Genomic DNA, 71,691 nt, shown 5'->3' with positions numbered 1-71,691 from the left:
GCGGGGAATCAGATATGGGGAATCAGAGGTGTGGAATCAGAGGTTCGGAATCAGAGTCAGGGAATCAGAGGCGGGGAAACAGAGGCGGGGAATCAGATATGGGGAATCAGAGGTGGCGAATCAAAGGCGGTGAAACAGAGATGGGGAATCAGGGCAGGGAATCAGAGGCAGGGAATCAGAGCTGGGGAAACAGAGGCGGGGAATCAGATATGGGGAATCAGAGGTGGGGAATCAGGGGCGGGGAATCAGTGGCAGGGAATCAGAGCTGGGGAATCAGAGGTGGGGAATCAGAGCTGGGGAAACAGAGGCGGGGAATCAGATATGGGGAATCAGAGGTGGGGAATCAGGGGCGGGGAATCAGTGGCAGGGAATCAGAGGCAGGGAATAAAAGGCGGGGAATCAGAGCTGGGGAATCAGAGGCGGGGAATCAGAGTTGGGGAATCAGAGGAGGGGAATCAGATATGGGGAAACAGAGGCCGGCAATCAGAGGCAGGGAAGCAGAGGCGGGGAATCAGATATGGGGAATCAGAGGTGGGTAATTAGAGTTTGCGAATCAGAGGCAGGGAATCAGAGGCTGGGAATCAGAGGCGGGGAATCAGAAGCAGGGAATCGGATGTGCGGAATCAGAGATGGGGAATCAGAGGTGGGGATTCAGAGGTGGTGAATCAGAGAAGGGGAATCAGAGGCGGGGAATCAGAGGCAGGGAATCAGACGCAGGGAATCAGAGGCGGGGAATCATAGCTGGCGAATTAGAGGAGGGGAATGAGAGTTGGGGAATCAGAGGCGGGGAATCAGATATGGGGAAACAGAGGCGGGGAATCAGAGGCGGGGAAACAGAGGCGGGGAATCAGATATGGGGATTCAGAGGTGGGGAATCAGAGGTTGGGAATCAGAGGCAGGGAATCAGAGGCGGGGAATCAGAGGCAGGGAATCAGATGCTGGGAATCAGAGGCGTGGAAACATAGCTGGGGAATCAGAGGCGGGGAATCAGAGTTGGGGAAGCAGAGGCTAGGAATCAGAGGCGGGGAAACAGAGGCAGGGAATCAGATGTGCGGAATCAGAGATGGGGAATCAGAGGCAGCTAATCAGAATCAGAAGCGGAGAATCAGAGGCCGGGAATCAGAGGCCGGGAATCAGATGCTGGGAATAAGAGGCTGGGAATCAGAGGTGGGGAATCAGAGTCCGGGAATCAGAGATGGGGATTCAGAGGCGGGGAATGAGATATGGGGAATCAGAGGCGGGGAATCAGAGGCGGGGAAACAGAGGCGGGGAATCAAATATAGAGAATCAGAGGTGGGGAATCAGAGTCCGGGAATCAGAGGTGGGCAATCAGAGGCGGGGAATCAGATATGGGGAATCAGAGGCGGAGAATCAGAGGCGGGGAAACAGAGGCGGGGAATCAAATATAGGGATTCAGAGGTGGGGAATCAGAGGTTGTGAATCAAAGATGGGGAATCAAGGCGGGGAATCAGAGGCAGGGAATCAGACGCGGGGAATCAGAGGCGGGGATTCAGAGCTGGGGAATCAGAGGCGGGGAATCAGAGTTGGGGAATCAGAGGCACGGAATCAGATATGGGGAATCAGAGGCGGGGAATCAGAGGCGGGGAAACAGAGGTGGGGAATCAGATCTGGGGAATCAGAGGTGGGGAATCAGGGGCAGGGAATCAGTGGCAGGGAATCAGAGGCGGGGAATCAGAGGCGGGGAATCAGAGATGGGGAATCAGAGGCGGGGAATCAGAGGCAGGGAATCGGACGCCGGGAATCAGAGTCGGGGAATCAGAGCTGGGGAATCAGAGGCGGGGAATCAGAGTTGGGGAATCAGAGGCGGGGATTCAGATATGGGGAAATAGAGGCGGGGAATCAGATATGGGGAATCAGAGGTGTGGAATCAGAGTTTGGGAATCAGAGGCAGGGAATCAGAGTCGGGGAAACAGAGGCGGGGAATCAGATATGGGGAATCAGAGGTGGCGAATCAAAGGCGGTGAAACAGAGATGGGGAATCAGGGCAGGGAATCTGAGGCAGGGAATCAAACACGGGGAATCAGAGCTGGGGAATCAGAGGCGGGGAATCAGAGTTGGGAATCAGAGGCGGGGAATCAGACGCGGGGAAACAGAGGCGGGGAATCAGATATGGGGAATCAGAGGTGGGGAATCAGAGGTTGGGAATCAGAGGCAGGGAATCAGAGGCAGGGAATCAGAGGTGGGGAATCAGAGGAAGGGAATCAGATGTGCGGAATCGGAGATGGGGAATCAGAGGCAGGGAATCAGAGGCGGGGAATCAGAGGCGGGGAATCAGAGGCCGGGAATCAGATATTGGGAAACAGAGGCGGGGAATCCGAGGCGGGGAAACAGAGGCGGGGAATCAGATATGGGGAATCAGAGGTGGGGAATCAGAGGTTGGAAATCAGAGTCAGGGAATCAGAGGCTTGGAATCAGATGCAGGGAATTAGATGCGGGGAATCAGAGGCGGGGAATCAGAGCTGGGGAATCAGAGGTGGGGAATCAGATTTGGGGAATCAGAGGCGGGGACTTAGATATTGGGAAACATAGGCGGGGAATCAGAGGCGGGGAAACAGAGGCGGGGAATCAGATATGGGGAATCAGAGGTGGGGAATCAGAGGCAGGGAATCAGATGTGCGGAATCAGAGATGGGGAATCAGAGGCAGGGAATCAGAATCAGAAGCAGGGAATCAGAGGCCGGAATTCAGAGGCCGGAATCAGATGCTAGGAATCAGAGGCCTGGAATCAGAGGCGGGGAATCAGAGGCAGGGAATCAGATGCGGGGAATCAGAGGCGGAGAATCAGAGCTGGGGAATCAGAGGCGGGGTATTAGATTTGGGGAATCAGAGGCGGGGAATCAGATATGGGGAAACAGAGGTGGGGAATCAGAGGCGGGGAAACAGAGGCAGTGAATCAGATATGGGGAATCAGAGGCGGGGAATCAGAGGTGGGGAATCATAGGCAGGGAATAGAATTTTCGGAATCAGTGATGGGGAATCAGAGGCCGGGAATCAGAGGTGGTGAATCAGAGATGGGGAATCAGAGGCGGGGAATCAGAAGCAGGGAATCAGACGCGGGGAATCAGAGGTGGGCAATCAGAGGCGGGGAATCAGATATGGGGAATCAGAGGCGGGGAATCAGAGGCGGGGAAACAGAGGCGGGGAATCAGATATGGGGAATCAGAGGTGGGGCATCAGAGGTTGTGAATCACAGATGGGGAATCAGAGGCGGGGAATCAGAGGCAGGGAATCAGACGCGGGGAATCAGAGGTGGGGATTCAGAGCTGGGGAATCAGAGGCGGGGAATCAGAGTTGGGGAATCAGAGGCGGGGAATCAGATATGGGGAATCAGAGGCAGGAAATCAGAGGCGGGAAAACAGAGGCGGGGAATCAGATATGGGGAATCAGAGGTGGGGAATCAGGGGCAGGGAATCAGTGGCAGGGAATCAGACGCGGGAATCAGAGGCGGGGAATCAGAGGCAGGGAATCAGACACGGGGAATCAGAGGCGGGGTATCAGAGATGGGGAATCAGAGGCGGGGAATCAGAGGCAGGGAATCGGAAGCCGGGAATCAGAGGCGGGAAATCAGAGCTGGGGAATCAGAGGCGGGGAATCAGAGTTGGGGAATCAGAGGCGGGGAAGCAGATATGGGGAAATAGAGGCGGGGAATCAGATATGGGGAATCAGAGGCGGGGAATCAGATATGGGGAATCAGAGGCTGGGAATCAGAGGGGGGGAAACAGAGGCGGGGAATAAGATATGGGGAATCAGAGGTGGGGAAACAGAGGTGGGGAATCAGATATGGGGAATCAGAGGTGGCAAATCAAAGGCGGTGAATCAGAGATGGGGAATCAGAGGCAGGGAATCAGAGGCAGGGAATCAGATGCGGGGAATCAGAGGCGGGGAATCAGAGCTGGTGAATCAGAGGCGGGGAATCAGAGGTGGGCAATCAGAGGCAGGGAATCGGACGCCGGGAATCAGAGGCGGGGAATCAGAGCTGGGGAATCAGAGGCGGGGAATCAGAGTTGGGGAATCAGAGGCGGGGAATCAGATATGGGGAAATAGAGGCGGGGAATCAGATATGGGGAATCAGAGGTGTGGAATCAGAGGTTCGGAATCAGAGTCAGGGAATCAGAGGCGGGGAAACAGAGGCGGGGAATCAGATATGGGGAATCAGAGGTGGCGAATCAAAGGCGGTGAAACAGAGATGGGGAATCAGGGCAGGGAATCAGAGGCAGGGAATCAGAGCTGGGGAAACAGAGGCGGGGAATCAGATATGGGGAATCAGAGGTGGGGAATCAGGGGCGGGGAATCAGTGGCAGGGAATCAGAGCTGGGGAATCAGAGGTGGGGAATCAGAGCTGGGGAAACAGAGGCGGGGAATCAGATATGGGGAATCAGAGGTGGGGAATCAGGGGCGGGGAATCAGTGGCAGGGAATCAGAGGCAGGGAATAAAAGGCGGGGAATCAGAGGCGGGGAATCAGAAGCAGGGAATCAGACGCGGGGAATCAGAGGTGGGCAATCAGAGGCGGGGAATCAGATATGGGGAATCAGAGGCGGGGAATCAGAGGCGGGGAAACAGAGGCGGGGAATCAGATATGGGGAATCAGAGGTGGGGCATCAGAGGTTGTGAATCACAGATGGGGAATCAGAGGCGGGGAATCAGAGGCAGGGAATCAGACGCGGGGAATCAGAGGTGGGGATTCAGAGCTGGGGAATCAGAGGCGGGGAATCAGAGTTGGGGAATCAGAGGCGGGGAATCAGATATGGGGAATCAGAGGCAGGAAATCAGAGGCGGGAAAACAGAGGCGGGGAATCAGATATGGGGAATCAGAGGTGGGGAATCAGGGGCAGGGAATCAGTGGCAGGGAATCAGACGCGGGAATCAGAGGCGGGGAATCAGAGGCAGGGAATCAGACACGGGGAATCAGAGGCGGGGTATCAGAGATGGGGAATCAGAGGCGGGGAATCAGAGGCAGGGAATCGGAAGCCGGGAATCAGAGGCGGGAAATCAGAGCTGGGGAATCAGAGGCGGGGAATCAGAGTTGGGGAATCAGAGGCGGGGAAGCAGATATGGGGAAATAGAGGCGGGGAATCAGATATGGGGAATCAGAGGCGGGGAATCAGATATGGGGAATCAGAGGCTGGGAATCAGAGGGGGGGAAACAGAGGCGGGGAATAAGATATGGGGAATCAGAGGTGGGGAAACAGAGGTGGGGAATCAGATATGGGGAATCAGAGGTGGCAAATCAAAGGCGGTGAATCAGAGATGGGGAATCAGAGGCAGGGAATCAGAGGCAGGGAATCAGATGCGGGGAATCAGAGGCGGGGAATCAGAGCTGGTGAATCAGAGGCGGGGAATCAGAGGTGGGCAATCAGAGGCAGGGAATCGGACGCCGGGAATCAGAGGCGGGGAATCAGAGCTGGGGAATCAGAGGCGGGGAATCAGAGTTGGGGAATCAGAGGCGGGGAATCAGATATGGGGAAATAGAGGCGGGGAATCAGATATGGGGAATCAGAGGTGTGGAATCAGAGGTTCGGAATCAGAGTCAGGGAATCAGAGGCGGGGAAACAGAGGCGGGGAATCAGATATGGGGAATCAGAGGTGGCGAATCAAAGGCGGTGAAACAGAGATGGGGAATCAGGGCAGGGAATCAGAGGCAGGGAATCAGAGCTGGGGAAACAGAGGCGGGGAATCAGATATGGGGAATCAGAGGTGGGGAATCAGGGGCGGGGAATCAGTGGCAGGGAATCAGAGCTGGGGAATCAGAGGTGGGGAATCAGAGCTGGGGAAACAGAGGCGGGGAATCAGATATGGGGAATCAGAGGTGGGGAATCAGGGGCGGGGAATCAGTGGCAGGGAATCAGAGGCAGGGAATAAAAGGCGGGGAATCAGAGCTGGGGAATCAGAGGCGGGGAATCAGAGTTGGGGAATCAGAGGAGGGGAATCAGATATGGGGAAACAGAGGCCGGCAATCAGAGGCAGGGAAGCAGAGGCGGGGAATCAGATATGGGGAATCAGAGGTGGGTAATTAGAGGTTGCGAATCAGAGGCAGGGAATCAGAGGCTGGGAATCAGAGGCAGGGAATCAGAAGCAGGGAATCGGATGTGCGGAATCAGAGATGGGGAATCAGAGGTGGGGATTCAGAGGTGGTGAATCAGAGAAGGGGAATCAGTGGCGGGGAATCAGAGGCAGGGAATCAGACGCAGGGAATCAGAGGCGGGGAATCATAGCTGGCGAATTAGAGGAGGGGAATGAGAGTTGGGGAATCAGAGGCGGGGAATCAGATATGGGGAAACAGAGGCGGGGAATCAGAGGCGGGCAAACAGAGGCGGGGAATCAGATATGGGGATTCAGAGGTGGGGAATCAGAGGTTGGGAATCAGAGGCAGGGAATCAGAGGCGGGGAATCAGAGGCAGGGAATCAGATGCTGGGAATCAGAGGCGTGGAAACATAGCTGGGGAATCAGAGGCGGGGAATCAGAGTTGGGGAAGCAGAGGCTAGGAATCAGAGGCGGGGAAACAGAGGCAGGGAATCAGATGTGCGGAATCAGAGATGGGGAATCAGAGGCAGCTAATCAGAATCAGAAGCGGAGAATCAGAGGCCGGGAATCAGAGGCCGGGAATCAGATGCTGGGAATAAGAGGCTGGGAATCAGAGGTGGGGAATCAGAGTCCGGGAATCAGAGATGGGGATTCAGAGGCGGGGAATGAGATATGGGGAATCAGAGGCGGGGAATCAGAGGCGGGGAAACAGAGGCGGGGAATCAAATATAGGGAATCAGAGGTGGGGAATCAGAGTCCGGGAATCAGAGGTGGGCAATCAGAGGCGGGGAATCAGATATGGGGAATCAGAGGCGGAGAATCAGAGGCGGGGAAACAGAGGCGGGGAATCAAATATAGGGAATCAGAGGTGGGGAATCAGATGTTGTGAATCAAAGATGGGGAATCAAGGCGGGGAATCAGAGGCAGGGAATCAGACGCGGGGAATCAGAGGCGGGGATTCAGAGCTGGGGAATCAGAGGCGGGGAATCAGAGTTGGGGAATCAGAGGCACGGAATCAGATATGGGGAATCAGAGGCGGGGAATCAGAGGCGGGGAAACAGAGGTGGGGAATCAGATATGGGGAATCAGAGGTGGGGAATCAGGGGCAGGGAATCAGTGGCAGGGAATCAGAGGCGGGGAATCAGAGGCGGGGAATCAGAGGCAGGGAATAAGACACGGGGAATCAGAGGCGGGGAATCAGAGATGGGGAATCAGAGGCGGGGAATCAGAGGCAGGGAATCGGACGCCGGGAATCAGAGTCGGGGATTCAGAGCTGGGGAATCAGAGGCGGGGAATCAGAGTTGGGGAATCAGAGGCGGGGATTCAGATATGGGGAAATAGAGGCGGGGAATCAGATATGGGGAATCAGAGGTGTGGAATCAGAGTTTGGGAATCAGAGGCAGGGAATCAGAGTCGGGGAAACAGAGGCGGGGAATCAGATATGGGGAATCAGAGGTGGCGAATCAAAGGCGGTGAAACAGAGATGGGGAATCAGGGCAGGGAATCAGAGGCAGGGAATCAAACACGGGGAATCAGAGCTGGGGAATCAGAGGCGGGGAATCAGATTTGGGAATGAGAGGCGGGGAATCAGACGCGGGGAAACAGAGGCGGGGAATCAGATATGGGGAATCAGAGGTGGGGAATCAGAGGTTGGGAATCAGAGGCAGGGAATCAGAGGCAGGGAATCAGAGGTGGGGAATCAGAGGAAGGGAATCAGATGTGCGGAATCGGAGATGGGGAATCAGAGGCAGGGAATCAGAGGCGGGGAATCAGAGGCGGGGAATCAGAGGCCGGGAATCAGATATTGGGAAACAGAGGCGGGGAATCCGAGGCGGGGAAACAGAGGCGGGGAATCAGATATGGGGAATCAGAGGTGGGGAATCAGAGGTTGGAAATCAGAGTCAGGGAATCAGAGGCTTGGAATCAGATGCAGGGAATTAGATGCGGGGAATCAGAGGCGGGGAATCAGAGCTGGGGAATCAGAGGTGGGGAATCAGATTTGGGGAATCAGAGGCGGGGACTTAGATATTGGGAAACATAGGTGGGGAATCAGAGGCGGGGAAACAGAGGCGGGGAATCAGATATGGGGAATCAGAGGTGGGGAATCAGAGGCAGGGAATCAGATGTGCGGAATCAGAGATGGGGAATCAGAGGCAGGGAATCAGAATCAGAAGCAGGGAATCAGAGGCCGGAAATCAGAGGCCGGAATCAGATGCTAGGAATCAGAGGCCTGGAATCAGAGGCGGGGAATCAGAGGCAGGGAATCAGATGCGGGGAATCAGAGGCGGAGAATCAGAGCTGGGGAATCAGAGGCGGGGTATTAGATTTGGGGAATCAGAGGCGGGGAATCAGATATGGGGAAACAGAGGTGGGGAATCAGAGGCGGGGAAACAGAGGCAGTGAATCAGATATGGGGAATCAGAGGCGGGGAATCAGAGGTGGGGAATCATAGGCAGGGAATAGAATTTTCGGAATCAGAGATGGGGAATCAGAGGCCGGGAATCAGAGGTGGTGAATCAGAGATGGGGAATCACAGGCGGGGAATCAGAAGCAGGGAATCAGACGCGGGGAATCAGAGGTGGGCAATCAGAGGCGGGGAATCAGATATGGGGAATCAGAGGCGGGGAATCAGAGGCGGGGAAACAGAGGCGGGGAATCAGATATGGGGAATCAGAGGTGGGGCATCAGAGGTTGTGAATCACAGATGGGGAATCAGAGGCGGGGAATCAGAGGCAGGGAATCAGACGCGGGGAATCAGAGGTGGGGATTCAGAGCTGGGGAATCAGAGGCGGGGAATCAGAGTTGGGGAATCAGAGGCGGGGAATCAGATATGGGGAATCAGAGGCAGGAAATCAGAGGCGGGAAAACGGAGGCGGGGAATCAGATATGGGGAATCAGAGGTGGGGAATCAGGGGCAGGGAATCAGTGGCAGGGAATCAGACGCGGGAATCAGAGGCGGGGAATCAGAGGCAGGGAATCAGACACGGGGAATCAGAGGCGGGGTATCAGAGATGGGGAATCAGAGGCGGGGAATCAGAGGCAGGGAATCGGAAGCCGGGAATCAGAGGCGGGAAATCAGAGCTGGGGAATCAGAGGCGGGGAATCAGAGTTGGGGAATCAGAGGCGGGGAAGCAGATATGGGGAAATAGAGGCGGGGAATCAGATATGGGGAATCAGAGGCGGGGAATCAGATATGGGGAATCAGAGGCTGGGAATCAGAGGGGGGAAACAGAGGCGGGGAATAAGATATGGGGAATCAGAGGTGGGGAATCAGTGGCGGGGAATCAGTGGCAGGGAATCAGAGGCAGGGAATCAGAGGCGGGGAATCAGAGGCAGGGAATCAGACAAGGGGAATCAGAGGTGGGGAATCAGAGATGGGGAATCAGAGGCGGGGAATCAGAGGCAGGGAATCAGACGCGGGGAATCAGAGGCGGGGAATCAGAGCTGGGGAATCAGAGGTGTGGAATCAGAGTCGGGGAATCAGAGGCAGGGAATCGGATGTGCGGAATCAGAGATGGGGAATCAGAGGTGGGGAATCAGAGGCGGTGAATCAGAGATCGGGAATCAGAGGTGGGGAATCAGGGGCGGGGAATCAGTGGCAGGGAATCATAGGCCGGGAATAAAAGGCGGGGAATCAGAGCTGGAGAATCAGAGGCGGGGAATAAGTGTTGGGGAATCAGAGGAGGGGAATAAGATATGGGGAAACAGAGGCCGGGATACAGAGGCAGGGAAACAGAGGCGGGGAATCAGATATGGGGAATCAGAGGTGGGGAATTAGAGGTTGCGAATCAGAGGCGGGGAATCAGAGGCGGGGAATCAGAGGCAGGGAATCGGATGTGCGGAATCAGAGATGGGGAATCAGAGGTGGGGATTCAGAGGTGGTGAATCAGAGAAGGGGAATCAGAGGATGGGAATCAGAGGCAGGGAATCAGACGCAGGGAATCAGAGGCGGGGAATTTTAGCTGGCGAATTAGAGGAGGGGAATCAGAGTTGGGGAATCGGAGGTGGGGAATCAGATATGGGGAAACAGAGGCGGGGAATCAGAGGCGGGGAAACAGAGGCGGGGAATCAGATATGGGGAATCAGAGGTGGGGAATCAGGGGCAGGGAATCAGTGGCAGGGAATCAGACGCGGGGAATCAGAGGCGGGGAGTCAGAGGCAGGGAATCAGACACGGGGAATCAGAGGCGGGGAATCAGAGGCAGGGAATCGGATGCCGGAAATCAGAGGCGGGAAATCAGAGCTGGGGAATCAGAGGCGGGGAATCAGAGTTGGGGAATCAGAGGCGGCGAAGCAGATATGGGGAAATAGAGGCGGGGAATCAGATATGGGGAATCAGAGGCGGGGAATCAGATATGGGGAATCAGAGGCTGGGAATCAGAGGGGGGAAAAAGAGGCGGGGAATAAGATATGGGGAATCAGAGGTGGGGAATCAGGGGCGGGTAATCAGTGGCAGGGAATCAGAGGCGGGGAATCAGAGGCGGGGATTCAGAGGCAGGGAATCAGACACGGGGAATCAGAGGTGTGGAATCAGAGATGGGGAATCAGAGGCGGGGAGTCAGAGGCAGGGAATCAGACGCGGGGAATCAGAGGCGGGGAATCAGAGCTGGGGAATCAGAGGTGGGGAATCAGAGTCGGGGAATCAGAGGCAGGGAATCGGATGTGCGGAATCAGAGATGGGGAATCAGAGGTGGGGAATCAGAGGCGGTGAATCAGAGATGGGGAATCAGAGGCGGGGAATCAGAGGCAGGAAATCAGACACGGGGATTCAGAGGCTGGGAATCAGACGGGGGGAATCAAAGGCGGGGAATCAGAGCTGGTGAATCAGAGGCAGGGAATCAGAGTTGGGGATTCAGAGGCGGGGAATCAGATATGGGGAAACAGAGGCGGGGAATCAGAGGCGGGCAAAGTGAGGCGGGGAATTAGATATGGGGAATCAGAGGTGGGGAATCAGAGGTGGTGAATCAGAGATGGGGAATCACAGGCGGGGAATCAGAGGCCGGGAATAGAACGCGGGGAATCAGAGGCAGGGAATCAGAGCTAGGGAATCAGAGGCGGGGAATCAGATATGGGGAAACAGAGGCGGGGAATCAGAGGCGGGGAAACAGAGGCGGGGAATCAGACATGGGGAATCAGATGCGGGGAATCAGAGGTGGGGAATCAGAGCTGGGGAATCAGAGGCGGGGAATCAGAGTTGGGGCATCAGAGGTGGGGAATTAGATATGGGGAAACAGAGGCGGGGAATAAGAGGCAGGGAAACAGAGGCGGGGAATCAGATATGGGGAATCAGAGGTGGGGAATCAGAGGCAGGGAATCAGATGTGCGGAATCAGAGATGGGGAATCAGAGGCAGGGAATCAGAATCAGAAGCGGGGAATTAGAGGCCGGGAATCAGAGGCCGGGAATCAGATGCTGGGAATAAGAGGCCGGGAATCAGAGGTGGGGAATCAGAGTCCGGGAATCAGAGATGGGGATTCAGAGGCGGGGAATGAGATATGGAGAATCAGAGGCGGGGAATCAGAGGCGGGGAAACAGAGGTGGGGAATCAGATATGGGGAATCAGAGGTGGCGAATCACAGGCGGTGAATCAGAGATGGGGAAACAGAGTCGGGGAATCAGAGGCGGGGAAACAGAGGTGGGGAATCACATATGGGGAATCAGAGGCGGGGAAACAGAGGCAGGGAATCGGATATGGGGAATCAGAGGCGGGGAATCAGAGGTGGGGAATCATAGGCAGGGAATCGGATGTGCGGAATTAGAGATGGGGAATCAGAGGCCGGGAATCAGAGGTGGTGAATCAGAGATGGGGAATCAGAGGCGGTGAATCAGAGGCAGGGAATCAGACGCGGGGAATCAGAGGTGGGCAATCAGAGGCGGGGAATCAGATATGGGGAATCAGAGGCGGGGAATCAGAGGCGGGGAAACAGAGGCGGGGAATCAGATATGGGGAATCAGAGGTGGGGCATCAGAGGTTGTGAATCACAGATGGGGAATCAGAGGCGGGGAATCAGAGGCAGGGAATCAGACGCGGGGAATCAGAGGCCGGGATTCAGAGCTGGGGAATCAGAGGCGGGGAATCAGAGTTGGGGAATCAGAGGCGGGGAATCAGATATGGGGAATAAGAGGCAGGGAATCAGAGGCGGGAAAACAGAGGCGGGGAATCAGATATGGGGAATCAGAGGTGGGGAATCAGGGGCAGGGAATCAGTGGCAGGGAATCAGATGCGGGGAATCAGAGGCGGGGCATCAGAGGCAGGGAATCAGACACGGGGAATCAGAGGCGGGGAATCAGAGATGGGGAATCAGAGGCGGGGAATCAGAGGCAGGGAATCGGATGCCGGGAATCAGAGGTGGGAAATCAGAGCTGGGGAATCAGAGGCTGGGAATTAGAGTTGGGGAATCAGAGGCGGCGAAGCAGATATGGGGATATAGAGGCGGGGAATCAGATATGGGGAATCAGAGGCAGGGAATCAGATATGGGGAATCAGAGGCTGGGAATCAGGGGCGGGGAATCAGTGGCAGGGAATCAGAGGCGGGGAATCAGAGGCGGGGAATCAGGGGCGGGGAATCAGTGGCAGGGAATCAGAGGCGGGGAATCAGAGGCGGGGAATCAGAGGCAGGGAATCACACACGGGGAATCAGAGGTGGGGAATCAGAGGCAGGGAATCAGACGCGGGGAATCAGAGGCGGGGAATCAGAGCTGGGGAATCAGAGGTGGGGAATCAGAGTCGGGGAATCAGAGGCAGGGAATCGGATGTGCGGAATCAGAAATGGGGAATCAGAGGTGGGGAATCAGAGGCGGTGAATCAGAGATGGGGAATCAGAGGCGGGGAATCAGAGGCAGGAAATCAGACACGGGGATTCAGAGGCTGGGAATCAGACGGGGGGAATCAAAGGCCGGGAATCAGAGCTGGTGAATCAGAGGCAGGGAATCAGAGTTGGGGATTCAGAGGCGGGGAATCAGATATGGGGAAACAGAGGCGGGGAATCAGAGGCGGGCAAACAGAGGCGGGGAATTAGATATGGGGAATCAGAGGTGGGGAATCAGAGGTGGTGAATCAGAGATGGGGAATCACAGGCGGGGAATCAGAGGCAGGGAATAGAACGCGGGGAATCAGAGGCAGGGAATCAGAGCTGGGGAATCAGAGGCGGGGAATCACATATGGGGAAACAGAGGCGGGGAATCAGAGGCGGGGAAACAGAGGCGGGGAATCAGACATGGGGAATCAGATGCGGGGAATCAGAGGTGGGGAATCAGAGCTGGGGAATCAGAGGCGGGGAATCAGAGTTGGGGCATCAGAGGTGGGGAATTAGATATGGGGAAACAGAGGCGGGGAATCAGAGGCGGGGAAACAGAGGCGGGGAATCAGATATAGGGAATCAGAGGTGGGGAATCAGAGGCAGGGAATCAGATGTGCGGAATCAGAGATGGGGAATCAGAGGCAGGAAATCAGAATCAGAAGCGGGGAATCAAAGGCCGGGAATCAGAGGCCGGGAATCAAATGCTGGGAATAAGAGGCCGGGAATCAGAGGTGGGGAATCAGAGTCCGGGAATCAGAGATGGGGATTCAGAGGCGGGGAATGAGATATGGAGAATCAGAGGCGGGGAATCAGAGGCGGGGATTCAGAGCTGGGGAAACAGAGGCGGGGAATCAGAGTTGGGGAATCAGAGGCCGGGAATCAGATATGGGGAATCAGAGGCGGGGAATCAGAGGCGGGGAAACAGAGGCGGGGAATCAGATATGGGGAATCAGAAGTGGGGAATCAGTGGCAGGGATTCAGTGGCAGGGAATCAGAGGCGGGGAAGCAGAGGCGTGGAATCAGAGGCAGGGAATCAGACACGGGGAATCAGAGGCGGGGAATCAGAGATGGGGAATCAGAGGCGGGGAATCAGAGGCAGGGAATCGGACGCCGGGAATCAGAGGCCGGGAATCAGAGCTGGGGAATCAGAGGCGGGGAATCAGATTTGGGGAATCAGAGGCGGGGAATCAGATATGGGGAAATAGAGGCGGGGAATCAGATATGGGGAATCAGAGGTGTGGAATCAGAGGTTGGGAATCAGAGGCAGGGAATCAGAGGTGGGGAAACAGAGGCGGGGAATCAGATATGGGGAATCAGAGGGGGCGAATCAAAGGCGGTGAAACAGAGATGGGGAATCAGGGCAGGGAATCTGAGGCAGGGAATCAGAGCTGGGGAAACAGAGGCGGGGAATCAGATATGGGGAATCAGAGGTGGGGAATCAGGGGCGGGGAATCAGTGGCAGGGAATCAGAGCTGGGGAATCAGAGGTGGGGAATCAGAGCTGGGGAAACAGAGGCGGGGAATCAGTTATGGGGAATCAGAGGTGGGGAATCAGGGGCGGGGAATCAGTGGCAGGGAATCAGAGGCCGGGAATAAAAGGCGGGGAATCAGAGCTGGGGAATCAGAGGCGGGGAATCAGAGTTGGGGAATCAGAGGAGGGGAATCAGATATGGGGAAACAGAGGCCGGGAATCAGAGGCAGGGAAACAGAGGCGGGGAATCAGATATGGGGAATCAGAGGTGGGGAATTAGAGGTTGCGAATCAGAGGCAGGGAATCAGAGGCGGGGAATCAGAGGCGGGGAATCAGAGGCAGGGAATTGGATGTGCGGAATCAGAGATGGGGAATCAGAGGTGGGGATTCAGAGGTGGTGAATCAGAGAAGGGGAATCAGAGGCGGGGAATCAGAGGCAGGGAATCAGACGCAGGGAATCAGAGGCGGGGAATCATAGCTGGCGAATTAGAGGAGGGGAATCAGAATGGGAAATCAGAGGCGGGGAATCAGATATGGGGAAACAGAGGCGGGGAATCAGAGGCGGGGAAACAGAGGCGGGGAATCAGATATGGGGAATCAGAGGTGGGGAATCAGGGGCAGGGAATCAGTGGCAGGGAATCAGACGCGGGGAATCAGAGGCGGGGAATCAGAGGCAGGGAATCAGACACGGGGAATCAGAGGCGGGGAATCAGAGATGGGGAATCAGAGGCGGGGAATCAGAGGCAGGGAATCGGATGCCGGAAATCAGAGGCGGGAAATCAGAGCTGGGGAATCAGAGGCGGGGAATCAGAGTTGGGGAATCAGAGGCGGCGAAGCAGATATGGGGACAATGAGGCGGGGAATCAGATATGGGGAATCAGAGGCGGGGAATCAGATATGGGGAATCAGAGGCTGGGAATCAGAGGGGGGGAAACAGAGGCGGGGAATCAGATATGGGGAAACAGAGGCGGGGAATCAGAGGCGGGGAAACAGAGGCGGGGAATCAGACATGGGGAATCAGATGCGGGGAATCAGAGGCGGGGAATCAGAGCTGGGGAATCAGAGGCGGGGAATCAGAGTTGGGGCATCAGAGGTGGGGAATTAGATATGGGGAAACAGAGGCGCGGAATCAGAGACGGGGAAACAGAGGCGGGGAATCAGATATGGGGAATCAGAGGTGGGGAATCAGAGGCAGGGAATCAGATGTGCGGAATCAGAGATGGGGAATCAGAGGCAGGGAATCAGAATCAGAAGCGGGGAATCAAAGGCCGGGAATCAGAGGCCGGGAATCAAATGCTGGGAATAAGAGGCCGGGAATCAGAGGTGGGGAATCAGAGTCCGGGAATCAGAGATGGGGATTCAGAGGCGGGGAATGAGATATGGAGAATCAGAGGCGGGGAATCAGAGGCGGGGATTCAGAGCTGTGGAATCAGAGGCGGGGAATCAGAGTTGGGGAATCAGAGGCAGGGAATCAGATATGGGGAATCAGAGGCGGGGAATCAGAGGTGGGGAAACAGAGGCGGGGAATCAGATATGGGGAATCAGAAGTGGGGAATCAGGTGCAGGGAATCAGTGGCAGGGAATCAGAGGCGGGGAATCAGAGGCGGGGAATCAGAGGCAGGGAATCAGACACGGGGAATCAGAGGCGGGGAATCAGAGATGGGGAATCAGAGGCGGGGAATCAGAGGCAGGGAATCAGACGCCGGGTATCAGAGGCGGGGAATCAGAGCTGGGGAATCAGAGGTGGGGAATCAGAGTCGGGGAATCAGAGGCAGGGAATCGGATGTGCGGAATCAGAAATGGGGAATCAGAGGTGGGGAATCAGAGGCGGTGAATCAGAGATGGGGAATCAGAGGCGGGGAATCAGAGGCAGGAAATCAGACACGGGGATTCAGAGGCTGGGAATCAGACGGGGGGAATCAAAGGCGGGGAATCAGAGCTGGTGAATCAGAGGCAGGGAATCAGAGTTGGGGATTCAGAGGCGGGGAATCAGATATGGGGAAACAGAGGCGGGGAATCAGAGCCGGGCAAACAGAGGCGGGGAATTAGATATGGGGAATCAGAGGCAGGGAATAGAACGCGGGGAATCAGAGGCAGGGAATCAGAGCTGGGGAATCAGAGGCGGGGAATCACATATGGGGAAACAGAGGCGGGGAATCAGAGGCGGGGATACAGAGGCGGGGAATCAGACATGGGGAATCAGATGCGGGGAATCAGAGGCGGGGAATCAGAGCTGGGGAATCAGAGGCGGGGAATCAGAGTTGGGGCATCAGAGGTGGGGAATTAGATATGGGGAAACAGAGGCGGGGAATCAGAGGCGGGGAAACAGAGGCGGGGAATCAGATATAGGGAATCAGAGGTGGGGAATCAGAGGCAGGGAATCAGATGTGCGGAATCAGAGATGGGGAATCAGAGGCAGGAAATCAGAATCAGAAGCGGGGAATCAAAGGCCGGGAATCAGAGGCCGGGAATCAAATGCTGGGAATAAGAGGCCGGGAATCAGAGGTGGGGAATCAGAGTCCGGGAATCAGAGATGGGGATTCAGAGGCGGGGAATGAGATATGGAGAATCAGAGGCGGGGAATCAGAGGCGGGGATTCAGAGCTGGGGAATCAGAGGCGGGGAATCAGAGTTGGGGAATCAGAGGCCGGGAATCAGATATGGGGAATCAGAGGCGGGGAATCAGAGGCGGGGAAACAGAGGCGGGGAATCAGATATGGGGAATCAGAAGTGGGGAATCAGTGGCAGGGATTCAGTGGCAGGGAATCAGAGGCGGGGAAGCAGAGGCGTGGAATCAGAGGCAGGGAATCAGACACGGGGAATCAGAGGCGGGGAATCAGAGATGGGGAATCAGAGGCGGGGAATCAGAGGCAGGGAATCGGACGCCGGGAATCAGAGGCCGGGGATCAGAGCTGGGGAATCAGAGGCGGGGAATCAGATTTGGGGAATCAGAGGCGGGGAATCAGATATGGGGAAATAGAGGCGGAGAATCAGATATGGGGAATCAGACGTGTGGAATCAGAGGTTGGGAATCAGAGGCAGGGAATCAGAGGCGGGGAAACAGAGGCGGGGAATCAGATATGGGGAATCAGAGGGGGCGAATCAAAGGCGGTGAAACAGAGATGGGGAATCAGGGCAGGGAATCTGAGGCAGGGAATCAGAGCTGGGGAAACAGAGGCGGGGAATCAGATATGGGGAATCAGAGGTGGGGAATCAGGGGCGGGGAATCAGTGGCAGGGAATCAGAGCTGGGGAATCAGAGGTGGGGAATCAGAGCTGGGGAAACAGAGGCGGGGAATCAGTTATGGGGAATCAGAGGTGGGGAATCAGGGGTGGGGAATCAGTGGCAGGGAATCAGAGGCCGGGAATAAAAGGCGGGGAATCAGAGCTGGGGAATCAGAGGCGGGGAATCAGAGTTGGGGAATCAGAGGAGGGGAATCAGATATGGGGAAACAGAGGCCGGGAATCAGAGGCAGGGAAACAGAGGCGGGGAATCAGATATGGGGAATCAGAGGTGGGGAATTAGAGGTTGCGAATCAGAGGCAGGGAATCAGAGGCGGGGAATCAGAGGCGGGGAATCAGAGGCAGGGAATTGGATGTGCGGAATCAGAGATGGGGAATCAGAGGTGGGGATTCAGAGGTGGTGAATCAGAGAAGGGGAATCAGAGGCGGGGAATCAGAGGCAGGGAATCAGATGCAGGGAATCAGAGGCGGGGAATCATAGCTGGCGAATTAGAGGAGGGGAATCAGAGTTGGGGAATCAGAGGCGGGGAATCAGATATGGGGAAACAGAGGCGGGGAATCAGAGGCGGGGAAACAGAGGCGGGGAATCAGATATGGGGAATCAGAGGTGGGGAATCAGGGGCAGGGAATCAGTGGCAGGGAATCAGACGCGGGGAATCAGAGGCGGGGAATCAGAGGCAGGGAATCAGACACGGGGAATCAGAGGCGGGGAATCAGAGATGGGGAATCAGAGGCGGGGAATCAGAGGCAGGGAATCGGATGCCGGAAATCAGAGGCGGGAAATCAGAGCTGGGGAATCAGAGGCGGGGAATCAGAGTTGGGGAATCAGAGGCGGCGAAGCAGATATGGGGAAAATGAGGCGGGGAATCAGATATGGGGAATCAGAGGCGGGGAATCAGATATGGGGAATCAGAGGCTGGGAATCAGAGGGGGGGAAACAGAGGCGGGGAATCAGATATGGGGAAACAGAGGCGGGGAATCAGAGGCGGGGAAACAGAGGCGGGGAATCAGACATGGGGAATCAGATGCGGGGAATCAGAGGCGGGGAATCAGAGCTGGGGAATCAGAGGCGGGGAATCAGAGTTGGGGCATCAGAGGTGGGGAATTAGATATGGGGAAACAGAGGCGCGGAATCAGAGGCGGGGAAACAGAGGCGGGGAATCAGATATGGGGAATCAGAGGTGGGGAATCAGAGGCAGGGAATCAGATGTGCGGAATCAGAGATGGGGAATCAGAGGCAGGGAATCAGAATCAGAAGCGGGGAATCAAAGGCCGGGAATCAGAGGCCGGGAATCAAATGCTGGGAATAAGAGGCCGGGAATCAGAGGTGGGGAATCAGAGTCCGGGAATCAGAGATGGGGATTCAGAGGCGGGGAATGAGATATGGAGAATCAGAGGCGGGGAATCAGAGGCGGGGATTCAGAGCTGTGGAATCAGAGGCGGGGAATCAGAGTTGGGGAATCAGAGGCAGGGAATCAGATATGGGGAATCAGAGGCGGGGAATCAGAGGTGGGGAAACAGGGGCGGGGAATCAGATATGGGGAATCAGAAGTGGGGAATCAGGTGCAGGGAATCAGTGGCAGGGAATCAGAGGCGGGGAATCAGAGGCGGGGAATCAGAGGCAGGGAATCAGGCACGGGGAATCAGAGGCGGGGAATCAGAGATGGGGAATCAGAGGCGGGGAATCAGAGGCAGGGAATCAGACGCCGGGTATCAGAGGCGGGGAATCAGAGCTGGGGAATCAGAGGCGGGGAATCAGAGTTGGGGAATCAGAGGCGGGGAATCAGATATGGGGAAATAGAGGCGGGGAATCAGATATGGGGAATCAGAGGTGTGGAATCAGAGGTTGGGAATCAGAGGCAGGGAATCAGAGGCGGGGAAACAGAGGCGGGGAATCAGATATGGGGAATCAGAGGTGGCGAATCAAAGGCGGTTATACAGAGATGGGGAATCAGGGCAGGGAATCAGAGGCAGGGAATCAGAGCTGGGGAAACAGAGGCGGGGAATCAGATATGGGGAATCAGAGGTGGGGAATCAGGGGCGGGGAATCAGTGGCAGGGAATCAGAGCTGGGGAATCAGAGGTGGGGAATCAGAGCTGGGGAAACAGAGGCGGGGAATCAGATATGGGGAATCAGAGGTGGGGAATCAGGGGCGGGGAATCAGTGGCAGGGAATCAGAGGCCGGGAATAAAAGGCGGGGAATCAGAGCTGGGGACTCAGAGGCGGGGAATCAGAGTTGGGGAATCAGAGGAGGGGAATCAGATATGGGGAAACAGAGGCCGGGAATCAGAGGCAGGGAAACAGAGGCGGGGAATCAGATATGGGGAATCAGAGGTGGGGAATTAGAGGTTGCGAATCAGAGGCAGGGAATCAGAGGCGGGGAATCAGAGGCGGGGAATCAGAGGCAGGGAATCGGATGTGCGGAATCAGAGATGGGGAATCAGAGGTGGGGATTCAGAGGTGGTGAATCAGAGAAGGGGAATCAGAGGCGGGGAATCAGAGGCAGGGAATCAGACGCAGTGAATCAAAGGCGGGGAATCATAGCTGGTGAATTAGAGGAGGGGAATCAGAGTTGGGGAATCAGAGGCGGGGAATCAGATATGGGGAAACAGAGGCGGGGAATCAGAGGCGGGGAAACAGAGGCGGGGAATCAGATATGGGGAATCAGAGGTGGGGAATCATGGGCAGGGAATCAGTGGCAGGGAATCAGACGCAGGGAATCAGAGGCGGGGAATCAGATGCAGGGAATCAGACACGGGGAATCAGAGATGGGGAATCAGAGGCGGGGAATCAGAGGCAGGGAATCGGATGCCGGAAATCAGCGGCGGGAAATCAGAGCTGGGGAATCAGAGGAGGGGAATCAGAGTTGGGGAATCAGAGGCGGCGAAGCAGATATGGGGAAAATGAGGCGGGGAATCAGATATGGGGAATCAGAGGGGGGGAATCAGATATGGGGAATCAGAGGCTGGGAATCAGAGGGGGGGAAACAGAGGCGGGGAATAAGATATGGGGAATCAGAGGCGGGGAATCAGAGTTGGGGAATCAGAGGCAGGGAATCAGATATGGGGAATCAGAGGCGGGAAATCAGATGCGGGGAAACAGGCGGGGAATCAGATATGGGGAATCAGAAGTGGGGAATCAGGGGCAGGGAATCAGTGGCAGGGAATCAGAGGGGGGGAATCAGAGGCGGGGAATCAGAGGCAGGGAATCAGACACGGGGAATCAGAGGCGGGGAATCAGAGATGGGGAATCAGAGGCGGGGAATCAGACGCAGGGAATCGGACGCCGGGAATCAGAGGCGGGGAATCAGAGCTGGGGAATCAGAGGCGGGGAATCAGAGTTGGGGAATCAGAGGCGGGGAATCAGATATGGGGAAATAGAGTCGGGGAATCAGATATGGGGTATCAGAGGTGTGGAATCAGAGGTTGGGAATCAGAGGCAGGGAATCAGAGGCGGGGAAACAGAGGCGGGGAATCAGATATGGGGAATCAGAGGTGGCGAATCAAAGGCGGTGAAACAGAGATGGGGAATCAGGGCAGGGAATCAGAGGCAGGGAATCAGAGCTGGGGAAACAGAGGTGGGGAATCAGATATGGGGAATCAGAGGTGGGGAATCAGGGGCGGGGAATCAGTGGCAGGAAATCAGAGGTGGGGAATCAGAGGTGGGGAATCAGAGCTGGGGAAACAGAGGTGGGGAATCAGATATGGGGAATCAGAGGTGGGGAATCAGGGGCGGGGAATCAGTGGCAGGGAATCAGAGGCCGGGAATAAAAGGCGGGGAATCAGAGCTGGGGAATCAGAGGCGGGGAATCAGAGTTGGGGAAACAGAGGAGGGGAATCAGATATGGGGAAACAGAGGCCGGGAATCAGAGGCAGGGAAACAGAGGCGGGGAATCAGATATGGGGAATCAGAGGTGGGGAATTAGAGGTTGCGAAGCAGAGGCAGGGAATCAGAGGCGGGGAATCAGAGGCGGGGAATCAGAGGCAGGGAATCGGATGTGCGGAATCAGAGATGGGGAATCAGAGGCAGGGAATCAGACACGGGGAATCAGAGGCGGGGAATCAGAGATGGGGAATCAGAGGCGGGGAATCAGAGGCAGGGAATCGGATGCCGGAAATCAGAGGCGGGAAATCAGAGCTGGGGAATCAGAGGCGGGGAATCAGAGTTGGGGAATCAGAGGCGGCGAAGCAGATATGGGGAAAATGAGGCGGGGAATCAGATATGGGGAATCAGAGGCGGGGAATCAGATATGGGGAATCAGAGGCTGGGAATCAGAGGGGGGGAAACAGAGGCGGGGAATCAGATATGGGGAAACAGAGGCGGGGAATCAGAGGCGGGGAAACAGAGGCGGGGAATCAGACATGGGGAATCAGATGCGGGGAATCAGAGGCGGGGAATCAGAGCTGGGGAATCAGAGGCGGGGAATCAGAGTTGGGGCATCAGAGGTGGGGAATTAGATATGGGGAAACAGAGGCGCGGAATCAGAGGCGGGGAAACAGAGGCGGGGAATCAGATATGGGGAATCAGAGGTGGGGAATCAGAGGCAGGGAATCAGATGTGCGGAATCAGAGATGGGGAATCAGAGGCAGGGAATCAGAATCAGAAGCGGGGAATCAAAGGCCGGGAATCAGAGGCCGGGAATCAAATGCTGGGAATAAGAGGCCGGGAATCAGAGGTGGGGAATCAGAGTCCGGGAATCAGAGATGGGGATTCAGAGGCGGGGAATGAGATATGGAGAATCAGAGGCGGGGAATCAGAGGCGGGGATTCAGAGCTGTGGAATCAGAGGCGGGGAATCAGAGTTGGGGAATCAGAGGCAGGGAATCAGATATGGGGAATCAGAGGCGGGGAATCAGAGGTGGGGAAACAGAGGCGGGGAATCAGATATGGGGAATCAGAAGTGGGGAATCAGGTGCAGGGAATCAGTGGCAGGGAATCAGAGGCGGGGAATCAGAGGCGGGGAATCAGAGGCAGGGAATCAGACAAGGGGAATCAGAGGTGGGGAATCAGAGATGGGGAATCAGAGGCGGGGAATCAGAAGCAGGGAATCAGACGCCGGGTATCAGAGGCGGGGAATCAGAGCTGGGGAATCAGAGGCGGGGAATCAGAGTTGGGGAATCAGAGGCGGGGAATCAGATATGGGGAAATAGAGGCGGGGAATCAGATATGGGGAATCAGATGTGTGGAATCAGAGGTTGGGAATCAGAGGCAGGGAATCAGAGGCGGGGAAACAGAGGCGGGGAATCAGATATGGGGAATCAGAGGTGGCGAATCAAAAGCGGTTATACAGAGATGGGGAATCAGGGCAGGGAATCAGAGGCAGGGAATCAGAGCTGGGGAAACAGAGGCGGAGAATCAGATATGGGGAATCAGAGGTGGGGAATCATGGGCGGGGAATCAGTGGCAGGGAATCAGAGCTGGGGAATCAGAGGTGGGGAATCAGAGATGGGGAAACAGAGGCGGGGAATCAGATATGGGGAATCAGAGGTGGGGAATCAGGGGCGGGGAATCAGTGGCAGGGAATCAGAGGCCGGGAATAAAAGGCGGGGAATCAGAGCTGGGGACTCAGAGGCGGGGAATCAGAGTTGGGGAATCAGAGGAGGGGAATCAGATATGGGGAAACAGAGGCCGGGAATCAGAGGCAGGGAAACAGAGGCGGGGAATCAGATATGGGGAATCAGAGGTGGGGAATTAGAGGTTGCGAATCAGAGGCAGGGAATCAGAGGCGGGGAATCAGAGGCGGGGAATCAGAGGCAGGGAATCGGATGTGCGGAATCAGAGATGGGGAATCAGAGGTGGGGATTCAGAGGTGGTGAATCAGAGAAGGGGAATCAGAGGCGGGGAATCAGAGGCAGGGAATCAGACGCAGGGAATCAAAGGCGGGGAATCATAGCTGGCGAATTAGAGGAGGGGAATCAGAGTTGGGGAATCAGAGGCGGGGAATCAGATATGGGGAAACAGAGGCGGGGAATCAGAGGCGGGGAAACAGAGGCGGGGAATCAGATATGGGGAATCAGAGGTGGGGAATCATGGGCAGGGAATCAGTGGCAGGGAATCAGACGCAGGGAATCAGAGGCGGGGAATCAGATGCAGGGAATCAGACACGGGGAATCAGAGATGGGGAATCAGAGGCGGGGAATCAGAGGCAGGGAATCAGACAAGGGGAATCAGAGGTGGGGAATCAGAGATGGGGAATCAGAGGCGGGGAATCAGAAGCAGGGAATCAGACGCCGGGTATCAGAGGCGGGGAATCAGAGCTGGGGAATCAGAGGCGGGGAATCAGAGGCAGGGAATCAGAGGCGGGGAATCAGATATGGGGAAATAGAGGCGGGGAATCAGATATGGGGAATCAGAGGTGTGGAATCAGAGGTTGGGAATCAGAGGCAGGGAATCAGAGGCGGGGAAACAGAGGCGGGGAATCAGATATGGGGAATCAGAGGTGGCGAATCAAAGGCGGTTATACAGAGATGGGGAATCAGGGCAGGGAATCAGAGGCAGGGAATCAGAGCTGGGGAAACAGAGGCGGAGAATCAGATATGGGGAATCAGAGGTGGGGAATCAGGGGCGGGGAATCAGTGGCAGGGAATCAGAGCTGGGGAATCAGAGGTGGGGAATCAGAGCTGGGGAAACAGAGGCGGGGAATCAGATATGGGGAATCAGAGGTGGGGAATCAGGGGCGGGGAATCAGTGGCAGGGAATCAGAGGCCGGGAATAAAAGGCGGGGAATCAGAGCTGGGGACTCAGAGGCGGGGAATCAGAGTTGGGGAATCAGAGGAGGGGAATCAGATATGGGGAAACAGAGGCCGGGAATCAGAGGCAGGGAAACAGAGGCGGGGAATCAGATATGGGGAATCAGAGGTGGGGAATTAGAGGTTGCGAATCAGAGGCAGGGAATCAGAGGCGGGGAATCAGAGGCGGGGAATCAGAGGCAGGGAATCGGATGTGCGGAATCAGAGATGGGGAATCAGAGGTGGGGATTCAGAGGTGGTGAATCAGAGAAGGGGAATCAGAGGCGGGGAATCAGAGGCAGGGAATCAGACGCAGGGAATCAAAGGCGGGGAATCATAGCTGGCGAATTAGAGGAGGGGAATCAGAGTTGGGGAATCAGAGGCGGGGAATCAGATATGGGGAAACAGAGGCGGGGAATCAGAGGCGGGGAAACAGAGGCGGGGAATCAGATATGGGGAATCAGAGGTGGGGAATCATGGGCAGGGAATCAGTGGCAGGGAATCAGACGCAGTGAATCAGAGGCGGGGAATCAGATGCAGGGAATCAGACACGGGGAATCAGAGATGGGGAATCAGAGGCGGGGAATCAGAGGCAGGGAATCGGATGCCGGAAATCAGAGGCGGGAAATCAGAGCTGGGGAATCAGAGGAGGGGAATCAGAGTTGGGGAATCAGAGGCGGCGAAGCAGATATGGGGAAAATGAGGCGGGGAATCAGATATGGGGAATCAGAGGCGGGGAATCAGATATGGGGAATCAGAGGCTGGGAATCAGAGGGGGGGAAACAGAGGCGGGGAATAAGATATGGGGAATCAGAGGCGGGGAATCAGAGTTGGGGAATCAGAGGCAGGGAATCAGATATGGGGAATCAGAGGCGGGGAATCAGAGGCGGGGAAACAGGCGGGGAATCAGATATGGGGAATCAGAAGTGGGGAATCAGGGGCAGGGAATCAGTGGCAGGGAATCAGAGGGGGGGAATCAGAGGCGGGGAATCAGAGGCAGGGAATCAGACACGGGGAATCAGAGGCGGGGAATCAGAGATGGGGAATCAGAGGCGGGGAATCAGACGCAGGGAATCGGACGCCGGGAATCAGAGGCGGGGAATCAGAGCTGGGGTATCAGAGGCGGGGAATCAGAGTTGGGGAATCAGAGGCGGGGAATCAGATATGGGGAAATAGAGTCGGGGAATCAGATATGGGGAATCAGAGGTGTGGAATCAGAGGTTGGGAATCAGAGGCAGGGAATCAGATGCGGGGAAACAGAGGCGGGGAATCAGATATGGGGAATCAGAGGTGGCGAATCAAAGGCGGTGAAACAGAGATGGGGAATCAGGGCAGGGAATCAGAGGCAGGGAATCAGAGCTGGGGAAACAGAGGTGGGGAATCAGATATGGGGAATCAGAGGTGGGGAATCAGGGGCGGGGAATCAGTGGCAGGAAATCAGAGGTGGGGAATCAGAGGTGGGGAATCAGAGCTGGGGAAACAGAGGCGGGGAATCAGATATGGGGAATCAGAGGTGGGGAATCAGGGGCGGGGAATCAGTGGCAGGGAATCAGAGGCCGGGAATAAAAGGCGGGGAATCAGAGCTGGGGAATCAGAGGCGGGGAATCAGAGTTGGGGAAACAGAGGAGGGGAATCAGATATGGGGAAACAGAGGCCGGGAATCAGAGGCAGGGAAACAGAGGCGGGGAATCAGATATGGGGAATCAGAGGTGGGGAATTAGAGGTTGCGAAGCAGAGGCAGGGAATCAGAGGCGGGGAATCAGAGGCGGGGAATCAGAGGCAGGGAATCGGATGTGCGGAATCAGAGATGGCGAATCAGAGGTGGGGATTCAGAGGTGGTGAATCAGAGAAGGGGAATCAGAGGCGGGGAATCAGAGGCAGGGAATCAGATGCAGGGAATCAGAGGCGGGGAATCATAGCTGGCGAATTAGAGGAGGGGAATCAGAGTTGGGGAATCAGAGGCGGGGAATCAGATATGGGGAAACAGAGGCGGGGAATCAGAGGCGGGGAAACAGAGGCGGTGAATCAGATATGGGGAATCAGAGGTGGGGAATCAGGGGCAGGGAATCAGTGGCAGGGAATCAGACACGGGGAATCAGAGGCGGGGAATCAGAGGCAGGGAATCAGACACGGGGAATCAGAGGCGGGGAATCAGAGATGGGGAATCAGAGGCGGTGAATCAGAGGCAGGGAATCGGATGCCGGAAATCAGAGGCGGGAAATAAGAGCTGGGGAATCAGAGGCGGGGAATCAGAGTTGGGGAATCAGAGGCGGCGAAGCAGATATGGGGAAAATGAGGCGGCGAAGCAGATATGGGGAAAATGAGGCGGGGAATCAGATATGGGGAATCAGAGGCGGGGAATAAGATATGGGGAATCAGAGGTGGGGAATCAGGGGCGGGGAATCAGTGGCAGGGAATCAGAGGCGGGGAATCAGAGGCGGGGATTCAGAGGCAGGGAATCAGACACGGGGAATCAGAGGTGGGGAATCAGAGATGGGGAATCAGAGGCGGGGAATCAGAGGCGGCGAAGCAGATATGGGGAAAATGAGGCGGGGAATCAGATATGGGGAATCAGAGGCGGGGAATCAGATATGGGGAATCAGAGGCTGGGAATCAGAGGGGGGGAAACAGAGGCGGGGAATAAGATATGGGGAATCAGAGGTGGGGAATCAGGGGCGGGGAATCAGTGGCAGGGAATCAGACGCGGGGAATAAGAGGCGGGGAATCAGAGCTGGGGAATCAGAGGCGGGGAATCAGAGCTGGGGAATCAGAGGCGGGGAATCAGAGGCAGGGAATCAGACGCGGGGAATCAGAGGTGGGGAATCAGAGGCGGTGAATCAGAGATGGGGAATAAGAGGCGGGGAATCAGAGGCAGGAAATCAGACACGGGGATTCAGAGGCTGGGAATCAGACGGGGGGAATCAAAGGCGGGGAATCAGAGCTGGTGAATCAGAGGCAGGGAATCAGAGTTGGGGATTCAGAGGCGGGGAATCAGATATGGGGAAACAGAGGCGGGGAATCAGAGGCGGGCAAACAGAGGCGGGGAATTAGATATGGGGAATCAGAGGTGGGGAATCAGAGGTTGTGAATCAGAGATGGGGAATCACAGGCGGGGAATCAGAGGCAGGGAATAGAACGCGGGGAATCAGAGGCAGGGAATCAGAGCTGGGGAGTCAGAGGCGGGGAATCAGATATGGGAAAACAGAAGCGGGGAATCAGAGGCGGGGAAACAGAGGCGGGGAATCAGACATGGGGAATCGGATGCGGAGAATCAGAGGTGGGGAATCAGAGCTGGGGAATCAGAGGCGGGGAATCAGAGTTGGGGCATCAGAGGTGGGGAATTAGATATGGGGAAACAGAGGCGGGGAATCAGAGGCGGGGAAACAGAGGCGGGGAATCAGATATGGGGAATCAGAGGTGGGGAATCAGAGGCAGGGAATCAGATGTGCGGAATCAGAGATGGGGAATCAGAGGCAGGGAATCAGAATCAGAAGCGGGGAATCAGAGGCCGGGAATCAGAGACCGGGAATCAGATGCTGGGAATAAGAGGCCGGGAATCAGAGGTGGGGAATCAGTGTCCGGGAATCAGAGATGGGGATTCAGAGGCGGGGAATGAGATATGGAGAATCAGAGGCGGGGAATCAGAGGCGGGGAAACAGAGGTGGTGAATCAGATATGGGGAATCAGAGGTGGCGAATCAAAGGCGGTGAATCAGAGATGGGGAATCAGAGGCGGGGAATCAGAGGCAGGGAATCAGATGCGGGGAATCAGAGGAGGCGAATCAGAGCTGGCGAATCAGAGGCGGGGAATCAGAGGTGGGCAATCAGAGCCGGGGAATGAGATATGGGGAAACAGAGGCGGGGAATCAGATATGGGGAATAAGAGGTGGGGAATCAGAGGTTGTGAATCACAGATGGGGAATCAAGGCGGGGAATCAGAGGCAGGGAATCAGATGCGGGGAATCAGAAGCGTGGATTCAGAGCTGGGGAATCAGAGGCGGGGAATCAGAGTTGGGGAATCAGAGGCAGGGAATCAGATATGGGGAATTAGAGGCGGGGAATCAGAGGCGGGGAAACAGAGGCGGGGAATCAGATATGGGGAATCAGAGGTGGGGAATCAGGGGCAGGGAATCAGTGGCAGGGAATCAGAGGCGGGGAATCAGAGGCGGGGAATCAGAGGCAGGGAATCAGACACGGGGAATCAGAGGCGGGGAATAAGAGATGGGGAATCAGAGGCGGGGAATCAGAGGCAGGGAATCGGACGCCGGGTATCAGAGGCGGGGAATCAGAGCTGGGGAATCAGAGGCGGGGAATCAGAGTTGGGGAATCAGAGGCGGGGAATCAGATATGGGGAAATAGAGGTGGGGAATCAGATATGGGGAATCAGAGGTGTGGAATCAGAGGTTGGGAATCAGAGGCAGGGAATCAGAGGCGGGGAAACAGAGGCGGGGAATCAGATATGGTGAATCAGAGGTGGCGAATCAAAGGCGGTGAAACAGAGATGGGGAATCAGGGCAGGGAATCAGAGGCAGGGAATCAGAGCTGGGGAAACAGAGGCGGGGAATCAGATATGGGGAATCAGAGGTGGGGAATCAGGGGCGGGGAATCAGTGGCAGGGAATCAGAGCTGGGGAATCAGAGGTGGGGAATCAGAGCTGGGGAATCAGAGGCGGGGATTCAGAGCTGTGGAATCAGAGGCGGGGAATCAGAGTTGGGGAATCAGAGGCAGGGAATCAGATATGGGGAATCAGAGGCGGGGAATCAGAGGTGGGGAAACAGAGGCGGGGAATCAGATATGGGGAATCAGAAGTGGGGAATCAGGTGCAGGGAATCAGTGGCAGGGAATCAGAGGCGGGGAATCAGAGGCGGGGAATCAGAGGCAGGGAATCAGACACGGGGAATCAGAGGCGGGGAATCAGAGATGGGGAATCAGAGGCGGGGAATCAGAGGCAGGGAATCAGACGCCGGGTATCAGAGGCGGGGAATCAGAGCTGGGGAATCAGAGGCGGGGAATCAGAGTTGGGGAATCAGAGGCGGGGAATCAGATATGGGGAAATAGAGGCGGGGAATCAGATATGGGGAATCAGAGGTGTGGAATCAGAGGTTGGGAATCAGAGGCGGGGAAACAGAGGCGGGGAAACAGAGGCGGGGAATCAGATATGGGGAATCAGAGGTGGCGAATCAAAGGCGGTTATACAGAGATGGGGAATCAGGGCAGGGAATCAGAGGCAGGGAATCAGAGCTGGGGAAACAGAGGCGGGGAATCAGATATGGGGAATCAGAGGTGGGGAATCAGGGGCGGGGAATCAGTGGCAGGGAATCAGAGCTGGGGAATCAGAGGTGGGGAATCAGAGCTGGGGAAACAGAGGCGGGGAATCAGATATGGGGAATCAGAGGTGGGGAATCAGGGGCGGGGAATCAGTGGCAGGGAATCAGAGGCCGGGAATAAAAGGCGGGGAATCAGAGCTGGGGACTCAGAGGCGGGGAATCTGAGTTGGGGAATCAGAGGAGGGGAATCAGATATGGGGAAACAGAGGCCGGGAATCAGAGGCAGGGAAACAGAGGCGGGGAATCAGATATGGGGAATCAGAGGTGGGGAATTAGAGGTTGCGAATCAGAGGCAGGGAATCAGAGGCGGGGAATCAGAGGCGGGGAATCAGAGGCAGGGAATCGGATGTGCGGAATCAGAGATGGGGAATCACAGGTGGGGATTCAGAGGTGGTGAATCAGAGAAGGGGAATCAGAGGCGGGGAATCAGAGGCAGGGAATCAGACGCAGGGAATAAAGGCGGGGAATCATAGCTGGCGAATTAGAGGAGGGGAATCAGAGTTGGGGAATCAGAGGCGGGGAATCAGATATGGGGAAACAGAGGCGGGGAATCAGAGGCGGGGAAACAGAGGCGGGGAATCAGATATGGGGAATCAGAGGTGGGGAATCAGGGGCAGGGAATCAGTGGCAGGGAATCAGACGCAGGGAATCAGAGGCGGGGAATCAGATGCAGGGAATCAGACACGGGGAATCAGAGATGGGGAATCAGAGGCGGGGAATCAGAGGCAGGGAATCGGATGCCGGAAATCAGAGGCGGGAAATCAGAGCTGGGGAATCAGAGGAGGGGAATCAGAGTTGGGGAATCAGAGGCGGCGAAGCAGATATGGGGAAAATGAGGCGGGGTATCAGATATGGGGAATCAGAGGCGGGGAATCAGATATGGGGAATCAGAGGCTGGGAATCAGAGGGGGGGAAACAGAGGCGGGGAATAAGATATGGGGAATCAGAGGCGGGGAATCAGAGTTGGGGAATCAGAGGCAGGGAATCAGATATGGGGAATCAGAGGCGGGGAATCAGAGGCGGGGAAACAGGCGGGGAATCAGATATGGGGAATCAGAAGTGGGGAATCAGGGGCAGGGAATCAGTGGCAGGGAATCAGAGGGGGGGAATCAGAGGCGGGGAATCAGAGGCAGGGAATCAGACACGGGGAATCAGAGGCGGGGAATCAGAGATGGGGAATCAGAGGCGGGGAATCAGACGCAGGGAATCGGACGCCGGGAATCAGAGGCGGGGAATCAGAGCTGGGGAATCAGAGGCGGGGAATCAGAGTTGGGGAATCAGAGGCGGGGAATCAGATATGGGGAAATAGAGTCGGGGAATCAGATATGGGGAATCAGAGGTGTGGAATCAGAGGTTGGGAATCAGAGGCAGGGAATCAGAGGCGGGGAAACAGAGGCGGGGAATCAGATATGGGGAATCAGAGGTGGCGAATCAAAGGCGGTGAAACAGAGATGGGGAATCAGGGCAGGGAATCAGAGGCAGGGAATCAGAGCTGGGGAAACAGAGGTGGGGAATCAGATATGGGGAATCAGAGGTGGGGAATCAGGGGCGGGGAATAAGTGGCAGGAAATCAGAGGTGGGGAATCAGAGGTGGTGAATCAGAGCTGGGGAAACAGAGGCGGGGAATCAGATATGGGGAATCAGAGGTGGGGAATCAGGGGCGGGGAATCAGTGGCAGGGAATCAGAGGCCGGGAATAAAAGGCGGGGAATCAGAGCTGGGGAATCAGAGGCGGGGAATCAGAGTTGGGGAAACAGAGGAGGGGAATCAGATATGGGAAACAGAGGCCGGGCATCAGAGGCAGGGAAACAGAGGCGGGGAATCAGATATGGGGAATCAGAGGTGGGGAATTAGAGGTTGCGAAGCAGAGGCAGGGAATCAGAGGCGGGGAATCAGAGGCGGGGAATCAGAGGCAGGGAATCGGATGTGCGGAATCAGAGATGGGGAATCAGAGGTGGGGATTCAGAGGTGGTGAATCAGAGAAGGGGAATCAGAGGCGGGGAATCAGAGGCAGGGAATCAGATGCAGGGAATCAGAGGCGGGGAATCATAGCTGGCGAATTAGAGGAGGGGAATCAGAGTTGGGGAATCAGAGGCGGGGAATCAGATATGGGGAAACAGAGGCGGGGAATCAGAGGCGGGGAAACAGAGGCGGGGAATCAGATATGGGGAATCAGAGGTGGGGAATCAGGGGCAGGGAATCAGTGGCAGGGAATCAGACACGGGGAATCAGAGGCGGGGAATCAGAGGCAGGGAATCAGACACTGGGAATCAGAGGCGGGGAATCAGAGATGGGGAATCAGAGGCGGGGAATCAGAGGCAGGGAATCGGATGCCGGAAATCAGAGGCGGGAAATAAGAGCTGGGGAATCAGAGGCGGGGAATCAGAGTTGGGGAATCAGAGGCGGCGAAGCAGATATGGGGAAAATGAGGCGGGGAATCAGATATGGGGAATCAGAGGCGGGGAATCAGATATGGGGAATCAGAGGCTGGGAATCAGAGGGGGGGAAACAGAGGCGGGGAATAAGATATGGGGAATCAGAGGTGGGGAATCAGGGGCGGGGAATCAGTGGCAGGGAATCAGAGGCGGGGAATCAGAGGCGGGGATTCAGAGGCAGGGAATCAGACACGGGGAATCAGAGGTGGGGAATCAGAGATGGGGAATCAGAGGCGGGGAATCAGAGGCGGCGAAGCAGATATGGGGAAAATGAGGCGGGGAATCAGATATGGGGAATCAGAGGCGGGGAATCAGATATGGGGAATCAGAGGCTGGGAATCAGAGGGGGGGAAACAGAGGCGGGGAATAAGATATGGGGAATCAGAGGTGGGGAATCAGGGGCGGGGAATCAGTGGCAGGGAATCAGACGCGGGGAATAAGAGGCGGGGAATCAGAGCTGGGGAATCAGAGGCGGGGAATCAGAGCTGGGGAATCAGAGGCGGGGAATCAGAGGCAGGGAATCAGACGCGGGGAATCAGAGGTGGGGAATCAGAGGCGGTGAATCAGAGATGGGGAATAAGAGGCGGGGAATCAGAGGCAGGAAATCAGACACGGGGATTCAGAGGCTGGGAATCAGACGGGGGGAATCAAAGGCGGGGAATCAGAGCTGGTGAATCAGAGGCAGGGAATCAGAGTTGGGGATTCAGAGGCGGGGAATCAGATATGGGGAAACAGAGGCGGGGAATCAGAGGCGGGCAAACAGAGGCGGGGAATTAGATATGGGGAATCAGAGGTGGGGAATCAGAGGTTGTGAATCAGAGATGGGGAATCACAGGCGGGGAATCAGAGGCAGGGAATAGAACGCGGGGAATCAGAGGCAGGGAATCAGAGCTGGGGAGTCAGAGGCGGGGAATCAGAAATGGGAAAACAGAAGCGGGGAATCAGAGGCGGGGAAACAGAGGCGGGGAATCAGACATGGGGAATCGGATGCGGAGAATCAGAGGTGGGGAATCAGAGCTGGGGATTCAGAGGCGGGGAATCAGAGTTGGGGCATCAGAGGTGGGGAATTAGATATGGGGAAACAGAGGCGGGGAATCAGAGGCGGGGAAACAGAGGCGGGGAATCAGATATGGGGAATCAGAGGTGGGGAATCAGAGGCAGGGAATCAGATGTGCGGAATCAGAGATGGGGAATCAGAGGCAGGGAATCAGAATCAGAAGCGGGGAATCAGAGGCCGGGAATCAGAGACCGGGAATCAGATGCTGGGAATAAGAGGCCGGGAATCAGAGGTGGGGAATCAGTGTCCGGGAATCAGAGATGGGGATTCAGAGGCGGGGAATGAGATATGGAGAATCAGAGGCGGGGAATCAGAGGCGGGGAAACAGAGGTGGTGAATCAGATATGGGGAATCAGAGGTGGCGAATCAAAGGCGGTGAATCAGAGATGGGGAATCAGAGGCGGGGAATCAGAGGCAGGGAATCAGATGCGGGGAATCAGAGGAGGCGAATCAGAGCTGGCGAATCAGAGGCGGGGAATCAGATGTGGGCAATCAGAGCCGGGGAATGAGATATGGGGAAACAGAGGCGGGGAATCAGATATGGGGAATAAGAGGTGGGGAATCAGAGGTTGTGAATCACAGATGGGGAATCAAGGCGGGGAATCAGAGGCAGGGAATCAGATGCGGGGAATCAGAAGCGTGGATTCAGAGCTGGGGAATCAGAGGCGGGGAATCAGAGTTGGGGAATCAGAGGCAGGGAATCAGATATGGGGAATTAGAGGCGGGGAATCAGAGGCGGGGAAACAGAGGCGGGGAATCAGATATGGGGAATCAGAGGTGGGGAATCAGGGGCAGGGAATCAGTGGCAGGGAATCAGAGGCGGGGAATCAGAGGCGGGGAATCAGAGGCAGGGAATCAGACACGGGGAATCAGAGGCGGGGAATCAGAGATGGGGAATCAGAGGCGGGGAATCAGAGGCAGGGAATCGGACGCCGGGTATCAGAGGCTGGGAATCAGAGCTGGGGAATCAGAGGCGGGGAATCAGAGTTGGGGAATCAGAGGCGGGGAATCAGATATGGGGAAATAGAGGTGGGGAATCAGATATGGGGAATCAGAGGTGTGGAATCAGAGGTTGGGAATCAGAGGCAGGGAATCAGAGGCGGGGAAACAGAGGCGGGGAATCAGATATGGTGAATCAGAGGTGGCGAATCAAAGGCGGTGAAACAGAGATGGGGAATCAGGGCAGGGAATCAGAGGCAGGGAATCAGAGCTGGGGAAACAGAGGCGGGGAATCAGATATGGGGAATCAGAGGTGGGGAATCAGGGGCGGGGAATCAGTGGCAGGGAATCAGAGCTGGGGAATCAGAGGTGGGGAATCAGAGCTGGGGAAACAGAGGCGGGGAATCAGATATGGGGAATCAGAGGTGGGGAATCAGGGGCGGGGAATCAGTGGCAGGGAATCAGAGGCCGGGAATAAAAGGCGGGGAATCAGAGCTGGAGAATCAGAGGCGGGGAATCAGAGTTGGGGAATCAGTGGAGGGGAATCAGATATGGGGAAACAGAGGCCGGGAATCAGAGGCAGGGAAACAGAGGCGGGGAATCAGATATGGGGAATCAGAGGTGGGGAATTAGAGGTTGCGAATCAGAGGCAGGGAATCAGAGACGGGGAATCAGAGGCGGGGAATCAGAGGCAGGGAATCAGATGTGCGGAATCAGAGATGGGGAATCAGAGGTGGGGATTCAGAGGTGGTGAATCAGAGAAGGGGAATCAGAGGTGGGGAATCAGAGGCAGGGAATCAGACGCAGGGAATCAGAGGCGGGGAATCATAGCTGGCGAATTAGAGGAGGGGAATCAGAGTTGGGGAATCAGAGGCGGGGAATCAGATATGGGGAAACAGAGGCGGGGAATCAGAGGCGGGGAAACAGAGGCGGTGAATCAGATATGGGGATTCAGAGGTGGGGAATCAGAGGTTGGGAATCAGATGCAGGGAATCAGAGGCGGGGAATCAGAGGCAGGGAATCAGATGCGGGGAATCAGAGGCGGGGAAACAGAGCTGGGGAATCAGAGGCGGGGAATCAGAGTTGGGGAAGCAGAGGCTAGGAATCAGAGGCGGGGAATCAGAGATGGGGATTCAGAGGCGGGGAATGAGATATGGAGAATCTGAGGCGGGGAATCAGAGGCGGGGAAATAGAGGTGGGGAATCAGATATGGGGAATCAGATGTGGCGAATCAAAGGCGGTGAATCAGAGATGGGGAATCAGAGTCGGGGAATCAGAGGCAGGGAATCAGATGCGGGGAATCAGAGGCGGGGAAACAGAGGTGGGGAATCAGATATGGGGAATCAGAGGTGGCGAATCAAAGGCGGTGAATCAGAGATGGGGAATCAGATGCGGGGAATCAGAGGCAGGGAATCAGATGCGGGGATTCAGAGCTGGGGAATCAGAGGCGGGGAATCAGATATGGGGAATCAGAGGCGGGGAATCAGAGGCGGCGAAACAGAGGCGGGGAATCAGATATGGGGAATCAGAGGTGGGGAATCAGGGGCAGGGAATCAGTGGCAGGGAATCAGAGGCGGGGAATCAGAGGCGGGGAATCAGAGGCAGGGAATCAGACACGGGGAATCAGAGGCGGGGAATCAGAGATGGGGAATCAGAGGCGGGGAATAAGAGGCAGGGAATCAGACGCCGGGTATCAGAGGCGGGGAATCAGAGCTGGGGAATCAGAGGCGGGGAATCAGAGTTGGGGAATCAGAGGCGGGGAATCAGATATGGGGAAATAGAGGCGGGGAATCAGATATGGGGAATCAGAGGTGTGGAATCAGAGGTTGGGAATCAGAGGCAGGGAATCAGAGGCGGGGAAACAGAGGCGGGGAATCAGATATGGGGAATCAGAGGTGGCGAATCAAAGGCGGTGATACAGAGATGGGGAATCAGGGCAGGGAATCAGGGGCAGGGAATCAGAGCTGGGGAAACAGAGGCGGGGAATCAGATATGGGGAATCAGAGGTGGGGAATCAGGAGCGGGGAATCAGTGGCAGGGAATCAGAGCTGGGGAATCAGAGGTGGGGAATCAGAGCTGGGGAAAGAGAGGCGGGGAATCAGATATGGGGAATCAGAGGTGGGGAATCAGGGGCGGGGAATCAGTGGCAGGGAATCAGAGGCCGGGAATAAAAGGCGGGGAATCAGAGCTGGGGAATCAGAGGCGGGGAATCAGAGTTGGGGAATCAGAGGAGGGGAATCAGATATGGGGAAACAGAGGCCGGGAATCAGAGGCAGGGAAACAGAGGCGGGGAATCAGATATGGGGAATCAGAGGAGGGGAATTAGAGGTTGCGAATCAGAGGCAGGGAATCAGAGGCGGGGAATCAGAGGCGGGGAATCAGAGGCAGGGAATCGCATGTGCGGAATCAGAGATGGGGAATCAGAGGTGGGGATTCAGAGGTGGTGAATCAGAGAAGGGGAATCAGAGGCGGGGAATCAGAGGCAGGGAATCAGACGCAGGGAATCAGAGGCGGGGAATCATAGCTGGCGAATTAGAGGAGGGGAATCAGAGTTGGGGAATCAGATATGGGGAATCAGAGGTGGGGAATCAGAGGTTGGGAATCAGAGGCAGGGAATCAGAGGCGGGGAATCAGAGGCAGGGAATCAGATGCGGGGAATCAGAGGCGGGGAAACAGAGCTGGGTAATCAGAGGCGGGGAATCAGAGTTGGGGAAGCAGAGGCTAGGAATCAGAGGCGGGGAAACAGAGGCAGGGAATCAGATGTGCGGAATCAGAGATGGGGAATCAGAGGCAGGGAATCAGAATCAGAAGCGGGGAATCAGAGGCCGGGAATCAGAGGCCGGGAATCAGATGCTGGGAATAAGAGGCCGGGAATCAGAGGTGGGGAATCAGAGTCCGGGAATCAGAGATGGGGATTCAGAGGCGGGGAATGAGATATGGAGAATCAGAGGCGGGGAATCAGAGGCGGGGAAATAGAGGTGGGGAATCAGATATGGTGAATCAGAGGTGGCGAATCAAAGGCGGTGAATCAGAGATGGGGAATCAGAGGCGGGGAATCAGAGGCAGGGAATCAGATGCGGGGAATCAGAGGCGGGGAAACAGAGGTGGGGAATCAGATATGGGGAATCAGAGGTGGCGAATCAAAGGCGGTGAATCAGAGATGGGGAATCAGAGGCAGGGAATCAGAGGCAGGGAATCAGATGCGGGGAATCAGAGGCGGGGAATCAGTGCTGGTGAATCAGAGGCGGGGAATCAGAGGTGGGCAATCAGAGGCAGGGAATCGGACGCCGGGAATCAGAGGCGGGGAATCAGAGCTGGGGAATCAGAGGCGGGGAATCAGAGTTGGGGAATCAGAGGCGGGGAATCAGATATGGGGAAATAGAGGCGGGGAATCAGATATGGGGAATCAGAGGTGTGGAATCAGAGGTTCGGAATCAGAGGCAGGGAATCAGAGGCGGGGAAACAGAGGCGGGGAATCAGAAATGGGGAATCAGAGGTGGCGAATCAAAGGCGGTGAAACAGAGATGGGGAATCAGGGCAGGGAATCAGAGGCAGGGAATCAGAGCTGGGGAAACAGAGGCGGGGAATCAGATATGGGGAATCAGAGGTGGGGAATCAGGGGCGGGGAATCAGTGGCAGGGAATCAGAGCTGGGGAATCAGAGGTGGGGAATCAGAGCTGGGGAAACAGAGGCGGTGAATCAGATATGGGGAATCAGAGGTGGGGAATCAGTGGCGGGGAATCAGTGGCAGGGAATCAGAGGCCGGGAATAAAAGGCGGGGAATCAGAGCTGGGGAATCAGAGGCGGGGAATCAGAGTTGGGGAATCAGAGGAGGGGAATCAGATATGGGGAAACAGAGGCCGGCAATCAGAGGCAGGGAAGCAGAGGCAGGGTATCAGATATGGGGAATCAGAGGTGGGTAATTAGAGGTTGCGTATCAGAGGCAGGGAATCAGAGGCTGGGAATCAGAGGCGGGGAATCAGAAGCAGGGAATCGGATGTGCGGAATCAGAGATGGGGAATCAGAGGTGGGGATTCAGTGGTGGTGAATCAGAGAAGGGGAATCAGAGGCGGGGAATCAGAGGCAGGGAATCAGACGCAGGGAATCAGAGGCGGGGAATCATAGCTGGCGAATTAGAGGAGGGGAATGAGAGTTGGGGAATCAGAGGCGGGGAATCAGATATGGGGAAACAGAGGCGGGGAATCAGAGGCGGGGAAACAGAGGCGGGGAATCAGATATGGGGATTCAGAGGTGGGGAATCAGAGGTTGGGAATCAGAGGCAGGGAATCAGAGGCGTGGAATCAGAGGCAGGGAATCAGATGCTGGAATCAGAGGCGTGGAAACAGAGCTGGGGAATCAGAGGCGGGGAATCAGAGTTGGGGAAGCAGAGGCTAGGAATCAGAGGCGGGGAAACAGAGGCAGGGAATCAGATGTGCGGAATCAGAGATGGGGAATCAGAGGCAGCTAATCAGAATCAGAAGCGGAGAATCAGAGGCCGGGAATCAGAGGCCAGGAATCAGATGCTGGGAATAAGAGGCTGGGAATCAGAGGTGGGGAATCAGAGTCCGGGAATCAGAGATGGGGATTCAGAGGCGGGGAATGAGATATGGGGAATCAGAGGCGGGGAATCAGAGGCGGGGAAACAGAGGCGGGGAATCAAATATAGGGAATCAGAGGTGGGGAATCAGAGTCCGGGAATCAGAGGTGGGCAATCAGAGGCGGGGAATCAGATATGGGGAATCAGAGGCGGGGAATCAGAGGCGGGGAAACAGAGGCGGGGAATCAAATATAGGGAATCAGAGGTGGGGAATCAGTGGTTGTGAATCAAAGATGGGGAATCAAGGCGGGGAATCAGAGGCAGGGAATCAGACGCGGGGAATCAGAGGCGGGGATTCAGAGCTGGGGAATCAGAGGCGGGGAATCAGAATTGGGGAATCAGAGGCACGGAATCAGATATGGGGAATCAGAGGCGGGGAATCAGAGGCGGGGAAACAGAGGTGGGGAATCAGATATGGGGAATCAGAGGTGGGGAATCAGGGGCAGGGAATCAGTGGCAGGGAATCAGAGGCGGGGAATCAGAGGCGGGGAATCAGAGGCAGGGAATCAGACACGGGGAATCAGAGGCGGGGAATCAGAGATGGGGAATCAGAGGCGGGGAATCAGAGGCAGGGAATCGGACGCCGGGAATCAGAGTCGGGGAATCAGAGCTGGGGAATCAGAGGCGGGGAATCAGAGTTGGGGAATCAGAGGCAGGGATTCAGATATGGGGAAATAGAGGCGGGGAATCAGATATGGGGAATCAGAGGTGTGGAATCAGAGGTTGGGAATCAGAGGCAGGGAATCAGAGTCGGGGAAACAGAGGCGGGGAATCAGATATGGGGAATCAGAGGTGGCGAATCAAAGGCAGTGAAACAGAGATGGGGAATCAGGGCAGGGAATCAGAGGCAGGGAATCAAACACGGGGAATCAGATCTGGGGAATCAGAGGCGGGGAATCAGAGTTGGGAATCAGAGGCGGGGAATAAGACGCGGGGAAACAGAGGCGGGGAATCAGATATGGGGAATCAGAGGTGGGGAATCAGAGGTTGGGAATCAGAGGCAGGGAATCAGAGGCAGGGAATCAGAGGTGGGGAATCAGAGGAAGGGAATCAGATGTGCGGAATCGGAGATGGGGAATCAGAGGCAGGGAATCAGAGGCGGGGAATCAGAGGCCGGGAATCAGATATGGGGAAACAGAGGCGGGGAATCCGAGGCGGGGAAACAGAGGCGGGGAATCAGATATGGGGAATCAGAGGTGGGGAATCAGAGGTTGGAAATCAGAGTCAGGGAATCAGAGGCTTGGAATCAGATGCAGGGAATTAAATGCGGGGAATCAGAGGCGGGGAATCAGAGCTGGGGAATCAGAGGTGGGGAATCAGATTTGGGGAATCAGAGGCGGGGACTTAGATATTGGGAAACATAGGCGGGGAATCAGAGGCGGGGAAACAGAGGCGGGGAATCAGATATGGGGAATCAGAGGTGGGGAATCAGAGGCAGGGAATCAGATGTGCGGAATCAGAGATGGGGAATCAGAGGCAGGGTATCAGAATCAGAAGCAGGGAATCAGAGGCCGGAAATCAGAGGCCGGAATCAGATGCTAGGAATCAGAGGCCTGCAATCAGAGGCGGGGAATCAGAGGCAGGGAATCAGATGCGGGGAATCAGAGGCGGAGAATCAGAGCTGGGGAATCAGAGGCGGGGTATTAGATTTGGGGAATCAGAGGCGGGGAATCAGATATGGGGAAACAGAGGTGGGGAATCAGAGGCGGGGAAACAGAGGAAGTGAATCAGATATGGGGAATCAGAGGCGGGGAATCAGAGGTGGGGAATCATAGGCAGGGAATTGAATGTGCGGAATCAGAGATGGGGAATCAGAGGCCGGGAATCAGAGGTGGTGAATCAGAGATGGGGAATCAGAGGCGGGGAATCAGAAGCAGGGAATCAGACGCGGGGAATCAGAGGTGGGCAATCAGAGGCGGGGAATCAGATATGGGGAATCAGAGGCGGGGAATCAGAGGCGGGGAAACAGAGGCGGGGAATCAGATATGGGGAATCAGAGGTGGGGCATCAGAGGTTGTGAATCACAGATGGGGAATCAGAGGCGGGGAATCAGAGGCAGGGAATCAGACGCGGGGAATCAGAGGCGGGGATTCAGAGCTGGGGAATCAGAGGCGGGGAATCAGAGTTGGGGAATCAGAGGCGGGGAATCAGATATGGGGAATCAGAGGCAGGAAATCAGAGGCGGGAAAACAGAGGCGGGGAATCAGATATGGGGAATCAGTGGTGGGGAATCAGGGGCAGGGAATCAGTGGCAGGGAATCAGAGGCAGGGAATCAGATGCGGGGAATCAGAGGCGGGGAAACAGAGCTGGGGAATCAGAGGCGGGGAATCAGAGTTGGGGAAGCAGAGGCTAGGAATCAGAGGCGGGGAAACAGAGGCAGGGAATCAGATGTGCGGAATCAGAGATGGGGAATCAGAGGCAGGGAATCAGAATCAGAAGCGGGGAATCAGAGGCCGGGAATCAGAGGCCGGGAATCAGATGCTGGGAATAAGAGGCCGGGAATCAGAGGTGGGGAATCAGAGTCCGGGAATCAGAGATGGGGATTCAGAGGCGGGGAATGAGATATGGAGAATCAGAGGCGGGGAATCAGAGGCGGGGATATAGAGGTGGGGAATCAGATATGGTGAATCAGAGGTGGCGAATCAAAGGCGGTGAATCAGAGATTGGGAATCAGAGGCGGGGAATCAGAGGCAGGGAATCAGATGCGGGGAATCAGAGGCGGGGAAACAGAGGTGGGGAATCAGATATGGGGAATCAGAGGTGGCGAATCAAAGGCGGTGAATCAGAGATGGGGAATCAGAGGCAGGGAATCAGAGGCAGGGAATCAGATGCGGGGAATCAGAGGCGGGGAATCAGTGCTGGTGAATCAGAGGCGGGGAATCAGAGGTGGGCAATCAGAGGCAGGGAATCGGACGCCGGGAATCAGAGGCGGGGAATCAGAGCTGGGGAATCACAGGCGGGGAATCAGAGTTGGGGAATCAGAGGCGGGGAATCAGATATGGGGAAATAGAGGCGGGGAATCAGATATGGGGAATCAGAGGTGTGGAATCAGAGGTTCGGAATCAGAGGCAGGGAATCAGAGGCGGGGAAACAGAGGCGGGGAATCAGAAATGGGGAATCAGAGGTGGCGAATCAAAGGCGGTGAAACAGAGATGGGGAATCAGGGCAGGGAATCAGAGGCAGGGAATCAGAGCTGGGGAAACAGAGGCGGGGAATCAGATATGGGGAATCAGAGGTGGGGAATCAGGGGCGGGGAATCAGTGGCAGGGAATCAGAGCTGGGGAATCAGAGGTGGGGAATCAGAGCTGGGGAAACAGAGGCGGGGAATCAGATATGGGGAATCAGAGGTGGGGAATCAGGGGCGGGGAATCAGTGGCAGGGAATCAGAGGCCGGGAATAAAAGGCGGGGAATCAGAGCTGGGGAATCAGAGGCGGGGAATCAGAGTTGGGGAATCAGAGGAGGGGAATCAGATATGGGGAAACAGAGGCCGGCAATCAGAGGCAGGGAAGCAGAGGCAGGGTATCAGATATGGGGAATCAGAGGTGGGTAATTAGAGGTTGCGTATCAGAGGCAGGGAATCAGAGGCTGGGAATCAGAGGCGGGGAATCAGAAGCAGGGAATCGGATGTGCGGAATCAGAGATGGGGAATCAGAGGTGGGGATTCAGAGGTGGTGAATCAGAGAAGGGGAATCAGAGGCGGGGAATCAGAGGCAGGGAATCAGACGCAGGGAATCAGAGGCGGGGAATCATAGCTGGCGAATTAGAGGAGGGGAATGAGAGTTGGGGAATCAGAGGCGGGGAATCAGATATGGGGAAACAGAGGCGGGGAATCAGAGGCGGGGAAACAGAGGCGGGGAATCAGATATGGGGATTCAGAGGTGGGGAATCAGAGGTTGGGAATCAGAGGCAGGGAATCAGAGGCGTGGAATCAGAGGCAGGGAATCAGATGCTGGAATCAGAGGCGTGGAAACAGAGCTGGGGAATCAGAGGCGGGGAATCAGAGTTGGGGAAGCAGAGGCTAGGAATCAGAGGCGGGGAAACAGAGGCAGGGAATCAGATGTGCGGAATCAGAGATGGGGAATCAGAGGCAGCTAATCAGAATCAGAAGCGGAGAATCAGAGGCCGGGAATCAGAGGCCAGGAATCAGATGCTGGGAATAAGAGGCTGGGAATCAGAGGTGGGGAATCAGAGTCCGGGAATCAGAGATGGGGATTCAGAGGCGGGGAATGAGATATGGGGAATCAGAGGCGGGGAATCAGAGGCGGGGAAACAGAGGCGGGGAATCAAATATAGGGAATCAGAGGTGGGGAATCAGAGTCCGGGAATCAGAGGTGGGCAATCAGAGGCGGGGAATCAGATATGGGGAATCAGAGGCGGGGAATCAGAGGCGGGGAAACAGAGGCGGGGAATCAAATATAGGGAATCAGAGGTGGGGAATCAGTGGTTGTGAATCAAAGATGGGGAATCAAGGCGGGGAATCAGAGGCAGGGAATCAGACGCGGGGAATCAGAGGCGGGGATTCAGAGCTGGGGAATCAGAGGCGGGGAATCAGAATTGGGGAATCAGAGGCACGGAATCAGATATGGGGAATCAGAGGCGGGGAATCAGAGGCGGGGAAACAGAGGTGGGGAATCAGATATGGGGAATCAGAGGTGGGGAATCAGGGGCAGGGAATCAGTGGCAGGGAATCAGAGGCGGGGAATCAGAGGCGGGGAATCAGAGGCAGGGAATCAGACACGGGGAATCAGAGGCGGGGAATCAGAGATGGGGAATCAGAGGCGGGGAATCAGAGGCAGGGAATCGGACGCCGGGAATCAGAGTCGGGGAATCAGAGCTGGGGAATCAGAGGCGGGGAATCAGAGTTGGGGAATCAGAGGCAGGGATTCAGATATGGGGAAATAGAGGCGGGGAATCAGATATGGGGAATCAGAGGTGTGGAATCAGAGGTTGGGAATCAGAGGCAGGGAATCAGAGTCGGGGAAACAGAGGCGGGGAATCAGATATGGGGAATCAGAGGTGGCGAATCAAAGGCGGTGAAACAGAGATGGGGAATCAGGGCAGGGAATCAGAGGCAGGGAATCAAACACGGGGAATCAGAGCTGGGGAATCAGAGGCGGGGAATCAGAGTTGGGAATCAGAGGCGGGGAATAAGACGCGGGGAAACAGAGGCGGGGAATCAGATATGGGGAATCAGAGGTGGGGAATCAGAGGTTGGGAATCAGAGGCAGGGAATCAGAGGCAGGGAATCAGAGGTGGGGAATCAGAGGAAGGGAATCAGATGTGCGGAATCGGAGATGGGGAATCAGAGGCAGGGAATCAGAGGCGGGGAATCAGAGGCCGGGAATCAGATATGGGGAAACAGAGGCGGGGAATCCGAGGCGGGGAAACAGAGGCGGGGAATCAGATATGGGGAATCAGAGGTGGGGAATCAGAGGTTGGAAATCAGAGTCAGGGAATCAGAGGCTTGGAATCAGATGCAGGGAATTAAATGCGGGGAATCAGAGGCGGGGAATCAGAGCTGGGGAATCAGAGGTGGGGAATCAGATTTGGGGAATCAGAGGCGGGGACTTAGATATTGGGAAACATAGGCGGGGAATCAGAGGCGGGGAAACAGAGGTGGGGAATCAGATATGGGGAATCAGAGGTGGGGAATCAGAGGCAGGGAATCAGATGTGCGGAATCAGAGATGGGGAATCAGAGGCAGGGAATCAGAATCAGAAGCAGGGAATCAGAGGCCGGAAATCAGAGGCCGGAATCAGATGCTAGGAATCAGAGGCCTGCAATCAGAGGCGGGGAATCAGAGGCAGGGAATCAGATGCGGGGAATCAGAGGCGGAGAATCAGAGCTGGGGAATCAGAGGCGGGGTATTAGATTTGGGGAATCAGAGGCGGGGAATCAGATATGGGGAAACAGAGGTGGGGAATCAGAGGCGGGGAAACAGAGGAAGTGAATCAGATATGGGGAATCAGAGGCGGGGAATCAGAGGTGGGGAATCATAGGCAGGGAATTGAATGTGCGGAATCAGAGATGGGGAATCAGAGGCCGGGAATCAGAGGTGGTGAATCAGAGATGGGGAATCAGAGGCGGGGAATCAGAAGCAGGGAATCAGACGCGGGGAATCAGAGGTGGGCAATCAGAGGCGGGGAATCAGATATGGGGAATGAGAGGCGGGGAATCAGAGGCGGGGAAACAGAGGCGGGGAATCAGATATGGGGAATCAGAGGTGGGGCATCAGAGGTTGTGAATCACAGATGGGGAATCAGAGGCGGGGAATCAGAGGCAGGGAATCAGACGCGGGGAATCAGAGCTGGGGAATCAGAGGCGGGGAATCAGAGTTGGGAATCAGAGGCGGGGAATAAGACGCGGGGAAACAGAGGCGGGGAATCAGATATGGGGAATCAGAGGTGGGGAATCAGAGGTTGGGAATCAGAGGCAGGGAATCAGAGGCAGGGAATCAGAGGTGGGGAATCAGAGGAAGGGAATCAGATGTGCGGAATCGGAGATGGGGAATCAGAGGCAGGGAATCAGAGGCGGGGAATCAGAGGCCGGGAATCAGATATGGGGAAACAGAGGCGGGGAATCCGAGGCGGGGAAACAGAGGCGGGGAATCAGATATGGGGAATCAGAGGTGGGGAATCAGAGGTTGGAAATCAGAGTCAGGGAATCAGAGGCTTGGAATCAGATGCAGGGAATTAAATGCGGGGAATCAGAGGCGGGGAATCAGAGCTGGGGAATCAGAGGTGGGGAATCAGATTTGGGGAATCAGAGGCGGGGACTTAGATATTGGGAAACATAGGCGGGGAATCAGAGGCGGGGAAACAGAGGCGGGGAATCAGATATGGGGAATCAGAGGTGGGGAATCAGAGGCAGGGAATCAGATGTGCGGAATCAGAGATGGGGAATCAGAGGCAGGGAATCAGAATCAGAAGCAGGGAATCAGAGGCCGGAAATCAGAGGCCGGAATCAGATGCTAGGAATCAGAGGCCTGCAATCAGAGGCGGGGAATCAGAGGCAGGGAATCAGATGCGGGGAATCAGAGGCGGAGAATCAGAGCTGGGGAATCAGAGGCGGGGTATTAGATTTGGGGAATCAGAGGCGGGGAATCAGATATGGGGAAACAGAGGTGGGGAATCAGAGGCGGGGAAACAGAGGAAGTGAATCAGATATGGGGAATCAGAGGCGGGGAATCAGAGGTGGGGAATCATAGGCAGGGAATTGAATGTGCGGAATCAGAGATGGGGAATCAGAGGCCGGGAATCAGAGGTGGTGAATCAGAGATGGGGAATCAGAGGCGGGGAATCAGAAGCAGGGAATCAGACGCGGGGAATCAGAGGTGGGCAATCAGAGGCGGGGAATCAGATATGGGGAATGAGAGGCGGGGAATCAGAGGCGGGGAAACAGAGGCGGGGAATCAGATATGGGGAATCAGAGGTGGGGCATCAGAGGTTGTGAATCACAGATGGGGAATCAGAGGCGGGGAATCAGAGGCAGGGAATCAGACGCGGGGAATCAGAGGCGGGGATTCAGAGCTGGGGAATCAGAGGCGGGGAATCAGAGTTGGGGAATCAGAGGCGGGGAATCAGATATGGGGAATCAGAGGCAGGAAATCAGAGGCGGGAAAACAGAGGCGGGGAATCAGATATGGGGAATCAGTGGTGGGGAATCAGGGGCAGGGAATCAGTGGCAGGGAATCAGACGCGGGAATCAGAGGCGGGGAATCAGAGGCAGGGAATCAGACACGGGGAATCAGAGGCGGGGTATCAGAGATGGGGAATCAGAGGCGGGGAATCAGAGGCAGGGAATCGGATGCCGGGAATCAGAGGCGGGAAATCAGAGCTGGGGAATCAGAGGTGGGGAATCAGAGTTGGGGAATCAGAGGCGGGGAAGCAGATATGGGGAAATAGAGGCGGGGAATCAGATATGGGGAATCAGAGGCGGGGAATCAGATATGGGGAATCAGAGGCTGGGAATCAGAGGAGGGGAAACAGAGGCGGGGAATAAGATATGGGGAATCAGAGGTGGGGAATCAGTGGCGGGGAATCAGTGGCAGGGAATCAGAGGCAGGGAATCAGACACGGGATATCAGAGGTGGGGAATCAGAGATGGGGAATCAGAGGCAGGGAATCAGAGGCAGGGAATCAGACGCGGGGAATCAGAGGCGGGGAATCAGAGCTGGGGAATCAGAGGTGTGGAATCAGAGTCGGGGAATCAGAGGCAGGGAATCGGATGTGCGGAATCAGAGATGGGGAATCAGAGGTGGGGAATCAGAGGCGGTGAATCAGAGATGGGGAATCAGAGGTGGGGAATCAGGGGCGGGGAATCAGTGGCAGGGAATCAGAGGCCGGGAATAAAAGGCGGGGAATCAGAGCTGGGGAATCAGAGGCGGGGAATCAGAGGCGGGGAATCAGAGGCGGGGAATCAGAGGCCGGGAATCAGATATGGGGAAACAGAGGCGGGGAATCCGAGGCGGGGAAACAGAGGCGGGGAATCAGATATGGGGAATCAGAGGTGGGGAATCAGAGGTTGGAAATCAGAGTCAGGGAATCAGAGGCTTGGAATCAGATGCAGGGAATTAGATGCGGGGAATCAGAGGCGGGGAATCAGAGCTGGGGAATCAGAGGTGGGGAATCAGATTTGGGGAATCAGAGGCGGGGACTTAGATATTGGGAAACATAGGCGGGGAATCAGAGGCGGGGAAACAGAGGCGGGGAATCAGATATGGGGAATCAGAGGTGGGGAATCAGAGGCAGGGAATCAGATGTGCGGAATCAGAGATGGGGAATCAGAGGCAGGGAATCAGAATCAGAAGCAGGGAATCAGAGGCCAGAAATCAGAGGCCGGAATCGGATGCTAGGAATCAGAGGCCTGGAATCAGAGGCGGGGAATCAGAGGCAGGGAATCAGATGCGGGGAATCAGAGGCGGAGAATCAGAGCTGGGGAATCAGAGGCGGGGTATTAGATTTGGGGAATCAGAGGCGGGGAATCAGATATGGGGAAACAGAGGTGGGGAATCAGAGGCGGGGAAACAGAGGAAGTGAATCAGATATGGGGAATCAGAGGCGGGGAATCAGAGGTGGGGAATCATAGGCAGGGAATTGAATGTGCGGAATCAGAGATGGGGAATCAGAGGCCGGGAATCAGAGGTGGTGAATCAGAGATGGGGAATCAGAGGCGGGGAATCAGAAGCAGGGAATCAGACGCGGGGAATCAGAGGTGGGCAATCAGAGGCGGGGAATCAGATATGGGGAATCAGAGGCGGGGAATCAGAGGCGGGGAAACAGAGGCGGGGAATCAGATATGGGGAATTAGAGGTGGGGCATCAGAGGTTGTGAATCACAGATGGGGAATCAGAGGCGGGGAATCAGAGGCAGGGAATCAGACGCGGGGAATCAGAGGCGGGGATTCAGAGCTGGGGAATCAGAGGCGGGGAATCAGAGTTGGGGAATCAGAGGCGGGGAATCAGATATGGGGAATCAGAGGCAGGAAATCAGAGGCGGGAAAACAGAGGCGGGGAATCAGATATGGGGAATCAGTGGTGGGGAATCAGGGGCAGGGAATCAGTGGCAGGGAATCAGACGCGGGAATCAGAGGCGGGGAATCAGAGGCAGGGAATCAGACACGGGGAATCAGAGGCGGGGTATCAGAGATGGGGAATCAGAGGCGGGGAATCAGAGGCAGGGAATCGGATGCCGGGAATCAGAGGCGGGAAATCAGAGCTGGGGAATCAGAGGTGGGGAATCAGAGTTGGGGAATCAGAGGCGGGGAAGCAGATATGGGGAAATAGAGGCGGGGAATCAGATATGGGGAATCAGAGGCGGGGAATCAGATATGGGGAATCAGAGGCTGGGAATCAGAGGGGGGGAAACAGAGGCGGGGAATAAGATATGGGGAATCAGAGGTGGGGAATCAGTGGCGGGGAATCAGTGGCAGGGAATCAGAGGCAGGGAATCAGACACGGGATATCAGAGGTGGGGAATCAGAGATGGGGAATCAGAGGCAGGGAATCAGAGGCAGGGAATCAGACGCGGGGAATCAGAGGCGGGGAATCAGAGCTGGGGAATCAGAGGTGTGGAATCAGAGTCGGGGAATCAGAGGCAGGGAATCGGATGTGCGGAATCAGAGATGGGGAATCAGAGGTGGGGAATCAGAGGCGGTGAATCAGAGATGGGGAATCAGAGGTGGGGAATCAGGGGCGGGGAATCAGTGGCAGGGAATCAGAGGCCGGGAATAAAAGGCGGGGAATCAGAGCTGGGGAATCAGAGGCGGGGAATCAGAGGCGGGGAATCAGAGGCGGGGAATCAGAGGCCGGGAATCAGAGGAGGGGAATAAGATATGGGGAAACAGAGGCCGGGATTCAGAGGCAGGGAAACATAGGCGGGGAATCAGATATGGGGAATCAGAGGTGGGGAATTAGAGGTTGCGAATCAGAGGCGGGGAATCAGAGGCGGGGAATCAGAGGCAGGGAATCGGATGTGCGGAATCAGAGATGGGGAATCAGAGGTGGGGATTCAGAGGTGGTGAATCAGAGAAGGGGAATCAGAGGCTGGGAATCAGAGGCAGGGAATCAGACGCAGGGAATCAGAGGCGGGGAATCATAGCTGGCGAATTAGAGGAGGGGAATCAAAGTTGGGGAATCGGAGGCGGGGAATCAGATATGGGGAAACAGAGGCGGGGAATCAGAGGCGGGGAAACAGAGGCGGGGAATCAGATATGGGGAATCAGAGGTGGGGAATCAGGGGCAGGGAATCAGTGGCAGGGAATCAGACGCGAGGAATCAGAGGCGGGGAGTCAGAGGCAGGGAATCAGACACGGGGAATCAGAGGCGGGGAATCAGAGATGGGGAATCAGAGGCGGGGAATCAGAGGCAGGGAATCGGATGCCGGAAATCAGAGGCGGGAAATCAGAGCTGGGGAATCAGAGGCGGGGAATCAGAGTTGGGGAATCAGAGGCGGCGAAGCAGATATGGGGAAATAGAGGCGGGGAATCAGATATGGGGAATCAGAGGCGGGGAATCAGATATGGGGAATCAGAGGCTGGGAATCAGAGGGGGGAAACAGAGGCGGGGAATAAGATATGGGGAATCAGAGGTGGGGAATCAGGGGCGGGTAATCAGTGGCAGGGAATCAGAGGCGGGGAATCAGAGGCGGGGATTCAGAGGCAGGGAATCAGACACGGGGAATCAGAGGTGTGGAATCAGAGATGGGGAATCAGAGGCGGGGAATCAGAGGCAGGGAATCAGACGCGGGGAATCAGAGGCGGGGAATCAGTGCTGGGGAATCAGAGGTGGGGAATCAGAGTCGGGGAATCAGAGGCAGGGAATCGGATGTGCGGAATCAGAGATGGGGAATCAGAGGTGGGGAATCAGAGGCGGTGAATCAGAGATGGGGAATCAGAGGCGGGGAATCAGAGGCAGGAAATCAGACACGGGGATTCAGAGGCTGGGAATCAGACGGGGGGAATCAAAGGCGGGGAATCAGAGCTGGTGAATCAGAGGCAGGGAATCAGAGTTGGGGATTCAGAGGCGGGGAATCAGATATAGGGAAACAGAGGCGGGGAATCAGAGGCGGGCAAAGAGAGGCGGGGAATTAGATATGGGGAATCAGAGGTGGGGAATCAGAGGTGGTGAATCAGAGATGGGGAATCACAGGCGGGGAATCAGAGGCCGGGAATAGAACGTGGGGAATCAGAGGCAGGGAATCAGAGCTGGGGAATCAGAGGCGGGGAATCAGATATGGGGAAACAGAGGCGGGGAATCAGAGGCGGGGAAACAGAGGCGGGGAATCAGATATGGGGAATCAGAGGTGGGGAATCAGGGGCGGGGAATCAGTGGCAGGGAATCAGAGGCCGGGAATAAAAGGCGGGGAATCAGAGCTGGGGAATCAGAGGCGGGGAATCAGAGTTGGGGAATCAGAGGAGGGGAATCAGATATGGGGAAACAGAGGCCGGCAATCAGAGGCAGGGAAGCAGAGGCAGGGTATCAGATATGGGGAATCAGAGGTGGGTAATTAGAGGTTGCGTATCAGAGGCAGGGAATCAGAGGCTGGGAATCAGAGGCGGGGAATCAGAAGCAGGGAATCGGATGTGCGGAATCAGAGATGGGGAATCAGAGGTGGGGATTCAGAGGTGGTGAATCAGAGAAGGGGAATCAGAGGCGGGGAATCAGAGGCAGGGAATCAGACGCAGGGAATCAGAGGCGGGGAATCATAGCTGGCGAATTAGAGGAGGGGAATGAGAGTTGGGGAATCAGAGGCGGGGAATCAGATATGGGGAAACAGAGGCGGGGAATCAGAGGCGGGGAAACAGAGGCGGGGAATCAGATATGGGGATTCAGAGGTGGGGAATCAGAGGTTGGGAATCAGAGGCAGGGAATCAGAGGCGTGGAATCAGAGGCAGGGAATCAGATGCTGGAATCAGAGGCGTGGAAACAGAGCTGGGGAATCAGAGGCGGGGAATCAGAGTTGGGGAAGCAGAGGCTAGGAATCAGAGGCGGGGAAACAGAGGCAGGGAATCAGATGTGCGGAATCAGAGATGGGGAATCAGAGGCAGCTAATCAGAATCAGAAGCGGAGAATCAGAGGCCGGGAATCAGAGGCCAGGAATCAGATGCTGGGAATAAGAGGCTGGGAATCAGAGGTGGGGAATCAGAGTCCGGGAATCAGAGATGGGGATTCAGAGGCGGGGAATGAGATATGGGGAATCAGAGGCGGGGAATCAGAGGCGGGGAAACAGAGGCGGGGAATCAAATATAGGGAATCAGAGGTGGGGAATCAGAGTCCGGGAATCAGAGGTGGGCAATCAGAGGCGGGGAATCAGATATGGGGAATCAGAGGCGGGGAATCAGAGGCGGGGAAACAGAGGCGGGGAATCAAATATAGGGAATCAGAGGTGGGGAATCAGTGGTTGTGAATCAAAGATGGGGAATCAAGGCGGGGAATCAGAGGCAGGGAATCAGACGCGGGGAATCAGAGGCGGGGATTCAGAGCTGGGGAATCAGAGGCGGGGAATCAGAATTGGGGAATCAGAGGCACGGAATCAGATATGGGGAATCAGAGGCGGGGAATCAGAGGCGGGGAAACAGAGGTGGGGAATCAGATATGGGGAATCAGAGGTGGGGAATCAGGGGCAGGGAATCAGTGGCAGGGAATCAGAGGCGGGGAATCAGAGGCGGGGAATCAGAGGCAGGGAATCAGACACGGGGAATCAGAGGCGGGGAATCAGAGATGGGGAATCAGAGGCGGGGAATCAGAGGCAGGGAATCGGACGCCGGGAATCAGAGTCGGGGAATCAGAGCTGGGGAATCAGAGGCGGGGAATCAGAGTTGGGGAATCAGAGGCAGGGATTCAGATATGGGGAAATAGAGGCGGGGAATCAGATATGGGGAATCAGAGGTGTGGAATCAGAGGTTGGGAATCAGAGGCAGGGAATCAGAGTCGGGGAAACAGAGGCGGGGAATCAGATATGGGGAATCAGAGGTGGCGAATCAAAGGCGGTGAAACAGAGATGGGGAATCAGGGCAGGGAATCAGAGGCAGGGAATCAAACACGGGGAATCAGAGCTGGGGAATCAGAGGCGGGGAATCAGAGTTGGGAATCAGAGGCGGGGAATAAGACGCGGGGAAACAGAGGCGGGGAATCAGATATGGGGAATCAGAGGTGGGGAATCAGAGGTTGGGAATCAGAGGCAGGGAATCAGAGGCAGGGAATCAGAGGTGGGGAATCAGAGGAAGGGAATCAGATGTGCGGAATCGGAGATGGGGAATCAGAGGCAGGGAATCAGAGGCGGGGAATCAGAGGCCGGGAATCAGATATGGGGAAACAGAGGCGGGGAATCCGAGGCGGGGAAACAGAGGCGGGGAATCAGATATGGGGAATCAGAGGTGGGGAATCAGAGGTTGGAAATCAGAGTCAGGGAATCAGAGGCTTGGAATCAGATGCAGGGAATTAAATGCGGGGAATCAGAGGCGGGGAATCAGAGCTGGGGAATCAGAGGTGGGGAATCAGATTTGGGGAATCAGAGGCGGGGACTTAGATATTGGGAAACATAGGCGGGGAATCAGAGGCGGGGAAACAGAGGTGGGGAATCAGATATGGGGAATCAGAGGTGGGGAATCAGAGGCAGGGAATCAGATGTGCGGAATCAGAGATGGGGAATCAGAGGCAGGGAATCAGAATCAGAAGCAGGGAATCAGAGGCCGGAAATCAGAGGCCGGAATCAGATGCTAGGAATCAGAGGCCTGCAATCAGAGGCGGGGAATCAGAGGCAGGGAATCAGATGCGGGGAATCAGAGGCGGAGAATCAGAGCTGGGGAATCAGAGGCGGGGTATTAGATTTGGGGAATCAGAGGCGGGGAATCAGATATGGGGAAACAGAGGTGGGGAATCAGAGGCGGGGAAACAGAGGAAGTGAATCAGATATGGGGAATCAGAGGCGGGGAATCAGAGGTGGGGAATCATAGGCAGGGAATTGAATGTGCGGAATCAGAGATGGGGAATCAGAGGCCGGGAATCAGAGGTGGTGAATCAGAGATGGGGAATCAGAGGCGGGGAATCAGAAGCAGGGAATCAGACGCGGGGAATCAGAGGTGGGCAATCAGAGGCGGGGAATCAGATATGGGGAATGAGAGGCGGGGAATTAGAGGCGGGGAAACAGAGGCGGGGAATCAGATATGGGGAATCAGAGGTGGGGCATCAGAGGTTGTGAATCACAGATGGGGAATCAGAGGCGGGGAATCAGAGGCAGGGAATCAGACGCGGGGAATCAGAGCTGGGGAATCAGAGGCGGGGAATCAGAGTTGGGAATCAGAGGCGGGGAATAAGACGCGGGGAAACAGAGGCGGGGAATCAGATATGGGGAATCAGAGGTGGGGAATCAGAGGTTGGGAATCAGAGGCAGGGAATCAGAGGCAGGGAATCAGAGGTGGGGAATCAGAGGAAGGGAATCAGATGTGCGGAATCGGAGATGGGGAATCAGAGGCAGGGAATCAGAGGCGGGGAATCAGAGGCCGGGAATCAGATATGGGGAAACAGAGGCGGGGAATCCGAGGCGGGGAAACAGAGGCGGGGAATCAGATATGGGGAATCAGAGGTGGGGAATCAGAGGTTGGAAATCAGAGTCAGGGAATCAGAGGCTTGGAATCAGATGCAGGGAATTAAATGCGGGGAATCAGAGGCGGGGAATCAGAGCTGGGGAATCAGAGGTGGGGAATCAGATTTGGGGAATCAGAGGCGGGGACTTAGATATTGGGAAACATAGGCGGGGAATCAGAGGCGGGGAAACAGAGGCGGGGAATCAGATATGGGGAATCAGAGGTGGGGAATCAGAGGCAGGGAATCAGATGTGCGGAATCAGAGATGGGGAATCAGAGGCAGGGAATCAGAATCAGAAGCAGGGAATCAGAGGCCGGAAATCAGAGGCCGGAATCAGATGCTAGGAATCAGAGGCCTGCAATCAGAGGCGGGGAATCAGAGGCAGGGAATCAGATGCGGGGAATCAGAGGCGGAGAATCAGAGCTGGGGAATCAGAGGCGGGGTATTAGATTTGGGGAATCAGAGGCGGGGAATCAGATATGGGGAAACAGAGGTGGGGAATCAGAGGCGGGGAAACAGAGGAAGTGAATCAGATATGGGGAATCAGAGGCGGGGAATCAGAGGTGGGGAATCATAGGCAGGGAATTGAATGTGCGGAATCAGAGATGGGGAATCAGAGGCCGGGAATCAGAGGTGGTGAATCAGAGATGGGGAATCAGAGGCGGGGAATCAGAAGCAGGGAATCAGACGCGGGGAATCAGAGGTGGGCAATCAGAGGCGGGGAATCAGATATGGGGAATGAGAGGCGGGGAATCAGAGGCGGGGAAACAGAGGCGGGGAATCAGATATGGGGAATCAGAGGTGGGGCATCAGAGGTTGTGAATCACAGATGGGGAATCAGAGGCGGGGAATCAGAGGCAGGGAATCAGACGCGGGGAATCAGAGGCGGGGATTCAGAGCTGGGGAATCAGAGGCGGGGAATCAGAGTTGGGGAATCAGAGGCGGGGAATCAGATATGGGGAATCAGAGGCAGGAAATCAGAGGCGGGAAAACAGAGGCGGGGAATCAGATATGGGGAATCAGTGGTGGGGAATCAGGGGCAGGGAATCAGTGGCAGGGAATCAGACGCGGGAATCAGAGGCGGGGAATCAGAGGCAGGGAATCAGACACGGGGAATCAGAGGCGGGGTATCAGAGATGGGGAATCAGAGGCGGGGAATCAGAGGCAGGGAATCGGATGCCGGGAATCAGAGGCGGGAAATCAGAGCTGGGGAATCAGAGGTGGGGAATCAGAGTTGGGGAATCAGAGGCGGGGAAGCAGATATGGGGAAATAGAGGCGGGGAATCAGATATGGGGAATCAGAGGCGGGGAATCAGATATGGGGAATCAGAGGCTGGGAATCAGAGGAGGGGAAACAGAGGCGGGGAATAAGATATGGGGAATCAGAGGTGGGGAATCAGTGGCGGGGAATCAGTGGCAGGGAATCAGAGGCAGGGAATCAGACACGGGATATCAGAGGTGGGGAATCAGAGATGGGGAATCAGAGGCAGGGAATCAGAGGCAGGGAATCAGACGCGGGGAATCAGAGGCGGGGAATCAGAGCTGGGGAATCAGAGGTGTGGAATCAGAGTCGGGGAATCAGAGGCAGGGAATCGGATGTGCGGAATCAGAGATGGGGAATCAGAGGTGGGGAATCAGAGGCGGTGAATCAGAGATGGGGAATCAGAGGTGGGGAATCAGGGGCGGGGAATCAGTGGCAGGGAATCAGAGGCCGGGAATAAAAGGCGGGGAATCAGAGCTGGGGAATCAGAGGCGGGGAATCAGAGGCGGGGAATCAGAGGCGGGGAATCAGAGGCCGGGAATCAGATATGGGGAAACAGAGGCGGGGAATCCGAGGCGGGGAAACAGAGGCGGGGAATCAGATATGGGGAATCAGAGGTGGGGAATCAGAGGTTGGAAATCAGAGTCAGGGAATCAGAGGCTTGGAATCAGATGCAGGGAATTAGATGCGGGGAATCAGAGGCGGGGAATCAGAGCTGGGGAATCAGAGGTGGGGAATCAGATTTGGGGAATCAGAGGCGGGGACTTAGATATTGGGAAACATAGGCGGGGAATCAGAGGCGGGGAAACAGAGGCGGGGAATCAGATATGGGGAATCAGAGGTGGGGAATCAGAGGCAGGGAATCAGATGTGCGGAATCAGAGATGGGGAATCAGAGGCAGGGAATCAGAATCAGAAGCAGGGAATCAGAGGCCAGAAATCAGAGGCCGGAATCGGATGCTAGGAATCAGAGGCCTGGAATCAGAGGCGGGGAATCAGAGGCAGGGAATCAGATGCGGGGAATCAGAGGCGGAGAATCAGAGCTGGGGAATCAGAGGCGGGGTATTAGATTTGGGGAATCAGAGGCGGGGAATCAGATATGGGGAAACAGAGGTGGGGAATCAGAGGCGGGGAAACAGAGGAAGTGAATCAGATATGGGGAATCAGAGGCGGGGAATCAGAGGTGGGGAATCATAGGCAGGGAATTGAATGTGCGGAATCAGAGATGGGGAATCAGAGGCCGGGAATCAGAGGTGGTGAATCAGAGATGGGGAATCAGAGGCGGGGAATCAGAAGCAGGGAATCAGACGCGGGGAATCAGAGGTGGGCAATCAGAGGCGGGGAATCAGATATGGGGAATCAGAGGCGGGGAATCAGAGGCGGGGAAACAGAGGCGGGGAATCAGATATGGGGAATTAGAGGTGGGGCATCAGAGGTTGTGAATCACAGATGGGGAATCAGAGGCGGGGAATCAGAGGCAGGGAATCAGACGCGGGGAATCAGAGGCGGGGATTCAGAGCTGGGGAATCAGAGGCGGGGAATCAGAGTTGGGGAATCAGAGGCGGGGAATCAGATATGGGGAATCAGAGGCAGGAAATCAGAGGCGGGAAAACAGAGGCGGGGAATCAGATATGGGGAATCAGTGGTGGGGAATCAGGGGCAGGGAATCAGTGGCAGGGAATCAGACGCGGGAATCAGAGGCGGGGAATCAGAGGCAGGGAATCAGACACGGGGAATCAGAGGCGGGGTATCAGAGATGGGGAATCAGAGGCGGGGAATCAGAGGCAGGGAATCGGATGCCGGGAATCAGAGGCGGGAAATCAGAGCTGGGGAATCAGAGGTGGGGAATCAGAGTTGGGGAATCAGAGGCGGGGAAGCAGATATGGGGAAATAGAGGCGGGGAATCAGATATGGGGAATCAGAGGCGGGGAATCAGATATGGGGAATCAGAGGCTGGGAATCAGAGGGGGGGAAACAGAGGCGGGGAATAAGATATGGGGAATCAGAGGTGGGGAATCAGTGGCGGGGAATCAGTGGCAGGGAATCAGAGGCAGGGAATCAGACACGGGATATCAGAGGTGGGGAATCAGAGATGGGGAATCAGAGGCAGGGAATCAGAGGCAGGGAATCAGATGCGGGGAATCAGAGGCGGGGAATCAGAGCTGGGGAATCAGAGGTGTGGAATCAGAGTCGGGGAATCAGAGGCAGGGAATCGGATGTGCGGAATCAGAGATGGGGAATCAGAGGTGGGGAATCAGAGGCGGTGAATCAGAGATGGGGAATCAGAGGTGGGGAATCAGGGGCGGGGAATCAGTGGCAGGGAATCAGAGGCCGGGAATAAAAGGCGGGGAATCAGAGCTGGGGAATCAGAGGCGGGGAATCAGAGGCGGGGAATCAGAGGCGGGGAATCAGAGGCCGGGAATCAGAGGAGGGGAATAAGATATGGGGAAACAGAGGCCGGGATTCAGAGGCAGGGAAACATAGGCGGGGAATCAGATATGGGGAATCAGAGGTGGGGAATTAGAGGTTGCGAATCAGAGGCGGGGAATCAGAGGCGGGGAATCAGAGGCAGGGAATCGGATGTGCGGAATCAGAGATGGGGAATCAGAGGTGGGGATTCAGAGGTGGTGAATCAGAGAAGGGGAATCAGAGGCTGGGAATCAGAGGCAGGGAATCAGACGCAGGGAATCAGAGGCGGGGAATCATAGCTGGCGAATTAGAGGAGGGGAATCAAAGTTGGGGAATCGGAGGCGGGGAATCAGATATGGGGAAACAGAGGCGGGGAATCAGAGGCGGGGAAACAGAGGCGGGGAATCAGATATGGGGAATCAGAGGTGGGGAATCAGGGGCAGGGAATCAGTGGCAGGGAATCAGACGCGAGGAATCAGAGGCGGGGAGTCAGAGGCAGGGAATCAGACACGGGGAATCAGAGGCGGGGAATCAGAGATGGGGAATCAGAGGCGGGGAATCAGAGGCAGGGAATCGGATGCCGGAAATCAGAGGCGGGAAATCAGAGCTGGGGAATCAGAGGCGGGGAATCAGAGTTGGGGAATCAGAGGCGGCGAAGCAGATATGGGGAAATAGAGGCGGGGAATCAGATATGGGGAATCAGAGGCGGGGAATCAGATATGGGGAATCAGAGGCTGGGAATCAGAGGGGGGAAACAGAGGCGGGGAATAAGATATGGGGAATCAGAGGTGGGGAATCAGGGGCGGGTAATCAGTGGCAGGGAATCAGAGGCGGGGAATCAGAGGCGGGGATTCAGAGGCAGGGAATCAGACACGGGGAATCAGAGGTGTGGAATCAGAGATGGGGAATCAGAGGCGGGGAATCAGAGGCAGGGAATCAGACGCGGGGAATCAGAGGCGGGGAATCAGTGCTGGGGAATCAGAGGTGGGGAATCAGAGTCGGGGAATCAGAGGCAGGGAATCGGATGTGCGGAATCAGAGATGGGGAATCAGAGGTGGGGAATCAGAGGCGGTGAATCAGAGATGGGGAATCAGAGGCGGGGAATCAGAGGCAGGAAATCAGACACGGGGATTCAGAGGCTGGGAATCAGACGGGGGGAATCAAAGGCGGGGAATCAGAGCTGGTGAATCAGAGGCAGGGAATCAGAGTTGGGGATTCAGAGGCGGGGAATCAGATATAGGGAAACAGAGGCGGGGAATCAGAGGCGGGCAAAGAGAGGCGGGGAATTAGATATGGGGAATCAGAGGTGGGGAATCAGAGGTGGTGAATCAGAGATGGGGAATCACAGGCGGGGAATCAGAGGCCGGGAATAGAACGTGGGGAATCAGAGGCAGGGAATCAGAGCTGGGGAATCAGAGGCGGGGAATCAGATATGGGGAAACAGAGGCGGGGAATCAGAGGCGGGGAAACAGAGGCGGGGAATCAGATATGGGGAATCAGAGGCGGGGAATCAGATATGGGGAATCAGAGGCTGGGAATCAGAGGGGGGAAACAGAGGCGGGGAATAAGATATGGGGAATCAGAGGTGGGGAATCAGTGGCGGGGAATCAGTGGCAGGGAATCAGAGGCAGGGAATCAGACGCGGGGAATCAGAGGCAGGGAATCAGACACGGGATATCAGAGGTGGGGAATCAGAGATGGGGAATCAGAGGCGGGGAATCAGAGGCAGGGAATCAGACGCGGGGAATCAGAGGCGGGGAATCAGAGCTGGGGAATCAGAGGTGTGGAATCAGAGTCGGGGAATCAGAGGCAGGGAATCGGATGTGCGGAATCAGAGATGGGGAATCAGAGGTGGGGAAACAGAGGCGGTGAATCAGAGATGGGGAATCAGAGGTGGGGAATCAGGGGCGGGGAATCAGTGGCAGGGAATCAGAGGCCGGGAATAAAAGGCGGGGAATCAGAGCTGGGGAATCAGAGGCGGGGAATCAGAGTTGGGGAATCAGAGGAGGGGAATAAGATATGGGGAAACAGAGGCCGGGATTCAGAGGCAGGGAAACAGAGGCGGGGAATCAGATATGGGGAATCAGAGGTGGGGAATTAGAGGTTGCGAATCAGAGGCGGGGAATCAGAGGCGGGGAATCAGAGGCAGGGAATCGGATGTGCGGAATCAGAGATGGGGAAACAGAGGTGGGGATTCAGAGGTGGTGAATCAGAGAAGGGGAATCAGAGGCTGGGAATCAGTGGCAGGGAATCAGACGCAGGGAATCAGAGGCGGGGAATCATAGCTGGCGAATTAGAGGAGGGGAATCAGAGTTGGGGAATCGGAGGCGGGGAAACAGATATGGGGAAACAGAGGTGTGGAATCAGAGTCGGGGAATCAGAGGCAGGGAATCGGATGTGCGGAATCAGAGATGGGGAATCAGAGGTGGGGAAACAGAGGCGGTGAATCAGAGATGGGGAATCAGAGTTGGGGAATCAGGGGCGGGGAATCAGTGGCAGGGAATCAGAGGCCGGGAATAAAAGGCGGGGAATCAGAGCTGGGGAATCAGAGGCGGGGAATCAGAGTTGGGGAATCAGAGGAGGGGAATAAGATATGGGGAAACAGAGGCCGGGATTCAGAGGCAGGGAAACAGAGGCGGGGAATCAGATATGGGGAATCAGAGGTGGGGAATTAGAGGTTGCGAATCAGAGGCGGGGAATCAGAGGCGGGGAATCAGAGGCAGGGAATCGGATGTGCGGAATCAGAGATGGGGAAACAGAGGTGGGGATTCAGAGGTGGTGAATCAGAGAAGGGGAATCAGAGGCTGGGAATCAGAGGCAGGGAATCAGACGCAGGGAATCAGAGGCGGGGAATCATAGCTGGCGAATTAGAGGAGGGGAATCAGAGTTGGGGAATCGGAGGCGGGGAAACAGATATGGGGAAACAGAGGATGGGAATCAGAGGCGGGGAAACAGAGGCGGGGAATCAGATATGGGGAATCAGAGGTGGGGAATCAGGGGCAGGGAATCAGTGGCAGGGAATCAGATGCGAGGAATCAGAGGCGGGGAGTCAGAGGCAGGGAATCAGACACGGGGAATCAGAGGCGGGGAATCAGAGATGGGGAATCAGAGGCGGGGAATCAGAGGCAGGGAATCGGATGCCGGAAATCAGAGGCGGGAAATCAGAGCTGGGGAATCAGAGGCGGGGAATCAGAGTTGGGGAATCAGAGGCGGCGAAGCAGATATGGGGAAATAGAGGCGGGGAATCAGATATGGGGAATCAGAGGCGGGGAATCAGATATGGGGAATCAGAGGCTGGGAATCAGAGGGGGGAAACAGAGGCGGGGAATAAGATATGGGGAATGAGAGGTGGGGAATCAGGGGCGGGTAATCAGTGGCAGGGAATCAGAGGCGGGGAATCAGAGGCGGGGATTCAGAGGCAGGGAATCAGACACGGGGAATCAGAGGTGTGGAATCAGAGATGGGGAATCAGAGGCGGGGAATCAGAGGCAGGGAATCAGACGCGGGGAATCAGAGGCGGGGAATCAGAGCTGGGGATTCAGAGGTGGGGAATCAGAGTCGGGGAATCAGAGGCAGGGAATCGGATGTGCGGAATCAGAGATGGGGAATCAGAGGTGGGGAATCAGAGGCGGTGAATCAGAGATGGGGAATCAGAGGCGGGGAATCAGAGGCAGGAAATCAGACACGGGGATTCAGAGGCTGGGAATCAGACGGGGGGAATCAAAGGCGGGGAATCAGAGCTGGTGAATCAGAGGCAGGGAATCAGAGTTGGGGATTCAGAGGCGGGGAATCAGATATAGGGAAACAGAGGCGGGGAATCAGAGGCGGGCAAAGAGAGGCGGGGAATTAGATATGGGGAATCAGAGGTGGGGAATCAGAGGTGGTGAATCAGAGATGGGGAATCACAGGCGGGGAATCAGAGGCCGGGAATAGAACGCGGGGAATCAGAGGCAGGGAATCAGAGCTGGGGAATCAGAGGCGGGGAATCAGATATGGGGAAACAGAGGCGGGGAATCAGAGGCGGGGAAACAGAGGCGGGGAATCAGACATGGGGAATCGGATGCGGGGAATCAGAGGTGGGGAATCAGAGCTGGGGAATCAGAGGCGGGGAATCAGAGTTGGGGCATCAGAGGTGGGGAATTAGATATGGGGAAACAGAGGCGGGGAATAAGAGGCAGGGAAACAGAGGCGGGGAATCAGATATGGGGAATCAGAGGTGGGGAATCAGAGGCAGGGAATCAGATGTGCGGAATCAGAGATGGGGAATCAGAGGCAGGGAATCAGAATCAGAAGCGGGGAATTAGAGGCCGGGAATCAGAGGCCGGGAATCAGATGCTGGGAATAAGAGGCCGGGAATCAGAGGTGGGGAATCAGAGTCCGGGAATCAGAGATGGGGATTCAGAGGCGGGGAATGAGATATGGAGAATCAGAGGTGGGGAATCAGAGGCGGGGAAACAGAGGTGGGGAATCAGATATGGGGAATCAGAGGTGGCGAATCACAGGCGGTGATTCAGAGATGGGGAAACAGAGGCGGGGAATCAGAGGCGGGGAAACAGAGGTGGGGAATCACATATGGGGAATCAGAGGCGGGGAAACAGAGGCAGGGAATCGGATGTGCGGAATCAGAGATGGGGAATCAGAGGCCGGGAATCAGAGGTGGTGAATCAGAGATGGGGAATCAGAGGCAGGGAATCGGATGTGCGGAATCAGAGATGGGGAATCAGAGGTGGGGAAACAGAGGCGGTGAATCAGAGGCAGGGAATCAGACGCGGGGAATCAGAGGCGGGGAATCAGAGCTGGGGAATCAGAGGTGTGGAATCAGAGCTGGGGAATCAGAGGTGTGGAATCAGAGTCGGGGAATCAGAGGCAGGGAATCGGATGTGCGGATTCAGAGATGGGGAATCAGAGGTGGGGAAACAGAGGCGGTGAATCAGAGATGGGGAATCAGAGGTGGGGAATCAGGGGCGGGGAATCAGTGGCAGGGAATCAGAGGCCGGGAATAAAAGGCGGGGAATCAGAGCTGGGGAATCAGAGGCGGGGAATCAGAGTTGGGGAATCAGAGGAGGGGAATCAGATATGGGGAAACAGAGGCCGGGATTCAGAGGCAGGGAAACAGAGGCGGGGAATCAGATATGGGGAATCAGAGGTGGGGAATTAGAGGTTGCGAATCAGAGGCGGGGAATCAGAGGCGGGGAATCAGAGGCAGGGAATCGGATGTGCGGAATCAGAGATGGGGAATCAGAGGTGGGGATTCAGAGGTGGTGAATCAGAGAAGGGGAATCAGAGGCTGGGAATCAGAGGCAGGGAATCAGACGCAGGGAATCAGAGGCGGGGAATCATAGCTGGCGAATTAGAGGAGGGGAATCAGAGTTGGGGAATCGGAGGCGGGGAATCAGATATGGGGAAACAGAGGCGGGGAATCAGATATGGGGAATCAGAGGTGGGGAATCAGGGGCAGGGAATCAGTGGCAGGGAATCAGACGCGGGGAATCAGAGGCGGGGAGTCAGAGGCAGGGAATCAGACACGGGGAATCAGAGGCGGGGAATCAGAGATGGGGAATCAGAGGCGGGGAATCAGAGGCAGGGAATCGGATGCCGGAAATCAGAGGCGGGAAATCAGAGCTGGGGAATCAGAGGCGGGGAATCAGAGTTGGGGAATCAGAGGCGGCGAAGCAGATATGGGGAAATAGAGGCGGGGAATCAGATATGGGGAATCAGAGGCGGGGAATCAGATATGGGGAATCAGAGGCTGGGAATCAGAGGGGGGAAACAGAGGCGGGGAATAAGATATGGGGAATCAGAGGTGGGGAATCAGGGGCGGGTAATCAGTGGCAGGGAATCAGAGGCGGGGAATCAGAGGCGGGGAATCAGAGGCAGGGAATCAGACGCGGGGAATCAGAGGCGGGGAATCAGAGCTGGGGAATCAGAGGTGGGGAATCAGTGTCGGGGAATCAGAGGCAGGGAATCGGATGTGCGGAATCAGAGATGGGGAATCAGAGGTGGTGAATCAGAGGCGGTGAATCAGAGATGGGGAATCAGAGGCGGGGAATCAGAGGCAGGAAATCAGACACGGGGATTCAGAGGCGGGGAATCAGAGCTGGTGAATCAGAGGCAGGGAATCAGAGTTGGGGATTCAGAGGCGGGGAATCAGATATGGGGAAACAGAGGCGGGGAATCAGAGGCGGGCAAAGAGAGGCGGGGAATTAGATATGGGGAATCAGAGGTGGGGAATCAGAGGTGGTGAATCAGAGATGGGGAATCACAGGCGGGGAATCAGAGGCCGGGAATAGAACGCGGGGAATCAGAGGCAGGGAATCAGAGCTGGGGAATCAGAGGCGGGGAATCAGATATGGGGAAACAGAGGCGGGGAATCAGAGGCGGGGAAACAGAGGCGGGGAATCAGACATGGGGAATCGGATGCGGGGAATCAGAGGTGGGGAATCAGAGCTGGGGAATCAGAGGCGGGGAATCAGAGTTGGGGCATCAGAGGTGGGGAAATAGATATGGGGAAACAGAGGCGGGGAATAAGAGGCAGGGAAACAGAGGCGGGGAATCAGATATGGGGAATCAGAGGTGGGGAATCAGAGGCAGGGAATCAGATGTGCGGAATCAGAGATGGGGAATCAGAGGCAGGGAATCAGAATCAGAAGCGGGGAATTAGAGGCCGGGAATCAGAGGCCGGGAATCAGATGCTGGGAATAAGAGGCCGGGAATCAGAGGTGGGGAATCAGAGTCCGGGAATCAGAGATGGGGATTCAGAGGCGGGGAATGAGATATGGAGAATCAGAGGCGGGGAATCAGAGGCGGGGAAACAGAGGTGGGGAATCAGATATGGGGAATCAGAGGTGGCGAATCACAGGCGGTGAATCAGAGATGGGGAAACAGAGGCGGGGAATCAGAGGCGGGGAAACAGAGGTGGGGAATCACATATGGGGAATCAGAGGCGGGGAAACAGAGGCAGGGAATCGGATGTGCGGAATCAGAGATGGGGAATCAGAGGCCGGGAATCAGAGGTGGTGAATCAGAGATGGGGAATCAGAGGCGGTGAATCAGAGGCAGGGAATCAGACGCGGGGAATCAGAGGTGAGCAATCAGAGGCGGGGAATCAGATATGGGGAATCAGAGGCGGGGAATCAGAGGCGGGGAAACAGAGGCGGGGAATCAGATATGGGGAATCTGAGGTGGGGCATCAGAGGTTGTGAATCACAGATGGGGAATCAGAGGCGGGGAATCAGAGGCAGGGAATCAGACGCGGGGAATCAGAGGCGGGGATTCAGAGCTGGGGAATCAGAGGCGGGGAATCAGAGTTGGGGAATCAGAGGCGGGGAATCAGATATGGGGAATAAGAGGCAGGGAATCAGAGGCGGGAAAACAGAGGCGGGGAATCAGATATGGGGAATCAGAGGTGGGGAATCAGGGGCAGGGAATCAGTGGCAGGGAATCACATGCGGGGAATCAGAGGCGGGGCATCAGAGGCAGGGAACCAGACACGGGGAATCAGAGGCGGGGAATCAGAGATATGGAATCAGAGGCGGGGAATCAGAGGCAGGGAATCGGATGCCGGGAATCAGAGGCGGGAAATCAGAGCTGGGGAATCAGAGGCTGGGAATCAGAGTTGGGGAATCAGAGGCGGCGAAGCAGATATGGGGATATAGAGGCGGGGAATCAGATATGGGGAATCAGAGGCAGGGAATCAGATATGGGGAATCAGAGGCTGGGAATCAGGGGCGGGGAATCAGTGGCAGGGAATCAGAGGCGGGGAATCAGAGGCGGGGAATCAGGGGCGGGGAATCAGTGGCAGGGAATCAGAGGCGGGGAATCAGAGGCGGGGAATCAGAGGCAGGGAATCACACACGGGGAATCTGAGGTGGGGAATCAGAGATGGGGAATCAGAGGCGGGGAATCAGAGGCAGGGAATCAGACGCGGGGAATCAGAGGCGGGGAATCAGAGCTGGGGAATCAGAGGTGGCGAATCAGAGTCGGGGAATCAGAGGCAGTGAATCGGATGGGCGGAATCAGAAATGGGGAATCAGAGGTGGGGAATCAGAGGCGGTGAATCAGAGATGGGGAATCAGAGGCGGGGAATCAGAGGCAGGAAATCAGACACGGGGATTCAGAGGCTGGGAATCAGACGGGGGGAATCAAAGGCGGGGAATCAGAGCTGGTGAATCAGAGGCAGGGAATCAGAGTTGGGGATTCAGAGGCGGGGAATCAGATATGGGGAAACAGAGGCGGGGAATCAGAGGCGGGCAAACAGAGGCGGGGAATTAGATATGGGGAATCAGAGGTGGGGAATCAGAGGTGGTGAATCAGAGATGGGGAATCACAGGCGGGGAATCAGAGGCAGGGAATAGAACGCGGGGAATCAGAGGCAGGGAATCAGAGCTGGGGAATCAGAGGCAGGGAATCACATATGGGGAAACAGAGGCGGGGAATCAGAGGCGTGGAAACAGAGGCGGGGAATCAGACATGGGGAATCAGATGCGGGGAATCAGAGGCGGGGAATCAGAGCTGGGGAATCAGAGGCGGGGAATCAGAGTTGGGGCATCAGAGGTGGGGAATTAGATATGGGGAAACAGAGGCGGGGAATCAGAGGCGGGGAAACAGAGGCGGGGAATCAGATATAGGGAATCAGAGGTGGGGAATCAGAGGCAGGGAATCAGATGTGCGGAATCAGAGATGGGGAATCAGAGGCAGGGAATCAGAATCAGAAGCGGGGAATCAAAGGCCGGGAATCAGAGGCCGGGAATCAAATGCTGGGAATAAGAGGCCGGGAATCAGAGGTGGGGAATCAGAGTCCGTGAATCAGAGATGGGGATTCAGAGGCGGGGAATGAGATATGGAGAATCAGAGGCGGGGAATCAGAGGCGGGGATTCAGAGCTGGGGAATCAGAGGTGGGGAATCAGAGTTGGGGAATCAGAGGCCGGGAATCAGATATGGGGAATCAGAGGCGGGGAATCAGAGGCGGGGAAACAGAGGCGGGGAACCAGATATGGGGAATCAGAAGTGGGGAATCAGTGGCAGGGAATCAGTGGCAGGGAATCAGAGGCGGGGAAGCAGAGGCGTGGAATCAGAGGCAGGGAATCAGACACGGGGAATCAGAGGCGGGGAATCATAGATGGGGAATCAGAGGCGGGGAATCAGAGGCAGGGAATCGGACGCCGGGAATCAGAGGCCGGGAATCAGAGCTGGGGAATCAGAGGCGGGGAATCAGATTTGGGGAATCAGAGGCGGGGAATCAGATATGGGGAAATAGAGGCGGGGAATCGGATATGGGGAATCAGAGGTGTGGAATCAGAGGTTGGGAATCAGAGGCAGGGAATCAGAGGCGGGGAATCAGATATGGGGAATCAGAGGTGGCGAATCAAAGGTGGTGAAACAGAGATGGGGAATCAGGGCAGGGAATCTGAGGCAGGGAATCAGAGCTGGGGAAACAGAGGCGGGGAATCAGATATGGGGAATCAGAGGTGGGGAATCAGGGGCGGGGAATCAGTGGCAGGGAATCAGAGCTGAGGAATCAGAAGTGGGGAATCAGAGATGGGGAAACAGAGGCGGGGAATCAGATATGGGGAATCAGAGGTGGGGAATCAGGGGCGGGGAATCAGTGGCAGGGAATCAGACGCCGGGAATAAAAGGCGGGGAATCAGAGCTGGGGAATCAGAGGCGGGGAATCAGAGTTGGGGAATCAGAGGAGGGGAATCAGATATGGGGAAACAGAGGCCGGGAATCAGAGGCAGGGAAACAGAGGCGGGGAATCAGATATGGGGAATCAGAGGTGGGGAATTAGAGGTTGCGAATCAGAGGCAGGGAATCAGAGGCGGGGAATCAGAGGCGGGGAAACAGAGGCAGGGAATTGGATGTGCGGAATCAGAGATGGGGAATCAGAGGTGGGGATTCAGAGGTGGTGAATCAGAGAAGGGGAATCAGAGGCGGGGAATCAGAGGCAGGGAATCAGACGCAGGGAATCAGAGGCAGGGAATCATAGCTGGCGAATTAGAGGAGGGGAATCAGAGTTGGGGAATCAGAGGCGGGGAATCAGATATGGGGAAACAGAGGCGGGGAATCAGAGGCGGGGAAACAGAGGCGGGGAATCAGATATGGGGAATCAGAGGTGGGGAATCAGGGGCAGGGAATCAGTGGCAGGGAATCAGACGCGGGGAATCAGAGGCGGGGAATCAGAGGCAGGGAATCAGACACGGGGAATCAGAGGCGGGGAATCAGAGATGGGGAATCAGAGGCGGGGAATCAGAGGCAGGGAATCGGATGCCGGAAATCAGAGGCGGGAAATCAGAGCTGGGGAATCACAGGAGGGGAATCAGAGTTGGGGAATCAGAGGCAGCGAAGCAGATATGGGGAAAATGAGGCGGGGAATCAGATATGGGGAATCAGAGGCGGGGAATCAGATATGGGGAATCAGAGGCTGGGAATCGGAGTGGGGAACAGAGGCGGGGAATAAGATATGGGGAATCAGAGGTGGGGAATCAGGGGCGTGGAATCAGTGGCAGGGAATCAGAGGCGGGGAAACAGAGGTGGGGAATCAGATATGGGGAATCAGAGGTGGCGAATCAAAGGCGGTGAATCAGAGATGGGGAATCAGAGGCGGGGAATCAGAGGCAGGGAATCAGATGCGGGGAATCAGAGGCGGGGAATCAGAGCTGGCGAATCAGAGGCGGGGAATCAGAGGTGGGCAATCAGAGCCGGGGAATCAGATATGGGGAATCAGAGGCGGGGAATCAGAGGCGGGGAAACAGATGCAGGGAATCAGATATGGGGAATCAGAGGTGGGGAATCAGAGGTTGTGAATCAGAGATGGGGAATCAAGGCGGGGAATCAGAGGCAGGGAATCAGACGCGGGGAATCAGAGGCGGGGATTCAGAGCTGGGGAATCAGATGCGGGGTATCAGAGTTGGGGAATCAGAGGCAGGGAATCAGATATGGGGAATCAGAGGCGGGGAATCAGAGGCGGGGAAACAGGCGGGGAATCAGATATGGGGAATCAGAAGTGGGGAATCAGGGGCAGGGAATCAGTGGCAGGGAATCAGAGGCGGGGAATCAGAGGCGGGGAATCAGAGGCAGGGAATCAGACACGGGGAATCAGAGGCGGGGGATCAGAGATGGGGAATCAGAGGCAGGGAATCGGACGCCGGGAATCAGAGGCGGGGAATCAGAGCTGGGGAAACAGAGGCGGGGAATCAGAGTTGGGGAATCAGAGGCGGGGAATCAGATATGGGGAAATAGAGGCGGGGAATCAGATATGGGGAATCAGAGGTGTGGAATCAGAGGTTGGGAATCAGAGGCAGGGAATCAGAGGCGGGGAAACAGAGGCGGGGAATCAGATATGGGGAATCAGAGGTGGCGAATCAAAGGCGGTGAAACAGAGATGGGGAATCAGGGCAGGGAATCAGAGGCAGGGAATCAGAGCTGGGGAAACAGAGGCGGGGAATCAGATATGGGGAATCAGAGGTGGGGAATGAGGGGCGGGGAATCAGTGGCAGAGAATCAGAGCTGGGGAATCAGAGGTGGGGAATCAGAGCTGGGGAAACAGAGGCGGGGAATCAGATATGGGGAATCAGAGGTGGGGAATCAGGGGCGGGGAATCAGTGGCAGGGAATCAGAGGCCGGGAATAAAAGGCGGGGAATCAGAGCTGGGGAATCAGAGGAGGGGAATCAGAGTTGGGGAATCAGAGGCGGCGAAGCAGATATGGGGAAAATGAGGCGGGGAATCAGATATGGGGAATCAGAGGCGGGGAATCATATATGGGGAATCAGAGGCTGGGAATCAGAGGGGGGGAACAGAGGCGGGGAATAAGATATGGGGAATCAGAGGCGGGGAATCAGAGTTGGGGAATCAGAGGCAGGGAATCAGATATGGGGAATCAGAGGCGGGGAATCAGAGGCGGGGAAACAGGCGGGGAATCAGATATGGGGAATCAGAAGTGGGGAATCAGGGGCAGGGAATCAGTGGCAGGGAATCAGAGGCGGGGAATCAGAGGCGGGGAATCAGAGGCAGGGAATCAGACACGGGGAATCAGAGGCGGGGGATCAGAGATGGGGAATCAGAGGCGGGGAATCAGAGGCAGGGAATCGGACGCCGGGAATCAGAGGCGGGGAATCAGAGCTGGGGAATCAGAGGCGGGGAATCAGAGTTGGGGAATCAGAGGCGGGGAATCAGATATGGGGAAATAGAGTCGGGGAATCAGATATGGGGAATCAGAGGTGTGGAATCAGAGGTTGGGAATCAGAGGCAGGGAATCAGAGGCGGGGAAACAGAGGCGGGGAATCAGATATGGGGAATCAGAGGTGGCGAATCAAAGGCGGTGAAACAGAGATGGGGAATCAGGGCAGGGAATCAGAGGCAGGGAATCAGAGCTGGGGAAACAGAGGCGGGGAATCAGATATGGGGAATCAGAGGTGGGGAATCAGGGGCGGGGAATCAGTGGCAGGGAATCAGAGCTGGAGAATCAGAGGTGGGGAATCAGAGCTGGGGAAACAGAGGCGGGGAATCAGATATGGGGAATCAGAGGTGGGGAATCAGGGGCGGGGAATCAGTGGCAGGGAATCAGAGGCCGGGAATAAAATGCGGGGAATCAGAGCTGGGGAATCAGAGGCGGGGAATCAGAGTTGGGGAATCAGAGGAGGGGAATCAGATATGGGGAAACAGAGGCCGGGAATCAGAGGCAGGGAAACAGAGGCGGGGAATCAGATATGGGGAATCAGAGGTGGGGAATTAGAGGTTGCGAATCAGAGGCAGGGAATCAGAGGCGGGGAATCAGAGGCGGGGAATCAGAGGCAGGGAATCGGATGTGCGGAATCAGAGATGGGGAATCAGAGGTGGGGATTCAGAGGTGGTGAATCAGAGAAGGGGAATCAGAGGCGGGGAATCAGAGGCAGGGAATCAGATGCAGGGAATCAGAGGCGGGGAATCATAGCTGGCGAATTAGAGGAGGGGAATCAGAGTTGGGGAATCAGAGGCGGGGAATCAGATATGGGGAAACAGAGGCGGGGAATCAGAGGCGGGAAACAGAGGCGGGGAATCAGATATGGGGAATCAGAGGTGGGGAATCAGGGGCAGGGAATCAGTTGTAGGGAATCAGACGCGGGGAATCAGAGGCGGGGAATCAGAGGCAGGGAATCAGACACGGGGAATCAGAGGCGGGGAATCAGAGATGGGGAATCAGAGGCGGGGAATCAGAGGCAGGGAATCGGATGCCGGAAATCAGAGGCGGGAAATCAGAGCTGGGGAATCAGAGGCGGGGAATCAGAGTTGGGGAATCAGAGGCGGCGAAGCAGATATGGGGAAAATGAGGCGGGGAATCAGATATGGGGAATCAGAGGCGGGGAATCAGAGGCTGGGAATCAGAGGGGGGGAAACAGGGGCGGGGAATCAGTGGCAGGGAATCAGAGGCGGGGAATCAGAGGCGGGGATTCAGAGGCAGGGAATCAGACACGGGGAATCATAGGTGGGGAATCAGAGATGGGGAATCAGAGGCGGGGAATCAGAGGCAGGGAATCAGACGCGGGGAATCAGAGGCGGGGAATCAGAGCCGGGGAATCAGAGGCGGGGAATCAGAGCTGGGGAATCAGAGGCGGGGAATCAGAGGCAGGGAATCAGACGCGGGGAATCAGAGGTGGGGAATCAGAGGCGGTGAATCAGAGATGGGGAATAAGAGGCGGGGAATCAGAGGCAGGAAATCAGACACGGGGATTCAGAGGCTGGGAATCAGACGGGGGGAATCAAAGGCGGGGAATCAGAGCTGGTGAATCAGAGGCAGGGAATCAGAGTTGGGGATTCAGAGGCGGGGAATCAGATATGGGGAAACAGAGGCGGGGAATCAGAGGTGGGCAAACAGAGGCGGGGAATTAGATGTGGGGAATCAGAGGTGGGGAATCAGAGGTGGTGAATCAGAAATGGGGAATCACAGGCGGGGAATCAGAGGCAGGGAATAGAACGCGGGGAATCAGAGGCAGGGAATCAGAGCTGGGGAATCAGAGGCGGGGAATCAGATATGGGAAAACAGAAGCGGGGAATCAGAGGCGGGGAAACAGAGGCGGGGAATCAGACATGGGGAATCGGATGCGGAGAATCAGAGGTGGGGAATCAGAGCTGGGGAATCAGAGGCGGGGAATCAGAGTTGGGGCATCAGAGGTGGGGAATTAGATATGGGGAAACAGAGGCGGGGAATCAGAGGCGGGGAATCAGAGTTGGGGAAGCAGAGGCTAGGAATCAGAGGCGGGGAAACAGAGGCAGGGAATCAGATGTGCGGAATCAGAGATGGGGAATCAGAGGCAGGGAATCAGAATC

This window comes from Narcine bancroftii, chromosome 3, assembly GCF_036971445.1.
Source record: "Narcine bancroftii isolate sNarBan1 chromosome 3, sNarBan1.hap1, whole genome shotgun sequence".
Lineage (NCBI taxonomy): Eukaryota > Metazoa > Chordata > Chondrichthyes > Torpediniformes > Narcinidae > Narcine > Narcine bancroftii.
This window is presented reverse-complemented; position numbering follows the sequence as displayed.